General features: G+C 40.3%; 1 protein-coding gene across 1 annotated transcript; it reads left to right on the top strand.

Annotated features, from left to right (window-relative positions):
* The first annotated feature begins 772 nt into the window (after positions 1-772).
* emc10 (ER membrane protein complex subunit 10) lies at positions 773-44,968 on the top strand. Its single transcript, XM_060849492.1, has 7 exons — positions 773-924; positions 8,220-8,286; positions 8,964-9,076; positions 13,779-13,877; positions 27,853-28,034; positions 30,166-30,259; positions 44,454-44,968. The coding sequence occupies exons 1-7, from the start codon at positions 844-846 to the stop codon at positions 44,553-44,555; spliced, it is 738 nt and encodes a 245-aa protein (XP_060705475.1). The 5' UTR covers positions 773-843; the 3' UTR covers positions 44,556-44,968.
* Positions 44,969-60,948: the final 15,980 nt, after the last annotated feature.

The following is a 60,948-nucleotide window of genomic DNA, read 5'->3' as shown; positions in this document are numbered from 1 at the left end:
AGCTGATTAAATTCAGAGGCTGATGGACACTGCAGGGGCTGGGATGAATCATCACCCCAGACAACATCATTTTGATTTAGTAAGTATCTTTTCCCTTACATATGTTCCATGAACCTTTAATTTGTATTTTTGTTATAGTGCCCCATCAAATACTGATTAACTCAAATTTGTTTCCTTTAAAAAGAGGAGACACTTGGGCTTTAATTGGTCAGGGCTTTACAACGAAGAACGCAACATAGAATGGCAGTCACCACAACCCTTTATCCTAAAGATGCCAGGTCTGAATAGATTTTCCTATAAAGAACATTGTATAATCTACAGGTCGCAGATAAAGTCGTTGCCTTTTCCCTCGATTGGGCATTTCAAGACCAGGGGCCACATTTTTGAAGTGAGGAGAGATTTAAAAAAAAGACATGAGGGATTTTTTTTCTACACAGTGGGTGGTTCGTGTGTGGAATGAACTTCATGAGGATCTGAGTACTATTACAACGTTTAAAAGACATTTGTATAAGTACACAAATAAGAAAGGTTTGGAGGGACATGAGCCAGGAGCAGTTTGTGAATATATTCTGCTGTAATACGGAATAGATTCCCTATTTTCTAAATAAAGAATTCTCGACAGTTTTTTTTTGGTGCATAATGAAGGAATATGATCATCAAACATTATTTTCCAACAACCTGATATCAGCTTTCTCCAAAAGTACTCCAATATCCCTGCATGCATCACGGTACAGGGAGCCATGGACCTCCAGTATTCCATGATCCTCTACGGTCCAGGTCCTCCGTGTATCCCATGGTACAGCGGGCCTGTAGTTTCTGGTACTCCGTAGCTTCACTGCGGCAATGAATTCGCCGTGGGTCGCGATCCTGAGGTGCTTCCTGCTCTTTAATCTCATCGGTGGTGGTCTCTGCAACTCTAGGAGGGTAAGGAGCGAACTGGACAGGGTTTGGCGTCGGCAAGAGAGGCCTGAGGCTGGAGGGGGTTAGAGCTGGTGGCGCGAGTTGTGCCGGATCGAGAGGCCGTTAGGAATGGAGCGTTTGGCCGCAGTTTGAATTGTGGCTGCGCGAGGGCCCAGAACAGGTGCACAACAAGGTGCCTGGCAACGGTCACAGCAGGGGTTGGGTGCCTGGCAACGGTCACAGCAGGGGTTGGGTGCCTGGCAACGGGTACAGCAGGGGCCTGGGATGGCATGGGAACAGACAGAGAAGGGGCCTGGATGCCTGACTGCGGGTATAATTGTGGCCTGCGATGGCATTGCAATAGCCACAACAAGGGCCTCAAATGGCATGACAGTGGGCACAATAAGGACCTGGTGCCTGGCTGCAGGCACAGCAATGGCCTGGGATGGCATGGCAGCGGGGACAGCAAGGGCTTGGTGCCTGGCAGCAGGTGCAACAAGGACCCTTGTGCCTGACAATGGGCACTGTAAGGGCCTGGGTGTCTGACAATGGGCACAGCAAGGGCCTGGGTGTCTGACAATGGGCACAGCAAGGGCCTGGGTGTCTGACAATGGGCACAGCAAGGGCCTGGGTGTCTGACAATGGGCGCAGCAAGGGCCTGGGTGTCTGACAATGGGCGCAGCAAGGGCCTGAGTGTCTGACAATGGGCGCAGCAAGGGCCTGAGTGTCTGACAATGGGCGCAGCAAGGGCCTGAGTGTCTGACAATGGGCGCAGCAAGGGCCTGAGTGTCTGACAATGGGCACAGCAAGGGCCTGGGTGTCTGACAATGGGCACAGCAAGGGCCTGGGCGTCTGACAATGGGCACAGCAAGGGCCTGGGCGTCTGACAATGGGCACAGCAAGGGCCTGGGCGTCTGACAATGGGCACAGCAAGGGCCTGGGCGTCTGACAATGGGCACAGCAAGGGCCCAATTGCCTGAGGATGAGGTATAGACTGTTTTTTCAGTAGCAGGAATCTCTGGTGATGTTCTGTCTATATGGTGTGTTTGTCTACTGTATTGGCAATCATTTTACAATACCATAAATGCCCCCAAATACAGTATTGCAGACAATTATAAGTTCACACAGATAATGGCCTAATTTTACTCCTATATTTTATGGTCTTAGTTTAATCATAAAATTCAATGAGATATTCAAAGTTATTCCAAATGTGTACTCAAAAAATTCTGTTGGTTGATGGAATGATTAAGATAATTGTGACTGCCTTTGGATTGTGCAATTATTCTGAAACTCTGCTTATGTATTTGATAATGTCATCAAAGCAAAAGCATGACTATCCAAAAAGTATTCTAAAGTGAAGATTGCCCTTCTTGTGGGGGTTACTTTCTGAAAAACAGAAATGTTGAACTAATTGGAAAATAGTTCCTTTGTTATAATTTCCAAAGTTGTAACCTCAATGCAACAGCCATCCAATTATCTTACGTTTCCTTTGTTGCCATTATCTTGCATTGCCAGAATCCAGGAATCGCTTGCAAGATGACTGTTGCCAGAAGACTTTAGTTGACCAAAGCCCCCTTTTTATTGATGAGTTGCATCTGTAGTGAAATTGGTTACAGTGTCTCTTAAGATGGCATTCTGTGCATGTTAAGCAATGTACAGCACCTGTGTAGTTATATGGATATTGGAAATGAATTTTTTAATTACTTCCTACCAGAAAATATCCATTAAATTCTGGAACAGCACTTTTTCCATACCATTGATCCACTTTAGCTGTTTAGGTACTTGAAACTATTTGTAGATATTTTATCAATCCGTTTAGACATGTTACAGCAGGTTGGGAAGTGTGGCCTAAACCTAGACCTTATGGCCCACAGGTAGGGTTGCTACCACTGTGCCACAGTAGTGGTAGGTAGGAATTGATCAGAGCACTGATAGGGAATACTGCAGATTTACAGCATCTGCAGTATTTTGCTTTTGTGTGGGAGTAGATATGAGACGGAATCGGAGAAGGTTTGTACAGTTTTCCAGATTGGATACTTGACATCTTTGTCAGTTATGAGGAAGGATCATTGGACCCAAAATGATAACTCTGATTTCTATCCACAGATGCTGCCAGACCTGTTGAGGTTTATCAGCAGTTTCTGCTTTTGATTCTGATTTCCACAGTTCTTTCTGTTTTTATTTGGCATCTTTGTTCACACTGGTTTGTGATCTTGGAATGAAAACAATAAATTTAAAGCTTTGCCACATTTACCATCCTATATGAATTTATTTTAAAAACATTTTGTAAAAGCTCTGACTCAAAACTTCTGATTTGTATTTCTAGTTTGATATGACCCTTTCAAGTTATGGCTATTTAAATTTAAAAATTGTAAACATTGTGCCTTTAGTATTTACCTTCCCATATGTGATAAGCCCATATCTGTGCTATTCATACTCGAGATTTCATAAAATGGCTGGTGGGTAGAACAAAACAGTGTCACTTTGTTTCTGTGCAGGGTGTTCTTCCAAGGGGCAAGGGTACGTCATGGAACTTGCAGCCAAAGAAAATAGTATTTAAATTGGAGAAATTGGTTTTTAATTATGAAGAATTTTCCAAATTATGATGACTAATTCAATTATTCTGGGACCCAGTGTTGCTGGTACATTTAAACAAAAATGTAACATTATTCGAATTTGTCAGTATGACCACTGTCCGTTGAGCAGTGGCCCACTTTCGGAATGTCTCATATCTCCACGCTGGGTCTGTACTGAATTAGACCTCTGTTGGAAATGTAAGCACACACATTTTCCCTTTATGGGCCAAAGGCTGGAGTGGAGGTCAGCCACTGTTTATAGCTAAATTATTGGCATAATTTCACAATATGAAAATTCAAGTGCTGCACACTAAGTGTAACACATTACTGTTTTTAGACTTGTACTCCAGAATTTGCTGCAGTCTTAGCCAAGCTGTTGCAGAATAGGTGCAACACTAACATCTACTCAATAATGTGGAAATTTTCCCAAGGTATATCCTGTACTTAAAATGTAGCTCAGATCTAATACAGTTTGGCCAATTACTGCCCCATCAATGGACTCTCAGTCATCAAAGGGATGGATCAACAGAGCTAACAAACTGCACCTGCTCAGCAATAAGCTGCTCATTGATGCTTAGTTTGGATTCCACCAGGACCACTTGGTTCCTGACTTCATTATGGCTTCACTTCAAACATAGACCAAAGAGCTAGATTTCAGAGGTGAGGTAAAAGTTGACAGTCCTTTACATCAAGGTTGAATTTGACTGATTTTGGCATCGAAGGAGCCCTAGCAAAATTGGGGTCAGTGGGAATCATGTGTACAACTCTCTGATGTTTGGAATCATACCTGGCACAAGGAAGGTGGTTGTTGGAAGTTAGTCATTTCTGTCCCAGGACATCTCTAGAATAGTTTCTCCAGGTAGTATCCTAGGCCAAACTGTCCAAGTTGTGTAGTGCTGTTAGGGAAAGACTTAAGAATTTAGCCAAATGGCGATAATGTTTCAAGTTATGCTGGTGAGTGGCTTGGAGGGAAGCTGCTGACAGTGGTGTTGCCATTTATCTGTTGCCCTTATCCTTCTAGATGGTAGGGATAACTGGTTTAGAAGGTGCTGCATATAGACACAAAGCACTTTAGTATCTGAGGATTCACAATTGGTGCTGAACATTGATGATTGCATAATGAGTGTGCTATTTCTGACTTTATGGAGGGATGGTTATTGATGAACCAGCTGCAGCCCCAAAAACATTCAAGAAACTCTATACCATTCAGGACAAAGTAGCCACTTGATTGGTACTCCATCCACCACTTTTGACATTCATTACCTTCACCACCAACACATAGTGGCAACAGTGTATACTGCCTACAATATAAATCACCAATGCTCTTTTGACAGCATTTTCCAAATCCAGGATCTCTACAGCCTAGAAGGACAACTGAAGATGGTTGCTCCTGGTACATGACCTCAATAACCACACTGTCTTCCTTTGTTTCAACTATGACTCCATACAGTGGAGAACCTTCCTCCTGATTCCTATTAACTCCAGTTTTCCTTGGGCTCGATGGTGTAATTAGTCAAATGCTGTCATAATGTCATTAAGGGCATTCACTTTTGTTTTTCACTCCAGACTGACTGAACAGTAAATGTGTGGACATCATGTGAAAACAAAATTTAGCCAGCTGTAATATCCCGTATCACTAAATAGCCTGCAGGCAGTCACTGCCTTGATTTATGTGTGAGGCAAAACCACTAAGTTGCCAGAAGTTGGCTGTCACCTGTGTACCACTTCATCTTTTTCAGGTGAAGAGAAATTTAGGTTAGGGTGATGAGAAGAGAAAACCAAAGTTCAAGTATTAATGTGGTGAGCAACACCTGTTAAGACATATCAGTAAGTGTTCTGTCTGCTTCTCAAATCTAAATCCATTTGTGTTTGATTGAATTGAACTATCCAGTTTCCAGATGGCTATCTTTTCATGTTATGTATCTCTTTGATAGCATGAACAGCAGCATTTCAATCCATGGGAAATGTGAGAAACCAATCAAGGCATGTTTAGCAATTGGCACAATTTCAGGCCCAGAACATAACCTGTGATGAGGATTTACGTTGAGATCTGAAACCCTGAACTTAATTAGTGCAGTGTCTAGGAATGCATCAGTATTGGCATAGGGACGCACTGCTACAGAATAAAACTCATTCTTTGTTATTCTACAAGGGCACATCAAGCAAGGAAAGATATTTGTATTCATCTGGTCTCATTCATTGGCTTAATAGCCAGTGAAGTATTTTGTGTGGCCACTTGTTTTTAATGCAGATGATGTACGGCTGATAGAGAGAAAACTGAGGAGATTGATTTGAGGGCTGAACAGAGTAGAGAGGGAGAAGGTGTTCCTGTTTGTCAAAAGGAACAAGAGTGAGAGGATATAGATTTGAAGTATGTGTAAACGAAACATGGATAATGTGTGAAAAAACTTTTAATTCCGAGTAGTTAGGGTATAGAATGCACTGCCTAGAATTGCGCCTTGAATGCCTCACGTTCAGGTGAGGCATTCAAGAGGGCATTGGATGGTTATTTGGATAGAAATGGTATGGGAAAAAGATAGTAGATTGTCTGTAGATAACAGAGCTGGTGCAGACATGGTGGGCTGAATGGTCTCCTCTGCACTATTACAATTGTGATTGCACAGCAAGATTCCATGCACAGCAATATGATAATGTGATTGAATGGTAAATATTGGCCAGGACACCAGGGAGAATTCCCCTGTTCTTCTTTGAAATTGTGGCCTCGTGATTAGCTGTCTGAGTTGGCTTCAAATTTAGCTTCTAACAGTGAAATGACAACAATGTGCAAATCTCCTGTCAGTTTTCCATTTTTAATCATTACTCTCACCTAGACATGATCTCTGAAGCAGAATATTAATTAAAGCTAACTGGAATGATTTTATCACAGATTATGAATAGTGCTTAAAAATAAGACACAAATAAAATGAAATGTTGCATTGCTCCCAGAAAAGCCGCAGGTTTTTGCCTAAACTGTAGCATAATGTATACCACATGCAGTCACCCTGTGATTTACTACTAATGGTCCAATACATCTGCACTAATGACAGATATAATCTATTGTAGTGAATGTTGCTTGGTATTAATGGGGTTGCGTTATGTTCTGAAATCAGCAGAAATCTTTCAATTTTTCCAAAAATATTGTCTCCAAAGAGAAAAGTACCGTTGGCTCTGAAGTTTGGACCCTGTGGTGCATTTTGTAAAAGTGAATAGTTGCCCAGACGCTCACTTTTAATTTGAGACATTAATATTTACAATAAAGTAAAACTGCACTGTTTAATGCCTTCTTTAGCTCGATGGTAGGAAAATATTTTAGGAATAATTGCTATTGGGTTTTGCTATTGAATATTGGTGTGGTATGCTTGTGTGAAGCATTTAATCTATTAGATTAGCTGCTTTCATTACTGTCATGAGTACTAATGTTACACAGCCCATTATAATTTCTCCATACATAAGCTTGGTTTGGGGAGAAACGTCTATAATTGTATTGCTGAATGACTATGCATGTATTGCAAAAAAAAATCTATCTAACATTATAGAACACTGCAGTCCTGCAAATAGTGTAATGGGATGCTATCTTTAAAGTGGAAGAGCAGTGCTGAAGTATTTCAGGGCTTCAGTTTCATATAGGTGCTTAAGCTGTGATTCAGTGGTATCGTTCTTATCTCTGAGACAGACAATTATTAGTCTGGAGCACAAAATCTAGAATAACACTAGCATCAGAGCGTGCTGCATTGTCAAAGATAATTGTCTCTTTGATGCTAAAATGAGAACCCAGTTGTCCCCTCTCATGGTCTTAAATTTGATTCTGTGGCATCATGTTAAAGAAGAGCAAGGAAGTTCTGGTCGATATCATTTACCAAAACAGGGGAGTTCTCCTTGGTGCAATGTTTAATAATTAATCCTCGACCAACATGACTGAAAGCAGGTTATCTGTATTTTGTTTGTGGGAGCTTGTGCAAAAATTGACCTCCATAGCTTTCCTACAGAAGTTTATTTAATTAGCTGTAAAATTATTTGAGCTGTCAAGAGGTCATGGAAGATGTTCATAAAATCAGTCTTTCTTTCTTTAGCCCTGTGCAATAATTAAAATGAAATGGTTGATCCTTTCCCCAATGGATCATTTGTTTCTTTTTTATTTTGCTGGTGGGGAGATATTTTAACTGAAAACAGCCAGTCTAGTTGCAATAATACAGGACACAAGGGTGCAGTATAATCGTGGTGAGATCACATTTATCAGCGGTTACAGACAGAAATTAGGTTTTGCATTGTGTCTGTCTTTCGAAGTTCTCAGTCAATGTGTAATCCAGACTGAAAGCAAAATGTCATACGGTGGCCTCTTATCCACAGAGTCCATTTGTACCCTGCATCTGAACAGAAACATCAGGTCTCAGCATTTCATGAACTTCACTTTTCCACACTTTAAAGGTCTGAGTCAATTAAAATAGGATAAACCAAATTTGAACAATGTTATTGTGTGCTTTCAGAAGCCCTGCAGTTAGAGTTGAGGAAGGGTCACCGGACCTGAAACATTAACGCTGATTTCTCTTCACTGATGCTGCCAAACCTGCAGAGCTTTTCCAGCAATGTCTGTTTTTGTTTCTGTTGTTGGAGCTACTTGATCTCCCTGACTCATGCCTGGTCTGGTAGTGCTTGATGCTGTTACTGTGCCCACCATGGTGAAATGATCAGACCTGTATCACTGCAGTAATGCACAACCAGTAATTTCTAATCCTTCTCTTTCAGCCTGGAGATGTTCCAGACGCTGAAAGTATTGGATTCTCTGTGCCCCTCGAACACTCATTTGAATTTGGTAAGTCTGAAAAGTTGACAAAGAATTGATTTTCAAATGAGTATTGGATCTTGAATATCACAGTGGTTGTCCAAATGGAAATCTTGTTGATTTCTTTGTCCCAGTTGAAGAATGTACTAGAGGATCCTGCATCAAATTCCTTCCAATATCTGAAGGATTGATGAGTGTAGAATTAAGATAATTGGCAAAATGACCAAAGATAACTAAAAGAATATTGAAGCATGGAGTGGTCAAGATTTTGGATTGCATTGCCTGATCGAATGGTGGATTCAGAAGTACCCTTCAACTGAGAATTGGCTACATATTTAAGAGAACCAAAAATTGCAGGGGTATCTGGAATGAACAGGATAGTTGTAGTGACAGGATTGCTTTTCAATGAACTGGTGTTGACACAATGGGTCGAAAATGTACTTCTGTCCTGTGCCAATCTATAATTCTACTTACGGCTTGCTGTGAGTTAGCTGATCTCTATTGTGAGAGAAGTCAGGTTGTTTTAATTTGCTTCCCAGCTCCTGGTTAATCAAGGAAATGTTGAAAAAGCATTCTTTCCACTTGCTTTTGAGAATTTCTCTTCACTTTTGTCCAGTACAATATCCTGAAATCATGCTTCCAGAAGTTAAGATACCTTTACATTGTGACCCATCAGAGAACAATAAAGAATTGTTTTATCATTGTAGATGACAGTGTTCAGTATAAAAAGAGGGGCTCATTCCAGTGGAGACCAGGCCGTGAAAGCACTCTCACTCTAACTCAGACACAACTGACAGAGGAGGAAAGGACAAAACTCCGGGTGAGTAGCATTTTCTTTTATGTTCCTGGTTCACAGGTATAATTCTGAACACTTCTGAGTTAATAATCTTTTGATTTTTGTTCCCTTTTACCTAAGTTATCATTACTCGCACGCTAAGAACTAGTAGTTAGCCTTTAATAAAAGAAAATTGCTCTTCAAAAAATGTTAATGATTACCTATGGCATGCTATCTATGGATAATATATGATGAGGAGCCTATTCATAAGTTTTAACTGTTGGCCTAACCTGTCGTTTAAGGTTACTGCTCAGATTTAATCAGCCCTGAGCTCAGTTAGAGGCTTGTTATTATGTAATAAGTAATAGATTTATGATTGTTTTCTTGTCTTTGTAACTTTATTAAACTGTCTAAATTATTTTAAATGCAGAAAAATGTACAGTAGGAAATTTTAGGTTTCTTTTCCACAACTGTTCCCTGACTGAGATGATAAATTTCTTCACTTAAAGGGTTGTAGGTTCTTGACATTCTGTACCTAAGAGGCTTTTGGTTAGATAGTTGTTGAGTTTATTCAAGATACTTAAGATATAGATTTGACATGGATGCAAGAGTTCTCAAACTGCAGGCCATAACTCAAATTTTGAGGCAGTAATATTTGTTGTGGAGCTTTAAGTGAATGTTTAAAACTGCATGTCTCCTGTAAATATTCTGATTCTTTTTTTAAAGTGGGCATGGCGTCTGGCTGAACACTGGGGGCTAAATGCTGTGTTGAAAATATCTGCCTGACCTTTTCAGGAACTCTTAAATACCCGCTGCCTCAGCACTGTTCCTCAACTATGCTCACATGGGCATCTCCCTTGCTTCTGTGCTCTGTTGATTTCCCCCTGCTCCTCTCAGCCCTCTCTCCTCCTTCCTCATGGGTCTTTCCCATCCCTGCTCTTATGGTAGCCTCCACTGCCACCGCCACCATGCTCTCACTGGGTTCGTCCCCCACTGTGCTCATGTGTGTCTCCCCACATTCCCTTTGCTTGACCTATTCCTGCTTTGTCTGGGATCCTCCAACTTCATTCCCAGGGAACTGGGGGTCGCAGCTATTGTCAAGGATCAAAATAGGTCACAATGGGGAAATGGTTTAGGACGCAACATGCCAAGATAATTATGTTCAGGAATGTGGGAGTAGTGTGGAAAAGTACAGTTAAGGTAGACAACCAGCAATGATAGTGTTAAATAATGAAACATGTGGGAATGGCTCAAAGCTACCTGCTCCTAACTCATGTGCCCTAATGCTATCCAAAATATTCAGTTGTGATTTATTGGGGTTTAATGAAAATGGTGATTTCTGGATGAATGCATTTCATAACATTTCTTTAGGGAAAGAACTTGCTGTCCTTACCTGATGTGACCTACATGTGATTTCAGCCCCACAGCAACATTGGGTTGAAATTACATAACTGCAATTAGTGATGGGTAATAAATGCTGGCCTGGCCAACAATACCCAAATCCAGTTTCTAAACAAACTTTTTTTTCCCAAATACAGTGATATTTGGTATATCTGTGCTCTAAAATTCGAATCAAGTTCATTTAATGGGAATGATAGATTTGTCCACTTATAATATGGAGAAGCACCCAGCAGTGTGATTATTGATTATGTCTTTCTGACATTGGGCTGCACCTGAAGAGAATGCCTAAGCTTATTGGCAATTGTAAGGAGAATTTGAGATGAAAAATTAAGGATATTGAATATTAACACAACATTAAACATGTTGATATAAGCACAATTATTCCTGTAGTGTAATGATGATAATATCATGCTAAGTATTACTTGAGCAGTACTGCAAAATACTCAGCAAGGTTGCAGAAAGCTGAAGTGAGTATTTAGTGGATCCAGTGCATCATAAAGGTTGCACAAGAAATTGAAGAATTTTAAATAAAACTTTGTTGCAGGCAAGTTTATTATTCAGCCTTGGAGTTTGATGATCCTATCTTGACAGTCATGAGGGGAAAAGTTGGGTAAAGCTGGTTTCAGATCAGTTCCAGATTCTATTTGCTACCTACTGACACCTTTCTGGAAAGGATGCATTTTAGGTTTCAATTGAAGACAAATCAACCACGCTGTAATAATGTAAATATTCCTAGGTTTTAGATTGTAGTTTAAAATTTAGTAAATCTGGTACTCTTAGAAACATTTTATGTTATGATTTGGAAAATATTTTTCAAGTGTTCCAGACAACATTACTTGTATTCTTAGAGGGTTTAAATGCTCGAAGTATTCTATCCTAGAGGGTTCAGCCCTTGGGCGCATGCGGGACGGAGGTCTTGGGTTTTTGGTGTTTGAAGACAGGATGATTGTGAAGGAATGTTAAGTTGAGGTTAAAAATCAAGCATGATCTTTAACTGCTGAAAGGGCATAGGTTTAGGGTGAGAGGGGAAAGATTTAAAAGGGACTTAAAGGGCAACCTTTTCATGCTTGTTTGGAATGATCTGCCAGAGGAAGTGGTGGAGGCTGGTACAATTACAACATTTAAAAGGCATCTAGTGGGGAAAAGAGTAAGAACGGTTTAGAGGGATATGGGCCAAGTGCTAGAAAATGGGACTAGATTAATTTAAGATATCTGGTTGGCATGGATGAGTTGAACCGAAGGGTCTGTTTCCATGCTGTACATCTCTACCACTCTATAAATGCATTTTTAATTAGCAAAATGTGAGTGTGATAAAGGCTTATGTTATATTAGCATTCGGGAATCTGGATTTCAAAGTAAAGGCAAAATAGACTTTGACTTATTTCTTCAAGTAAAAAGTGAGGTCTGCAGATGCTGGAGATCAGAGCTGAAAATGTGTTGCTGGTTAAAGCACAGCAGGTTAGGCAGCATCCAAGGAACAGGAAATTCGACGTTTCGGGCCAGAGCCTAATGAAGGGCTCTGGCCCGAAACGTCGAATTTCCTGTTCCTTGGATGCTGCCTAACCAGCTGTGCTTTAACCAGCAACACATTTTCAGCTTTGACTTAATTCTTTCAACCGAAGTTAGAAAGACATTTTGAACAGTGAGTCAAGCATCATTTTTCAAGAGAATATATGACTTGGCTAAATGATTAGATAAATTACCTGGGAAACAATGTTTTCTCTAACTTTTATTCCTGTGGTGCAGACATCTGAGGCCCGTTGACGACAGCAACCACCAGAAACATAAGCTATACATTGGCATTCCGATCGTATATGGTATTTCCCACGACTTAGTGGGAACATTGCTGGAAGTTAATTGATGAAATGTTTAAAAAGTTGAAAGCTTTCTGACAGACAAATTGACCACACTCTGTTTTCAGTTTAGATGGGTAGTCTCATACCTGTAGAAGGTAGTTTAGTTTATAGCAGTACAAGCTTTCAAACCTGGAAGGAAGTCTTCAAACTGTTTTTAAGTAGCATTTTTTAAATAGACGGACTTTCTCAGGGTTCAATTAAAAATCAATGAACAAGTTCTGTCTAAGCATTTTAAGAGGTGACAGTCATGAGGATAGTTGTATCTGACGATGTAAGGAAAAATGCCAAAAGAAAATACTTACAACCCTGTCACACATCAGTGTTGAAAGGGAGTTACTAGGAAAAGGGTTGAATTTTTCTTTTAGGTATTCATGTTATAGTCTTTCTAAATTATCTTTTTTATACATTGCATTTTTTTCTCTAATGTGCTTGTGTTCTTTTGTTGAATTGATATTGACAACCTCGTGTGAGTACGTTCAGTGACAGTCAACCACAGTAATTACATTTCAGAAATAAAACTTTTGATCTGTCAAGCCAGGTTTCGCTCTGAGATCTGACTTGTCCAGTATTACCATCAGCTGCAATCATAGCACAAGGGAAAGAGGCCATTAATTTCTGTATTAATACGTTATTTTGAAAGAAGCCAACTCGTGCTATCACACACCCACATTAGTAATCTCAAAACATTGATAAACTAAATGTTTAAAAGCTAGTAATCTACAATAATTAGAAGGACCTCCATTATAATGTCGTTGAAGAATTAATGGCTAATAACTGTTCATGAGTAAAGGGTAAATTTCTTAAATTATTTCTATTAATATTCTTGTACTAACTACTTGTGTTTAAAAGTGATGTAACCAACAAGCTGGGAGACAAAAACATATCCAGAATTTTATCAGTTAAAACTACTCTTTAGTCTTAAAGCCACAAACATGTAAATGAATCAAGGCCTGTCTTTGTAAGAGATCAGTCTAAAATGTCTCATTGCCTTATCTTTAAGGCAATTGACTCAAATAGAAAAGTAACAATTAAAGTGGTCAATACTTCAATATTGATTCCGAGGAGAAGGATTCTGAACAACATATTTTTGAGTACTCCAAGTATCCTGAGAAAGACGAAGTATGGTTCTTCCTCAGGTTAGGTCTTCAATCGATTCAAAAGTGGGCACAGTTAATTAGGATTTTCTGTCTGGGTTTTAGCGGTCTTCAGAGACTGTTAGATGAACCCTTTTCTGTTGGTGTGAAGACTTGAAGGAAGCAATTTTCGCCCAAGTGCCGGATTTTTGAGTTTGAAATCTGTCTTGTATTTCTGATAAGTATAACTTTTGTGTCATTTCTTTGTTACTTAAATAATACTTATTCCAATGAAGACACAATACCTGTAGAATTCAGAAAATTGTGTGTACCTTAGACACTTTAGATCAACTTTTCTTGAATCAAGTTTCATTATCTGTCTTTCCATGATCTTTGCTTCTTTACCATTTCTGACAGGATATGGCTAATACTGATGGGCTGTACCGGATCAGGGTCCCAAGAAAACTGGGCAGCGAGAGCACTAATACAGATTACGTGTCATCTTTTGTTCGAGTTGTAAGTACCAGAAAAAAAATGACACCCTGAAGATGTGCTTATAGGATTTTGTTTTAAGATATAGATTTGAATCTTTGGGGATGCTTGTGTTGTGAACTCACTTTCCCTAAAGACCTTTTGTAAATTTACCTCTACTAAATATCATCATACTACATTATAACCACTCAATTATCCAAATCACAAGCTGGTCACTCAAAGCCATACTTTTGCATTTTCCATTTGTACCTTAGTTGCGAAAAGTTAAATAGAAAGGTATAAAAGAACTTTTCTTTCTTACATGCCTTTGTGACCCATGCCATTATTTGACCCATGCTGTTGTGGTGCAAAAAGGGAGGATGAGGGGAAACTTGAACAAGTAACAAGATGGGACTGATAATGCGATATGGAGCTGTGGTGATGAATGACCAGCTTGCATCTGTGATTTGGATAATTGAGTGGTCTGATGTGATAAGAAGATATTTAGTGGAGATAAGCCCTTTACCAGCAGAAAGCAAATATCAAAGGCTGAATTCACCCTCAGAGATTCAGGAAATTAAGGACTTAGAGAATTGGCAGAGTTAGAAACTTCAGTGGCTAGATTTTTATCTTGCAATGATGGTGTCTTCACATCACAAAATGTTGAACTTCCTTTATTTTCCAGAAAGGTAGACCTTTTTCATCTGCTTTCTCAGTCCTACACCATTTGTGTGGCCTTTTTGCAAATTTAAAGCATGCGTCTTCTGAGATTGGGGGTCTCCCCTTTGTGAGAACCACAGGAAAGTTGTATTTCATCCTGAACATAATTCCTGTGTGCTGGTGAAAGTTTTAGAAGTTGTGACCACTGAAGGAAGCCTGTTGAGTACTTGAGAACATTTTAAGTGTGTAAACAACTTTGAATGTCAATAGTAAATGATCTGTTTTAATCTAGATATGCTTTTAATATAGTGATTCATCATAAGGATTTATCTTGCAAAGGCAAGTTGACTCTTATGTTGACCAATATTTGATTAGATTAGATTACCTACAGTGTAGAAACAGACCCTTCAACCCAACAAGTCCACACCAACTCGCCGAAGCATAACCCACCCAGACCCATTCTCCTACATTTATCCCTTCACATAACACTACGGACAATTTAGCATGGCCAGTTCACCTGACCTGCACATTTTTGGATTGTGGGAGGAAACTGGAGCACCCAGATGAAACCCACGCAGACACGGGGAGAATGTGCAAACTCCACACAGAAAGTTACCTGAGGCGGGAACTGAACCCGGGTTTCTGGCGCTGTGAGGCAGCAGTGCTAACCACTGTGCCACCGTGCCGCCCACAAACTTTAAGTGTTGTGGTACGTTATGAAATATTTATGAAAGATGAAATGATATGATGTATAAAGCAATGTCTTGGTAGCATCTACTATCGTATATCATGCTGTGCATAAATCAACTGGCAGCTCTGGCTGTTTTTTAAAAAAAAACTCGTTCGTTAAAAGATAAAAAATCTCTGCATCTGCTCTCCTCCATTGATTGATAAGCACTCTACATTGAAGTGGAAATTAAATACCATTCTATTCTGTAGTTTCAGATAATGTAACTGGAAGTTTTTGTTATGACAGCAGTAGCGACCCTGAATGTTTGGCTGGACTTTACAAGTTAATATTCACTTCAACTTAACAGGTGGTAGAGGAAGCATCACAAAACCATTTTGGGAGCTGGACTGTTGTGTTGGAGAATTGAAGCAGACTTTCTAATTGTCCCATCTCAGAATTCACACTCTCTATGAACTCTATTGCGGCTTGCAGAATGGTCTATGAATGATTTCTTTACCAAACTACTAGAAAACCTCATCTGCATATTTGAGATTTTCTGTAATTTGGTAAAAAGATGATTCACAGACCATTTTGCAAGCTGCATTGGAATTGTATCTCAACAACTGGTGACAATATATTGATTAATGAGTTGGGTAATGTAATAGTGAATCACGTGTTCAAATTTGACAATGACTTAAAGATATTTTAAAAGGACATTTTAAACAGTATACGTAATTGCATAAAATTACAAATAAGATAAAGTGTAACAAATCTAGTTTAGGCAAATATAAAGTAACTTGCTTTTGGATCTAAAACATATGGATTGGAGTAGTACTTAGGTAGTGAAAAACTCCAAAGAGTAGGGGGTCAAAAAATATGTAGGGATTATGTGTATATAAATTATTAAATGTCATGGAGCGGGGGTATGAAAACAGTCAAAATGAGAGTTGGGCTTTATATCTAGAAGTTTGGAAGAAAATTGGGTCATGGTTACGGCACATGAAATCCAGTTTAGACTACAGTTAGTTCTTTTATAACACGATGGTTGTGTTCTTCTGCAACCCTGCATTATGAAAAATCACCCTTTAGAAACAGCGCTTAAAGTGTTGGTGATGTAATTGCATTAGAGCCAACGCTCATTTTAAAGGTTTGAGTTTTAGAAACCGTGTCCCAAATTTGTCAGTCGCATTACAGCTCATTTGCATTAACGAAATGTGCAATATAGCAGAACGACCTGTACTTAGTTAACTGGGTATTGTGTTCAGTTATAGGCGCCATCCCCTAGAAAGGATATTTTGGGCTTGGTGGGAGCGTAGTGTAGATTTATCAGAGTGATACCTGAACGCCATTGCAGGGAGAGATCACATCAACTACTGTGTACTCTCAGGAATTTGGAAGGTAAACAGATAATTTGAGGTTTGCAAGGAATTAAAGCGAAGCAGTGAGCTGGAGAGAAACTGTTTCTCGTGTTTGAGAATCTAGGACTAGGGAACATAACCTAAAACTGAGCTTTCAAGAGTGGCGTTGTATTTGCAAAGAGTGGTGGATGTTTGGGATTCTTTTATGCAGTTGATGTTCAGCATATTATTGATTTGAAATTTGAAATTAGTAGATTTTTGTTAATGAAAAGGTATTAAGAGATATGGTGCAAAGGAGGGTCCCAGAATCAAACCTTGCTTGATAGATCATATATTTACAATCTCTAAATAGTTGAGGGGGGATGTGAGTTCAGTTGCATGAAAAATTATGGAAAACATTAAAGGAAGGAAGACTCAACAGAGGTTATTAAGGTTTCCAGAACAAGTAACTGAACAGTAAGTATGGAAATGGTCATCACCTCTCTTCAGGCACAGCAGTTGAGGTGACAACTGAGAAAGGGACTGTCAATGCAGGACTGAGGCTGTTGTACTTAACGGCACGCTGTATATGAAACAGGGTAAATGAGCTAATAATGCAAATTGAAATTAGCAACTATGATATTGTGGGGATAACATATGGCAGGAAGGGATCAGGGCTGAGAACTAAATATCCAGGGATACATTTCCTATTGAAAGGACAGGCAGAGGGACTGAGCTTGCCTTGTTAGTAAGAACTGAAAATAAATTGATAGCAAGAAGTGCTATAGAGTTGGAAGGCGTGAAACTGTTTGGGTGGCGTTATATAGGCCTGTTTTCATGCTGCAGACCTCTAGACATTCGGCCCAACTTGCCTTTGCCACCCAGTTTTCACAATTAAACAAGTTTCATTTGCCTGTATTTGGTCCATACTCCTCCACACCTATCTTTCCATGTACCTGTCTAAATGTTTCTTAAATGACAAAATTGTATTTGTTCCCACCGCTATCTCTGCCAACCCATTCCAGACTCTCACCACCTTCTGTGTGAAAAAGCTGCCCCTCTGGACACTTTTGTAACTCTCCTCTCTCACCTTAAACCTGTGCCCTCTAGTTTTAAACTCCCCTACCATGGGGAAAAGCTGTTGGCCACCTACCTGAAGACCCTGATGGGAGTTATGTAGAGTCCTTAGGATGTGGGAAGAAAATAAATCAGGAGATAGAAAAGGCATTTAAGAATGCACTATTAAAATTATCATCTAAGACTTCAATATGTAGGTGGACTGATAACAATCAAATTGGTAACCGATCTCAAGACGGAATTTGTGGAATGTCTACGAGATTTCTTTTATTTGGAGCAGCTTGTAGTAGAGCCCAGTAAGGAATTGGTATTTTTAGATTTGGTGATGTATCATGAGGTTGATTGTGGAGCTTCAGGTGAAGAAACCCCTAGGGGACAGTGACCATAATATGGTAGAATTCACCCTGCAGTTTGAGGGACAAGCTGGAATTAGATGTAACGGTGTTACAATTAAGAGAAGTTAACTACAGAAACATGAGGAACGAGCTAGCCAGAGTTGACTGGAAGGGGAAGCTAGCAGGGAAGACAGTGGAGAGGCAATGGTAGGAGTTTCTAATAGTAATTTGGGAGGCACAGCAGAAATTCATCTCAAGAAAGAAGAAACATACTAAGGAGAGGGCAAGGCCAGCTTGGCCAGCAGCAAAAGAAAAAAAACTTCCAATGTTGTGAAAATTAGTGGGAAGCCTTTAAAACCCAGCAGAGGATAACTTTTTAGAAAAAGCAATAAATGGGTCGAAGATGAAATTTGAGAGTAAGCTTGCGAGTAATATAAAAGAAGCTGGCAAGAGTTTTTTTTAGATCTCTAAGAGGTAAGTGAGATGCAAGAGGGGACATTGGACCACTGGAAAATTAGGCTAGAGAAGTAATAAAAGGGAGCAAAGAAACGGCGGAAGAAATAAAAAGATAATTTGCATCAGTTTTTCACAGAGGAAGACACCAGGAGTATCAAGAGAGTCGGGGCAGAGGTGAATGTAGTTACCGTCTTTAAGAGGAAGGTATTGGGGAAGCTGAAAGATCTGAAGGTAGGTAAATCACCCAAATCAGATGGAATACACCTTAGATTTCTGAAGGAGATAGCTGAGGAGATTGTAGAGGCATTGGTGGTGATCTTTTAGGAAACAGTGGAGTCAGAGTTGAGTCCCAGAGTACTGGAAAGTAGCTAATGGAACGGCCATGTTTAAGAAGGAAGAGAGGCAGAAGAACAGGAACCTATAGTCCAGTGAGCTTGATATCTGTCATTGGTAAGATTTTAGAGTCCCTTATTATGGAGGAGCTTGCAGAATACTTGAACGTGCTTGGTAAAATTAGATCCGGTCACCATGGCTTCGTCAAGGGGAGATTATGCCTGACAAAACTGTTAAAATTCTTTGAGGAGATAATGAGCAAGTCAGGCAAAGGAGACCCAGCGAATGTTATGTAGTTGGATTTCCAGAAGGCCTTTGACAAGATGCCACAGTGATGGCTACTAAACAAGATAAGGCCCCATGGTGTTAGGAGTAAGATAATGGCATGGATAGAGGATTAGCTGACCTGCAGAAGACAAAGTAGGAGTAAAGGGGTCTTTTTCAGGATGACAACCCGTGATGAGTAGAGTTCTACAGGAGTCAATGTTGAGACTACAACTATTCATGTTAACAATATGGAAGAAGGAGCTGAGGGCACTAAATTTGCATATGAAATAAAGTTAGGTGGAGAGCAGCAACAAGGTGTCAAACCTCCATACTCCTTGTCTACCTGACCTTTCAAGTACAACCTACCCTGCATTGTTGTAGAGTGTGCAGGTCATGCATTGCACTTATTAATCATCTCAGAACCCATTTAATTGGTATGGAAGCAGGCCATTCTTGATCCTATGGAACTGCTGAAGAAGAAGAGGTGAAGAGTTATTGTGAGTGGCTCATTTTGCTGTATTTCTTCCCTCTGTGCTTTCTGTTTCACTGGGCAACTTTAACATTTTTACAGCTGTCCAGCTTAGTAGCAAGGAGTAGCAAATCTTGGTTTTAACAGGTCTTTGTGGCTCACCACTCAAACCAGGGGCTGAAATCCATCGTGGATTAAGTGAAAACTGCAGAGTGGGACCAAAGCTAATAAAACATCAAGCTAATAAAAGAACTAAACATCATGAAAGGGTAGTGTACACAAAAATTAAAACCATCTTTGTCCTGACAGCTTTCTCTTTTTATTTCTGTTTTTTTTTCTCATTAAAAGAAGTGCTTGCTGAAAATATAAATCATACATTACGCCAAATGCAAGTGGTTTTGAAAAACAATCCGCTTGTATGTTAACTTCAGCTTCATGCACTCCCTGGTGACAGTTTTGAAAGTGCAAGTTCTTATTTTACTCACTGTGATCCCTGGCACATAAGAGCTTCTATTTTAACTGCTCACGTGGGGCTTTGATTGAATCAACATTCATACACTTGTCTCAACACTTGATCTATCTTAATATAATCATATCTGCTTCTGCTCATTAAATGCCACACAGTCAACATTTACAGTCAAGAGACAAGATTCCATTAAGTCACTTTTTCTGGTGCATTTGCCAAGCATAGAAATATGCTCGAGAGATGAGGGGGAAAATAGAACATTCAGACCATTTAGGACTTATTCCAAGACCCAATCGAACTATTTTAATCTTTTCTTCATACTTGAAACTTATGACTTCCTTATGTACCACAAATTTATCTAGTGCTTTCTCAAAAAAATGCTTTTGAATGACTCTCTGCGATACAAAGTTATATAAATGGGCAAGTATTAATTTGGCCTTTATTTTTAAAAGGGGAGTTATATTCTACTTTACTACAAGAAACTGGTCACACCTGGACACCTGTTCAGTCATGATGTTTGGAATTATTGCTCAATTTCTTGGGCGATCGACTGTGTAGAATTTGCACATTCTCCCCGTGTCTGCGTGGGTTTCCTCTGGGTGTTCCGGTTTCCGCCCACAATCCAAATATGTGCAGGCTAGGTGAGTTTGGCAGTGCTAAATTGCACATAGTATTCAGGGATGTGTAGGTTAGGTACCTTGGTCAGCAATAAGTATAGGATAAAAGGGTTGGGGAATGGGTCTGAGTAGGTTACTCTTCGGAGGGTCAGTGTGGACTTATTGGGCTGAAGGGCCTGTTTCCACACTGTCGGAGGATTCTATGATTCCTCCATGGCCTTGGTGGGTAAAGGTCTAATGCAGTGCTCAGTCACATAAATGATAAATCTCGGGTTTGGTTTCTATTCTTTGCCAAGTCAACTGATCTTGGGCTTATCTATTCAGCTGCTAGGGTTGTTCTTTTCACTTATGGATTGAGTACAAATATTTGTTCTGTATATAGTGATTTTTAACAACATAAAATGTTTCTGATGTGTTACAGGCATATTGTAATGCAAAATTTGACATTAAGCCCATTCAGCAATATTAGAGCAGATGATCAAAAGCTTGGTTAAAGTACTTGGTTTTAACAAGTATCTTAAAAATGCAGAGAGGGGCAGAAAAGCTGAGGGAGGGAATTGTAGAACTTGGAACCTTAGCAACTGAAGCAATGGCTACCAATAGTGGAGTGACTAAAATAAAACAATGCTCAAAAGACGTCAAAATAGATTGGAAAAAGCAGCTATTTCTAATGGTCGTTTGGCACCCCCCCCCCCCCGCCCCGCCTCCCAAGAACAATTTCCGGATATAGATATTGGGTCAGTCAGGATGGCACTCATCCATGAAACCTTCGTTGATTAAATCACCTGTCATCACCTGCTGCCTAAACTTGTGTGAAGAATAGCTACTCACTACTGTCTGCCAGGAGAAAATCTACTTTCGGTTAATTCATATGCCAAGGAAGGATGTACATCAGGGAATGCACACATTATGCATAAAATTTCTAATTAAGAAAGCTAGGTGAAGAGTCAACAGTTTTGTACAAATGTGAGGGAATGGGGAAAACATTTAAGCTGGACCCTAAAAGACAAAGTGTTGAGTTCTCCGATGGGTTAGTGAATAAAGGCGCATTTATTTATTATAGAACTTACCTTTGAGTGTCACAACTGATTTCATTGACTCCGAGTTTGGGATCAACGTAACTGCTTCTAATTATTTTCCAAGTGACTCTTGCTTGAAAAGTTTTGTGAACAGGATTGCTCAGGACAGGATCCCTGATCTGCTGTGCCCTGCCAACACTTGTGGACTGGTCTTTTGTTATAAATGGCATTTGGACAATCTGCTGAAGTGAACAGTAGCCTGATTCAGTGCATTTGGGAGCAAAAGGGAAACAGTTGATACATTTAAAGTTCTGTAGTCTTAAATTACGGGTAATTCAGGAAAGTTTTACCTCCTGTTTAAATTTTAAGCTAGTTTTCCAAAACGTTGTCAGTATTTTTCTTAAGATTCTGTTTATTAGAGCTTTATATGTCTTTGCTCTTCATCCTTCTGCTGCCATGGAGGTGTTAGAAGACTAGAGAGTGGCTAATGTACCATCGTTTTAAGAAAGTCTGCTAGGAAAAGCCAGGGAACTGTTGACTGGTCAGCCTGACGTCAGTGGTGGGTAAGTTGAGGGAGGGGATTCTGAGAGACAGAATTTACATGCATTTGGAAAGGCAAGGACTGATTAGAGAAAGTCAGCATGGCTTTGTGCGTCTCTCAAATTTGATTGAGTTTTTGGAAGAGGTGATCAGAAAGATAGATGAAGGCAGAGCAGTAGACGTCTGCATGGACTTCAGCAACATTCTGCATGGTAATATGGTTAGTAAAATTAGATTACATGGGGTCCATGGAGAGCGAGCCAATTGGATGCAAAATTATTAGGAAACAGAGGTTGGTAATACAGGGTTGTTGTTTGGACTAGAAGCCTGTAACCAGTGGTGTGCCACAAGGATCAGTGCTGGTCCACTGTAGTTTTTTTTAATATAAACGATTTGGAATGAGAATGCAGGAGGCATGGTTAGTAAGATTGCCAATGATCCAAAATTGGTAGTAGAGTGGACAGTGAAGAAGGTTATCTAAGGGTACAATGAGGTCTTGATCAGCTGGGCCAAGGAGTGGCAAATGGAGATTAATTTAGATAAATCCAAAGTGTTGCATTTTGGTAAGACAACTCAGGGCAGGACTTAGATAAGTGGCCGAACAATACTCGGGAAGTATTGTCAAACAATAGTAGGGGTGTAGAGACCTAGGGGTGGAGACGCACCTTGAAAGTGGCTTACCAGTACACAGGATGTGAAAAAGGGAGAACATGGAATATGGGAGTTGGCACATCATGTTGTAATTGTACAAAATATTGATGAGGCCACTTTTGGAATACTGCAAACAATTCTAGTTGCCCTGCTACAGGAAGAATGTTATTACACTGGAAAAGGTGCAGAAAAGAGACTGGAGGATTAAAGTTATAAGGAGAGGCTGGATAGCCTGGAACATTTTCTCTGAAGCGTAGGAGGCTGTGGGGTGACCTTTTCAATGTTTATAAAATCAGGAAGGTACAGATAAAGTGAATAGCCAAGATCTTTTCCCTCAGACAGGGAAATCCAAAAGTCAAGGGCATAGGTTTAAGGTGAGGCGGGAAAGAGGTGCAATATTTTTACACAAAGGGTGGTGCATATATGGAATGAACTGCCAGAGGAAAGGTGAAGACGAATACAATTGCAACATTTAAAAGACATTTCGATGGGTATGTGAATAGGAAAGGTTTAGAGGGCTGTGGGCCAAATGCAGGCAAATGGGACTAGTTCAGTTTGGGAAAGGTGGTCAACATGGACAAGTTGGACAAAAGGGTCTATTTTTGCGTTCTATAATCTATGTCAATAGAGTGATGCAGGTAGCACCAGTAACTACAGAGTTTCTTTCCATCAACCAGTGCAGATGAACAGCAGGGTCAGATGAAAATCAGTTTCTTAAATTATTTGTTCCTCTTTACCATCAGTTACAAGTCCTGAGTTTGACCTTCACCTGTCTTGAGTTTGATCTGGTTTCAGGCAGCAGTTGAAATGTCAGAGTTGACCTTGATGCCTGCTTGCCTACTGCCTCATGGCTCCTATTCCATGCTCCTAGCTTGTCTTTGTGGTCTTGTGCAATAGGATCATGCACTGATGGGAACACACCTGCAGTCAAATAGATTAGTCAGGCTCTCCGGCTTGAATGCCTTGCAGGACAGTTCTTGAATATATGGAACTGTATCCTACTAAGAGTTGGAAGGTTGTGGAACAAGACAAAAGTTTAATATTTGGAGCAAACATGAACTCAGTATCACATGTAACAGGTGATGAATTTTGAGTGAAATGTGATATATGGGTACATTTCTGTACAAGTTGTTAATGACTGGGTCAGCATGTTTCCCCTTCCCTAGTAGGGTGATGTCATTGTATGTCAGCTTGCCAACTTGATATATATATATCTAGCTAACCACATGTTTAACAGGATATATCCTGTATTTTATTACAATGTATCATTTCCACATTACCATATTAGTAGTAAAGAAGCTGCATGAAATATTGGCGATGGTCTAAATTAAAATGAGATACTACCACTCCTTTGCAATCTTTCCAGGGTACTATCATCTCTTCCTGGGTACTGTCATCTTGGCACCTTCTTGTTAGTGGTCCGATTGCTAGGCTTTTAAGGGGATAGAGGGTTCCCCTCGGCTAACCTACTTTTTGGAAGTGATCATGTACATGGCCTCTCATCATCGCTCTTTTTGTAAAAGTTTGAAAGGTTTCTTGATGATATATTAGGTTATGCTTGAACCGCATATCATATGGGTCACTGCATAAAACTAAGGTGGATTAGGTCAGATGTTCAACTGATGATCTCTGTTGAGCAAATTGTTTTCAACTGGTATGGCATTTAGGGCACAACAGCTCAGGGTGAAGGAGGGGATAGATTAACCACGTTAACTGCACTTGCTGTCAAATGACTCTGGGCGAAATACTTGGTTATGGGCTCTGATAGGAGGTCAGCTGTAGTTGTGGAACTAATGACTCTGATAACTGACAACATGGTTTGGGCTCAAGAATGACTAATTGGCCCAAAATGCTGTAGGGTGACTGGTATCTAACCAACTGTACCATATTGTGAATCCTTCAGGAGTGATAGAAAATAAATTAGTATCATCAGAAAACTTTCATACTGGTATCAAGATTGAATTTTCTTTTGCAAGAAAAGGCTGAACTGGTCTGTCGCACATTGTTTCATCAAAGTGTATTCTTTTTATTGTGCATCTCAAAGACCTGAGATGTGAAGCCAGCAAGTCTCTCAGCTGTCTTTTTTTTTGTTATTATAATGTTAGATTAGTTTCAGTATGTATTAATTGAAGGACAAAGCTCTGCTACTTTACTCCAGCGGCATGCATTAAACATTTGTGTGCAGTGACTGGACTACTGAGATCTTCATTAGGGGTGCCCTTCCAGTTAACTTGATATTAATTCCTGCAATTTTCATGATATGCTTTAGATTTGCTATTTTTTAATGACTCAGTTCTGTCGATGAACCTCCAAACTAACTGTAATCTTTAATACCTACTTTTTATTAGCTCGAGTATGTCATGACTGAGAGGTGGTGTGCACTGTCGATCTGTAATTCCACTATTACAGAGGTCACAACATCCTTTGAATGTTTCACCCAGTTCTCAATATAGCTGATTGTATGCTTTTTGCAAATTAAACTTTAAAAACAGATTTTTTCAAAACTGATTAAATTACTTGGTTTTTAAATATAAATATTTACCCAAAAGTGCACGCACACACAAGAAATAATATTTATTTCAGCAGAGATTCACGGTGGAAAAAGGCACTTTTGGACAATAATTTGTGAAGGCGAAAAGGATCAAGCCTGAGATACTCAAATAGCTGTTGATGAAAGTTCTAGCATATATAGATGGGTGTCACCAAACACAAGAAATTGTCTCTGGGGTCTTTGCAGATGCAGTTTAGTCAGAAAACACAATATCAAGTGATTCAGTCACCCTTCAATGATCTAGAACCACATGGCTTTTGAGAAATGCCTTGGATAAAAAAAAGTTCCATTGTGTCTTTTCAGTTACCTCTTTTTAAAAAAAAAACTCAGGTAATCACTATGTTACTTCAAACTCAATTTCATTAAAAAAAGTTTTCAACGTGAAGCCAACATAACAAATGCATTACGGAACATAGTCTTCCAGTTCTATCAGGTGCTTTGTAATTGCTTGTCTGCCTCTCCCTGTTTCCGGTGTCTATTGATGCTGTTGCTGAACAGCACTACATGGTACAAACTGGGCTTGCATCCCTACGGTTGCACACTAGGCAGCATAAACCTGGTTCTCTTTCACTGCTCTCCCTCGCCTCCACTCCAACCTCTTCAAATGTGCAAACACCAAATTATGTTTTTTAAAAAAACTTGAAATTTATCTATGTATAAAATGATCCATGTAAATATATATTGAATACTTTCAAGGTAATTTCCAAACATTAATGTATGGCACTAATTTTTACAACAGTTATTTCAAAGGTACTTTGTAGTTAAGAAAAGGTATGAGGTATCAAAGACAAAACCTGAACAATTTTAATTGAAACACACGGGGAAGGCAGCCATTATTGTGCCTTATTTATATTTGAATTAGGCAGTATTTTTACGAATGGGGCACAGCTAAACTTTGTTGTCTAATATCGTATTTTCTATCTGCTTTTTTCTGTGAGCAATGCCACAGTACATCTAGTTGATGTAATTTGCTTTGTTTCTGTCAATGTGAACACATTTTTTATCTTTTTATTTTAATTTCCATTTCCTATATTTAAAACCTTTCAGTTATGTAATAAGCTTGTAGCATAATATTTCATCTTGTAGATCAGTGAAATTAATTTAATGTTTAATTTGAGATATTTTTATCCATTATTTTATAGTTGTTTTAAATAATTACTTCCTTCATTTTTAAGAAGTGTAAAATATTCAAGCACAGTAGTGCATCTTCTTTGCACTACATAATCTTTCTTATCAAGCACCTTATTATTTGCATAAACTGAAAATGGTAGATGCACTGAGCCAGTCTGAGAGTGTGTGTGGAAAGATTCAATCACTTGGTGTTTTGAGTATGGAGGCTAATTCAAAGCTTTCATACTTTCACAAAGAACGTACTTGAGTCATTGATTGCTCAGGTGTTATCCTAAGTTTTTATTCCTGATTTCCAGTATCTGCAGTTTTTTTTTTGTTTTCATGATACTCATAATTGTAAATGTGAATTTGAAAATTTAATTAATTGTGCTTCAAAACAACATGAAATGTAGCTTTTTCAGTCAGTCAGTCAGCCTTTATAATAGTCTTTTGGGTGAAACAGCATCTGCTTGGTCTGTGCCTCAAGAACTCTTCTATCTTTTCCATTTTATGTTTGCATAAAACCAGTCACCCGTGTGACTACCTAGAAGTGTGGATAATTTTTTAAAAAATGCTATAACATCTGTTGTATTTATTATAAGCAACAAACTGTCCATTAATCTTGTGATGGGGCTGCTCAGTAGCTTTAGCCAAAGGTTTGTAAGTCTGATTGACTTCTTCTCTGATGTTAGGGTGAGGGTTTCTTTACTGGACCATTACATGGAGCATAAGCCTAAGGTGTCCTTGTGTAGTCGTCATGTCACTATCTATGGACCAAGAGGTTTGAGTTCAAATTCTACATGCACCAGAGGTATATAAGTAACATCTCTGAACAGATGATTAGAAAATATCTAAGCCTGTAATGTCCTAACTAGTAGAGGTACATTTTATGTCTGATGATATGTTTGCTCTGAAGAATCCTGCAATGACCCAACTGCTAAGATTACACCACCTTGTGTCTGATTATATATTCGCTGTTGAAGTCTGCAAAACAGTCTTGAGACTGGAAGTGAGGTTGAATTTGATGATAGCTTAGTGGTTCAAAGTGCTAATAGATGCAGCCAATTAATATACACCAAATTTAAACTACAATATTTACTATCACTGGTGCAGCCTCTTGAACCCTTAGGCTAGGGAGAGAAAACAACAAGCCAAAGTTCCCACTGTGGATTTTACGCTATGTTCCTGCTGAATTGTGCAGCTGTGTGGATGCCTGACAAGTCTGGATAGGTAAGAAAATGACCACTTGTTAGAACTAGCAGTACCTGTGGAACTGCATGTATCAGTGTCTTCAGGAGTGGAGACAGATTGTTACCACCTCATAATACAAATAAATGAGAGAAAATATATTGAAAGTGTCAAAACCGCCCTGGAACGATTTAAGAAAAATTGAGAATTCTAAGCTAAAAGTATTATTTTGGCTGCTGATGCTATTATCTTTGTTTTAATTTTCTTTCTGTAGTGCTCTCTGGTTGAGTCTCACCTCTCTGATGTAATCACTGTTAACACAGATGTGTCTGGAACTATAATTGGTGTCTCTATTGTAACTGTGCCTGGATCCTGCAATGGAGCAGAGGTGGAAGATGTGGACCTGGAAGTATTTAACACAACTGTGCACCTAATGCAGCCTGTCTTGGCATCAGCGTAAGTATTTTTTGTATGTGTTTTCTTTGTAACATCTGTTTCATTGTGTGTATTTTTCTTATCTGATATAAATAAATTGTTTTCCTATATTGATTGATCAAATATCAGATGATATGATAGGAGTTACTAAAAGACAAAAGAGGTAAGCATATAAGGGGAGAATGAACAGGTGTAGTTTTTTCACCCAAAAGTTGGTAAATGTCCAAGAATGTTACCAGGTGAAGGCAGTTGAAATAGATGACACAATTTAAAAGGGGCCTATGGGGCAACTTATTTGATGTCCTCTTTTAAAGCTATAATGCTTTGAGGGAAAATAATGAGCATGAGAGATAAGTGGAGTTGACTCTGACTACAGAAGACAAACAAATGAGCTTGATGTCCATAAGTGTACTTAAGCAGCAATCGTCAAATAACAGGAAATGTGATTGTTTTCTTTTAATCTTTCCAGTAACCCAAGAATTACAAAGACTAAATGTAAGGCCATTACCAATGTTTCAGCTGAGTTTGGGCCGCTTGGAATGGTTCAGTTTCTCACCCAGGACCTTCCTGCTCAGTCCAGTGCAGTTGTCCACTAAACCAGAGGAGCTCTTTGGAAGACAAGTTTAAAATTTAAAGAGTACTCTAGGAGACAGCTTATTAGTCAACATTTTGAAGCCTCAAAATCTCCCAAAGACATTGTATGATAATGTATTAGAGTCATAGAGATATATAGTACAGAAACAGACTCTTCGGTCCAACTTTTCCATGCCAACTAGATGTCCTAAATAAATCTGGTCCCGTTTGCCAGTATTTGGCCCATATCCCTCGTATACCCATCCAGATGACTTTTAACTGTTGTAATTGTACTGGCCTCCTTAATTCCTTCTGGCAGCTCACTCCATGCTCGCACCACCCTCTGCATGAACATGTTGCCCCATAGGTCCCTTTTAAATCTTTCGCATCTCCTCTTAAACCTGTGCCTACAAGTTTTGGACTTCTCCACCCTGGGAAAAGACCTTGTCTATTTAGCCTATTCATGTCCCTCATAATTTTATAAACTTCTATAAGATCACCCCTCAGCCTCCAACGCTCAGGGGAAAACATTCCTAGTCTATTCAGCCTCTCCCTATAGCTCAAACCCTCCAACCTTGGCAACATTCTTGTAAATCTTTTCTGGACCCTTTCAAGTTTCAAAACATCCTTCTTATAGCAGGGAGACCAGAATTACATAATTCCAATAGTGGCCTAACCAATGTCTTGGAAATCAAACGACAAAGGCAGCAGCTGCGCAGGTTACTGCTGGATCAGACAGCTCTGTAGGTTTCTTTCTCTGTTTGAATCACTTCCCATGTGGTCACTGCCTTTGTCATGGCCTTCCTCCTTATCAAAGTACCATTGTTTTGATTTTTTTTTCCCTAAAGTTCCAAAACAATGTAACACTTATAATACAGTAATTACTAATCCCACAATTTGAGAAATCAGTTCCTATGCTGAAAATACTTCAAAAAAGGAGCCGCTCTTCTTGCCACAATTTGTTCCTGTCTTCCATCTTGGATTACCCAGAATCCCTTGTTTAAAGATTAATGATATGTGTAGAGATGTGGAAAACATGCAATTGTTCTACAACTAAAGATGCCATAAGAACTAGCAAAGACATCAACATCAAGAATAAAAGTGAAACACTGGGATGAATGGTTGCCATGTCATCTGCTTCAGACCCAAAGAGTGATTATGGTTTAAACTCCTTCATATCTTTGTATCTCAGTCTGTATCACCTGATCAATTGCTTATGCCAGGTTGTAAGGTACTCCCAAGTAAAATGTGCATTTGTGAGGAGAAAAATTATGGCTGACTACTAGTGCATGGGTAGCCTGTTGTGGATATAAAGGGGCTTGATTTATACTCAAATATATGGAAATACATAATTATTAGGACCAAGAAAATGGGCTCATCTTGCATATTCGGTTATCTTTTAGGCTGCAATTTATGGAAGTTTGTGAAATAACAGAATAGTGGACGGCTGTAGCAACACTGCCTTTTCATATATTAACAATACTTTTAATTGATCATCTCTCGTGGACCCTAAGCTGTTAGGATGCATCAGCCTACTTTACTGATGCAACTCTAAAATGTCTTACGGTTTCCATTGTAGGCCAGAGACTGCAGCATTTATTGAGCGGTTAGAGCATGAACAGGCCCAGAAAGCAAAAAATCCACAGGAGCAGAAGTCATTCATTGCAAAATATGTAAGTTGACCCGTTTGTGAGGGAAAAATATAGCTTTCTTGGGATAAATGTTATTAGTGAAATAAATGTTTGAATAATAATGTGGAATTAATGCATTATTCATCTTGAAGAAAATTCCAGGAAGATATTTCTAAAAGCACAGCAAGTATTGTACATTACAGGAGCTGTGTGTGATATTATGCTATTTAAAGGGGTTAAAGTCTGATATTATAAAATGCACTGAACACTCAGCTAGCTACTCTAGGATTGACAGTGAAATAAAAACCAGCAGTTGTTTATTTCAAATCATAGCCTCCAGTGTATTTTCCCTGCTGCAATTCATCTACGATCATGTATTTTTAAAAATAAGTGGTTAAAGTTTTCTCAGACTGTAGGATGGCTTAGTGCATAAATGTTTCACTGACATAGCTCCAAGCCATACATGCCACAGAGGTTCCTGGTTCAGTCCAGTGCTAAGTTTTCTCAACAGTGAGAAGTGGGTGACAGGATGGAGAGAGAGACAGAGACAGAGGCACAAACGCAAGTACAAGAAGGAGCAATCCTTTTCCTATGGCCCTCAAACAAGCTGATCCACATTTATTATAAATAGAGAAGACATATCTGATGACGCTGACACATCTCTTAATGTGTTACTGTCATTTATGTGCAATATATTTAAGTGCATTTGATGCTATTAAGCAGTCAAATAAAATTCAACACCTTATTTAAGGGTCACGTAGCTAGATAAGAGCTATATAACGCTGCGCATAAAAAAAGGGGACTTAGTAATTTAGTTTCTTTGCAGGTTCAAAGTTACATATGAAGGAACTAGAGTCCAAAATTGTCAAATACACAACATAACTGGGAGACCACTGTTTTTCCTCTTTCCGCTGAATGTTAAAGCACTAGTTCTTGTTAATTTTGCCTTTCAGTATTTCATGCTGATTGCAGTGGAAAGCATTGTGATCTAGTCTGTGTTAAATAATCAGGTGCAGTAGGCCCACATTCTATCATACCATTAAAATCTTGATCTGACTTTCTGGATATTGACAACTGCCCAGAAAGTTAATGTTGAGTGTTTTTCAGAAATCTGTCCTCATCCGGAGACTTCTACTTTGTCTTATTTTAGCAGTTGGTCTGCTGTTGAATCTGAACTCTTGAAGCTGATGTGAGACACCTTCACATTTGGTCTTTGCAGTTGCAGATTGATGAAGGAATCAGTAATGATGCTAGAATTCATTGGATTTAATTCTAGTTTGTTACTTCTAATTTTTTATCTGTCTTGCTCCCTCATGTGGCATTTACTGCTACAGGACTACAATTTAACATCAGCGACCTCAATCAGAAACAGTGCCTTAATTGCAGCCCTGAGCAACTAAGTGTGGTTTTAGATCAAATATGGACCTTCTGGTTTATAGTTCTCATCTACTCACTGAGAAGAGAATATCCTTGATGTTTTAATAAGGAATTCCAAGGAGACCCTATGGATGAAATCCTTTAGTGCAGAACTAAACAAATTCACTTCAGAAATGCCTTTATAAGATCCATCAGTGGTGAAGAATTCTGTTAAGATTTCATTATACTTAGAGTTCTGAGTTGAGTTTCAAACTGCTGACTGCTGCAGTGAAAGTGACCTGACCTGCTCACCAGAAACTAATGTATTCATTTGGCGACAGGATTAAATGAAGCACAAACAGTGGCTGAGAATATGTGCCAAGCAATAGTACACTTGAGGCGTATGGATAATGCATTAAACCGCAAGAGTGAAACTCATTACGTTTCAGACACTCTGTTCTCTTGAGAGTGTTGCAACTCTAATCATATTGCCATACATCATTTAATTTTATAACGCATACAGTTTTGTTTTAGATTTTATCCTTTTTTTTAGAGATTTCCTTTTGGAGTTTTTCCACTTAGTGATCACTGAAGATAAGAAATCAAAATGTTATGTATTGGAAGATTTTTTTCTTTGCTTCTCTGAGCCCTACTCCTAAAGGCCTTGGTTCATCTTGGGATGCAGTTCTGTTGCTTTTGGGTTCTTTGATCTCCAGACCTAGAATGTTAATTGGTTATTTGATCAAGCTCACACTAGATCTGGAACCAAACACACAGTTTCTTCATATTTTCACAAATTCATAGTTTGCACTGGGGCCATAATTCTTGTTTCCCCACTTCCTAAACAAATGAAATGGAGTTTATTGGGCACTCTCCTCCCAGTGCTCCAATTGCAAAATTCGCCAAGTCTACACAGATTGAAAGTTTGTGAGAAGATTTGTAGCTCGGGTGCTCGTTGTTGTGGTTTTGTTCGTTGAGCTGGGAATTTGTGTTGCAGGCGTTTTGTCCCCTGTCTAGGTGACATCCTCAGTGCTTGGGAGTGCTCAGTACCTCCTGTGAAGCGCTTCTGTGATGTTTCCTCCGGCATTTGTAGTGGCTTGAATCTGCCACTTCTGGTTGTCAGTTCCAGCTATCTGTTACAGTGGTCAGTATATTGGGTCCAGGTCGATGGGCTTATTGATTGAATCTGTGGATGAGTGCCATGTCTCTAGGAATTCCATAGCTGTTCTCTGTTTGGCTTGCCCTATAATAGTAGTGTTGTCCCAGTCGAATTCATGTTTTTTGTCATCTGTGTGTGTGGCTACTAAGGATAACTGGTTGTGTCGTTTCGTGGCTAGTTGGTGTTCATGGATGTGGGTTGTTAGCTGTCTTCCTGTTTGTCCTATGTAGTGTTTTGTGCAGTCCTTGCATGGGATTTTGTACACTACATTGGTTTTGCTCATGCTGGGTATTGGGTCCTTCGTTCTGGTGAGTTGTTGTCTGAGAGTGGCTGTTGGTTTGTGTGCTGTTATGAGTCGTAGTGGTCACAGTAGTCTGGCTGTCAGTTCAGAAATGCTCCTGATGTATGGCAGTGAACCAAGTCCTGAACTACGAAAGCAACCACCCCAACACGCACACAAAAGAAGTTGCATCAAGACACTATTCAAAAGGGCCACAAAACACTGCTGTACACCAGAACTGCAAAAAGAGGAAGAATAACACCTATACAATGTATTCGCCAAAAACGGATACCCCCGCAATTTCATCAACAGATGCCTAAGGGAAAGACAACGGAACGAGGACATGCCGCAACCCAAAGGACTAGCCTCGCTACCATACATCAAGAGCATTTCCGAACTGACAGCCAGACTACTGCGACCACTAGGACTCATAACAGCACACAAACCAACAGCCACTCTCAGACAACAACTTGGGCGGCACGATGGCACAGTGGTTAGCACTGCTGCCTCACAGCGCCTGTAGACCCGGGTTCAATTCCCGACTCAGGCGACTGACTGTGTGGAGTTTGCACGTTCTTCCCGTGTCTGCGTGGGTTTCCTCCGGGTGCTCCGGTTTCCTCCCACAGTCCAAAGATGTGCGGGTCAGGTGAGTTGGCCATGCTAAATTGCCCATAGTGTTAGGTAAAGGGGTAAATGTAGGGGTATGGGTGGGTTGCGCTTCGGCGGGTCGGTGTGGACTTGTTGGGCCGAAGGGCCTGTTTCCACACTGTAAGTCTAATCTAAAACTCACCAGAACGAAGGACCCAATACCCAGCATGAGCAAAACCAATGTAATGTACAAAATCCCATGCAAGGACTGCACAAAACACTCCATAGGACAAACAGGAAGACAGCTAACGATCCGCATCCATGAACATCAACTAGTCACGAAATGACACGACCAGCTATCCTTAGTAGCCACACACACAGATGACAAGCAACATGAATTCGACTGGGACAACACTACTATTATAGGACAAGCCAAACAGAGAACAGCCAGGGAATTCCTAGAGGCATGGCACTCGTCCACAGATTCAATCAACAAACACATCGACCTGGACCCAATATACCAACCACTGCAGCGGACAGCTGGAACTGACAACCGGAAGCGGCAGATTCAAACCACTACAAATGCCGGAGGAAAGATCACAGAAGCGCTTCACAGGAGGCTCCCAAGCACTGAGGATGTCACCTAGACAGGGGACGAAACGTCTGCAACACAAATTCCCAGCTTGGCAAACAGAACCACAACTACACAGGTTGAATTTACGCTGCAAAGCTGAGTCACTGTGAGTGCCCCATAATGCTGTGATAAAATGTTGATAGGAGCAGTATTTGTTGTGCGCACAGGCATAAGTGCTGAAAAACTTAAAATTGTTTGCCTGGAGGAATGAATCAATCAAAGGATTGTTCTAATCTCTCTCATCAACAAAAGCTGCATTTTAACAACAGTTTAGTTACCTTTCCTGAAACCATGAAGCTGTTGTTCGCCTATGCAACTGAAAGCGATTGATTTATTTTTCTCCACTTCAAATCTGGAACCATTTTCTGTCCTCTTTACCCTGGAAAGTGAGTTCTGTTCACTGTGGAAAAAACTCATTTATGACTATTAAACCCTATATTGTGTTTTATTGAAATATAAAAATCTTTTACTGTATTACATCATAGTTTGTGAAATTACACACACATTTGAATATGATCTTCCCAATAACCATCAACATGAGTTATTCTGCTAAACATGATTCACCCTTTGATTCCAAGACATTGCTTATTTTATATTTCCCATTTGTTAAAAAAAATCACAAATTATTTGGTTCAGTTATACAAATTCACAGAACTGTTGAAGTTTAAATATATAGTTTAAAATTTATGTGCAGGATACTGAGTAGTGATGAAACATGTGCCTTTTTCAACATTGCCAATAGTGTGTTGTCATGTTTAGAGTTCTTTAATGAGTTGTTTTGTCCAGGCTGAAAGCTGCATCCTTGAGTTTTACTGTCCATGCACAGACCTCTGCATTCTTATGGAGTCAATAGCATGGAAGCAGACCTTTCAGTCCAACCAGTCCACCGCCAACCACATTCCCAAACTAAACTAGTCCTGCATGCTTGCGCTTGACCCACATCCCTTCAAAACTTTTCCTATTCATGAACTTATCCAAATGTATTTTAAATCTTGTACTATACCTGCATCCTCCACTTTCTCTTTCAGTTCATTCCACACACGAACCACTCTTTAAAATGTTGCCCCTTATCTCCTTTTTAAATCTTTCTTCTCTCACTTAAAAATATGGCCGCTAGTTTTTAACTCCTCCACCATAGAGAAAAGACCCGTGTGATTAACCTTATCTATGCCCCTTATGATTTTATAAACCTCTATAAGGTTTACATACCTCAACCTCCTACGCTCCAGTGAAAAATGTCCCAGTCTTCCTGGTCTATTTTTATATCTCAAACCTTCCATTCCCTAGCAATATCCTTCCTATAACAAGGTGACCAGAACTGCATACTTGGTACGTCTTACTTTACAGGAGGTATTGCCACACAACACAATGGACGGTGTCCTCAATATGAGCATGAGATTTTACTTCTGCCAGGACTATGTGCTGGGTGCTCCTTCAGATACTGTTAGGGATAAATACATCTATGACAAGTAGTTTGGTGAGACTGTTTCCCTCTTGTCAGTTCACTCATCACTTTCCACAGTCTTGCTGCTACGTATTTTAGGCCTTGTACAGCTCTCAAAATCCTAGAACATTAATTTCTGCTCGATTTTGGCTCTCTCCAAACTATTTCAGAAGACAGCAGTACCTCAGGTTCCAGATTAGTTGCAAAAACTACTTGTGCAAAACGTATTTGGAATAATTCAAGCTCCTGCACAATGATATCATCAAAAGACCTTATAATCTGAAGCGGTATTCTGTTTCTGACTGCAGTGACTTTTTTCAGCAAAGTGTGACAGACTGCTGATGAAAATATACTCTAGCACTTTCTTTTTTTTTAACCTTGTTGGCTCAATTTGTTGATTTAGCCCCTTTCTTTATCTGCATGTTGTAACAATGTCATATAATTTGTCTCCAAAACGAAGAAAGGCAACTTTAAAAATCAAAGTTATGTATTTTGAAGCATCACAATAAATCAGCTAAAAATTCAGTGAGTGAAGAAGCAAACTAATTGCAAACCAAATATTACAAAAGAAATGTGGAAAAAAAATCAGTTTCTTTTATTATTCAGTGTCAATTTTGAAATGATTAGAGATCACAACCAATCAACTGGCATTACCTAATACAGATGCTGTTAAACTCTATAGTAAAAAAGAATTGTCATTAGTGATATTATTGTGTGACTTGAGCATGCTCATTCTGGATTTCTGTCTCTGCTTGCTATTTTTAGCAAAAGAATTAATCTCTTTAAAATAATGTTAAATGAGTTGGTGTCTCTGTTAAACTCCGAGAAGAGGAATTTTAGATATTGTCAGATCACTGGCGTATAGTGTCCTTGCATATATTTCACTTAACCTTATCAATCATCCTTTTCATTTCTGGTAGCTTTGTGGCATGTAGCAGCAGTTGACCTTGTACTATCATTGAATCTCATGATTTGAAAGATGACCATAGGATTTATTTTACCCCTGTTAAGGCATACTTTTGCAACTTGTGCATATGGCATATTCTTTATTTTACAGAGATTTACTCCTATTGAAACGTTTTCTTCAAACAGCGGTAAAGAATTTTTGAAAAGTAGTCCTCAACTGTCGGTTTCAGTGACTCTTAGATGGAGAATGTAAAACTTCCATCAAATTCTTTGGTGACTTGATCTGCAAAATGCACATGCAGCAATCGGTGACCACACAATTGGGTTTGACTGGGACATCTTTCTCAGTTAGCCTGCCAAACTCTCTGCCAAGCTTTAGACAGGTACCTGATGGTCGCCATGGAAGCAAACATACTCAGTCTAATTTAGCATCTTCAAGAGAAATTTGGAAAGTGGAAGAAAGGATGGGATTTTGTGCAGTGATTTGGAGAATATTTGAGAGGTGATGGGTTTTGCATCTAACAGCTGTATTTCTAGAAGTACTGCAATTTGTAAAGTTTGCAATAGAATGGGTTGAGATGTTCTGGAATTTATATTGTTGAAAAGTGAGGAAGAGATTCAGTAAAAGCTGCATGCTGTAAACTCAGTGATACATGGTGACCTTCAGAAATGCTGCCTCACGAATGCATAATATATTGTGCTATTGTACTTTTAAATTTGATGAGCTGGTATTTTTCTTTTATTTATGCAGTGGCATTTAATTCTGGGCGGGGCCATCTTTCTCATGGTTATAAATACTGTCAGTGCCTCCGGAACTAGGAGCACAAGCCTGACGTCTGCAAAGTAATGGTGGTTCCCAAGTGTTTCAGAATGTATACAGTGACCAGCAAGGCACTATCCATTTTCTCAAAGGTCAAGTGGTTGTATTTCCCTTTTATATCTGAAGTCTCAGTCCCATCTTTAGATTCGTTTAGCATCAGAACAGCAAGCTCAAATTTTTCAGAAGCTTGTCCATTGAGAGACTTCTGCCTTTAGACAAACATTAATGATGATTGTTACCAATAGAACAGATGCAATCCTACCACCCAAGGGAGTGTTTTACTTCCTGGCAATGTGAAAGCATTCATTGCATGTTAATAGCACCTATCTCCAGATTATTTTTGAACTGTGCAACAACATACCCTAGAAACTGTTCATGTAAATTAAATTTCTATCGGTTCAGAGGCTGCCTGAAGTGGGGAAAGCCAACTGATCTCTTTGATGTGCTTTCCATAAAGGAGCTGAGCCGCTCTCCAAAAGAAAATACCAATTATCCTTGTGGCTTTAGTTGCATGACATAAGTACTGATTCATTTTGATATTGTTTTGCAGTTGTTTATTGTGCTTCATTTATTAGAGCTTCCCAAATCTCAAATATCATTCGACCTTGAATAGTTTGTTTATCACTTGCAGTCTCATATTTCTCCTTTAAATTTATTTCTGTTTGAATCAAAAACACTGCGTTCAGATTGATCCAAACGAATCCAGTTAATGCAAAATTTGTGTGCACTCATTTGACCGCTTCACTCCTTTGGCCACAGTACCACTGAGTTGTAGCAATACGCAGCAATGCTGAGGCAACCTGCATGACTGAGAGTCACCCAGTCTGTTGGGAGAGAGAATTGATGGGCACAGCAATGTAGGATTGATGAGTGAATGCTAGCATAGGGCTGATGACTCTGCAAGTGACTGCACGTCTTGGCAAAATCTTCTCTGGTTAAATTATCAAACACAGTCACATGTCTGTTCAGACACTGACTTATTCACGATAACTCTACTCTGGACAATGATCTAGACCTCACAGATTGGACAAAATATTGAAGTTTGATTAACGCTGGAATGTTTTGGGATCTTGTAAGCAACTAATGATTGAGGGTGTTCCACTGAAGAACTGGTGTCTACAATTACAAGAAACTGTTATAAGGGACAATAACTTTTTAAAAACTTTCTTTCTCCCTGCGTACCAATGGACATATGTCCACCTGTTGTCAGCATTACCACTTCTTTTGTTTAAGAAAACAGTTAATGACATTTTCGGTCAAATGGGCTAATCTCATGGACTTGAAAATCCCAGATTCATATTTTTGGAGCATGCCAAGTAACTTGGTTTCGACCAGAATATTGTTAGGTGTCCTTGATTCCCCTGGTTCTCCTGGGAAGAAATCCATTCTGCTTCCTGATTCTGGTTGTCAGTCCATGACAGCTGCATGAAATTAATGTGTTAAGTGGTGTGACTGTGAGAGGATAGTGTCATGTATGGTTGATGTGTGCATTGTGGTTGTTAATTGACCAAAACATGAAGAATGGCCGAAACAAGTCTGATGCATGTGGGGATTTCGATTTATAAGGCCATTTTTCAACCTGAATCACTTTAGGTCATTTCCACTGTAATATCTTAAAGATTTAGGTTGGGTGAACAGTGGGAATAGTCACAGGTGAGATAATGTATTCCCAAAGAATGAAAATCAGCAAGGATGTCCATCGAATGTAAAATGCAGAGCAGTACATTTATAGAGACACCAAAGATAGTGATTCTCAAGAAGAGGAGGTGGTAATATTTATTTTAAATGAAAGGATTAATGACTTCCTTGGCCTTTTATTGGTTATTATCTTACTTTATGTGGAATTGTGGACTTGGGTCAAAGAGTGGAGATATGTAATATTTTATTGTGGGTTGATGTGAAAGGTGGTGTTTAACGCTGGGGAAGCAGGATCTTTGTAGTACTTAAAGGGAAATCTGGACAGGTTGGTTTTAACTGTTTTAAGGTGAATTGGGTGTTTTTTTGATCAAAGTGTTATATTTTGTATTGAAGAAAAACATGTTCATGGTCATGCTCAGATATCAAATTCGATCTGGAAAGTATGTTGTCAAATTAATGTTTACTCCCTGCTTGGTCCCACCAGATTCTCTCCTCCTCTTGGAATGAATTGAGTCTAGGTGAATAGTGTGGAATGACTTCATAGGAAAATTTCATTGCACATCACAAGACTAAGTTCCAGCTGTTCCCTTTCCACAAGTTATAGTTGGAGTTTTATTATAGATAATGGAAGGTTTTATTGGAGGAATTCACTTTAGCTGGCTAGATTCCTATAGTTAAAATTTTAAAATGGAATTGGATGTAATTTATCTTTCTTTTAAAACATTGGCCTTTGTTTGTGGTCATCCTTGGCACAACTATAAGTTATTGCTTATCCTGATTGTTACCTTAGCCAAAACATTTGGCAAATCTGGTACAGTTGAGTGGCTTGATCGACCTTTTCAGTGGGCAGTTTAAGAATCAATCATCTTGTCATAGAACTGGAATTACATTTAAACTGGACGAAGTAAGGAGTGAGTCTTTAAAGGATTAGTACACCAGTTAGGTTTTTATAACAATCTGACACCTTTGTGGTAACATTATTTCATAAGTAACAGCTTTATGTTTTTAGATTTCCTTTTGGTAAACTGTTCTTCTTTCCTTGCCATTTATAATTTAATTACTTGCAAGAGCTTGATGCGCTTGTCTTTTGGTCAGTGGTAACTATCTCTCATTTATCTATTATTACAACATGAAGATTAGCACGTGGTTTTTTTGGTTGATCTGCTGATCAGGAGATTGGGGTGGTCTGTTGCATTTATGTTTAATTCACACAGCTTTGTGTGAATGTTGTGGTTTTGCTTGCCCTGCTGGTGCTCAAGAAGATTAAGAACCCTTATCCTAATCTCCCAGGGAGATTTTGACAGCACAGTCTGAAGATATACACGAAGAGCTGCAGAAAATCTATAATTTTCCTTTTCTTTCTTGGGAAAAAGCTTTGTCAAATATTAGTTGAGTTAAAACATTGATCTCCTGTTGTGTTGAGGTACTAAGGTGCAGGAATGTAAATAGCAATAGCAGAATCAAAACCAGCGGAGACTGAATAAAAGCAAAACAGCCTGATGGTCTAGTGTAGCACTGAACTAAAGGGTAGAAGGTAACTGGTTGGATTCCTAGTCAGTCTTGAATGAGTAGATTTCATCCTTAGCAGCGGTTGGGCATGTTGCAAATGGTTTCAGTGCCCTCTGGTTAGGTGGGAGGATTGAGCAACCCTGCTTCTGCTCCACATTCTAAAGACAGAAAGCTTGCAAGCCTTCCACAGCCAAAACCTGCCTGCCGGCACTTAGTAACCAGGCTTCAGTGTGACAAATAGTTGCCTGACTGAGCTAGTAGAGGGCAGCTGGCCCCTATGGAATCATGCACCTCCAGCAAGGAGTTGATACCATCAAGAGTGAAGAAAGGAGGAAAGTCAGCAATCAAACATAAATGGCCTGTCTGAAAGCTAATAAAATGCTGCAGTGGCATGATAAAGGATGATCTTGGCTGACATTGCCAGAAGTATATCTCCTTTACTATTCTCCTGATGAAATGGATTTAGAAGACTTGATTCAGGAGCCTTTAAATATAATTATTTCTCAATGTACTTTATAGAAAAAAAAAGGATGAATGCCAGAGTAGGTTCATTGCAATTAGAATATTCCTAACATTAACATCATTTTCATTGCTGGGAAGAGTTGTTTGGTGTGCGCTTTGTTTTGAAAGAAAGAGCTTAAATTTACGCAGAATCTTTTGGGACCTCAGGGCATTCCAGAGCATTTTACAGCCTGTGAAGTTCATTTATTTTGAAGTGCAATCAGTGTTGTAATGTAAGGGATCACAGTAGTCAATATATGCATAGAAAAATCTCATAAACAGTAATGAGATACATGGGCAGATAATCTGTTTCTGATCGTTTTTCTTGATGGTCAGATGTTGCCCAGCATGCCAGTAGAACTCTTGTGCTGTCCTTCAAATATTGTCATGGGATCTTGGGATAATGTCACAGCCAAAAAAACGACACCTTGTATAATTCAGCACTCGCTGCCATGTTCAGTGATGTGCCAAAGCTGCCGGAGTGGTATTTCAACCTGTTTTGTCACTAAAGGCAAAAGCACTACTTCTTAGCCAAGGCCAATACCTTAGAGATTTTTCATAACTTATTCACAGTCCTAAGTCATGACTTCCTTCATGATCGCTCTCACTTATTTAATGCACCATTGTGTCCATGTCTTCCTTTTTTTTGGTTCCCATTTATAGTCTATCTTTGGCCCTGTGTCCCAGAGTTATTTCCATTGTCCACCAGTTGGGAATAGCAGAAGTTTGTGTACTAAACTGGATTTCAGTCAAAACCCCTTCCACCATAAGATCATTTCAATTCAAACTGGGAAATTAGATCTCCCAGGCAAGATTGAATGTTAAGAGACACCGGAGTGTCCCGGTTTTGATTTCTGCTTGTGCTCAGTCAGCTGGAACAGCTATTAGCTGGTTTAGTTAACCTCTAGGTTTCTGGGCTAAGAAAAATAAAACTGCCACATTTGGTAAGTAGAGCCTGGCTGTAATACCCTCAGTGGTCACGCTGCCAACACTGTGCCAAAAGAGTGGAAATTGATGTTCTTGATGGAAGACATCTAATGCTCAAGAACCATTTGATTATCCAAGAGAGGAGGGTTAGAAAGAAATAAAACTTTGAATAAGGTTTTAAAACTTTAACTTGATTCAGAGACTTTTGTGAAATTATGAAACATTGTCTCTTTGTGCTCCTTTATTTCTTCGAAGTTCCTGAATGCACAGTTACAGACCATTAGAGGTTACCCAAGATCCAAGGTGATGGATACCCAGGCTGCCGCCTCAGTGGCAACATAAGGAACTTAAGAATTGACTATGCACTAGTAACTTGGTTATAGGCTGTCTGCCTGTCCATTAATGCTTGGAGCCGTGAGTGGGGTGCAGCAACCTATCTGGCCATCATTGTTCTTGGGACAGATTTAATTGGAACAGGGAAAGAAAGAAACCCGGTTCATCTTGACCTGGAATGCTGTGGAAGATCATTCAGAAATCTCTTGAATGTTTGCTAAAACAATCCGATGGAAGAAGGTGGATAAGATATGGAAGCTGTGAAAGGTCTTTCAGTCGTCACAGCATTCAGTATGAATACTGTTACTTGTCAGCAGCATTTTAAATCCTGTGTTAGCCATTTACCTTGGGGATTATGTGCAAATGCAATTTGAAGTAACCTCTGAAATATATTGAATGAAAGCCACGAGAGTCATGTGGTGGTGTAATTTGAATTGGGACACTGATTTAAATCGTGTTTGTACTGACAATACCATAGTTAGATCTGCAGCTTTTGTAATTTATTGCCGCATAATACTTTGTTCTTGAATTCAAATTGAGTTTAAATTCATTACAAATCTATCCTTTTCCTGATAATTAGTACAAGAATTTGACTTTTACTTTGTTAACAGTCTCGAATTTGCCACTGCTGTAGGTTACTATGAGCAGTGGACAGTTCAACCATAATACTATGCAACAAAGCAACATCTTCTAAACCGTTCTATCATCCAGACTTTAACAAATTTAAAAGAAAATGGTTGCCATCAGGACCATCTTATTTTTAAAATAAAGTACATCAAACAACAAATTGGCAATTACTGTTTCTTTGGGAGGAGAAACACTGGCTTGGAAGGCCAATGATTCTGTATCTGATGTAAAATGAGGATTAAAAACTCATCTAAGGCACTGTTCAGATACACTCAGGGCAGGTGGGTCTTGAACTTGAACCTTGTAACCCACAGATAGAGATGCCACTACTGCACCATAAGATCCTTTTGCCTAGAGCTGTGTTTACCACCCCCCCCAAAATGTGGATCTATGTTGTTAATTGATGTGAAATGCCAGTTGCCAATCTGTTACAAGCTGTTAGCTTAACAATGTTGCTATTGTGATGTTTCGAATTGTGAGACTGCCCATAAATTTTCCACATACAATTACCCACTATGGGGTGGGGGAATGTTAACATTCAAAGTGGAATTAAGCCAGTTAGAGCAGAAGGACCCAAGTTTATGCTCTGGTCTTTGGTGGCATAATCATTTGAGTTGCAGTTTGTCAATGAGTCAGTGGGGAAGAAAATTACCCAAGCTTCCTCCTTCAGATCATTGTCAAGTTACTCTTGTTGTCGAAGTGGCTGTTTTTGACTAGTGCCTCCAGATTAAGTTAGACTTGACTGTGGAAAATTTCCAAAGTGAGATAGGCTGACAATATTTAGGGCACTGGATTTCCTGCTTCTGCACCTAGCTGTATTGAAATGTATGGAAGCAGTACTCTGAGGAAAACTGGGTGAAAGGTTTAGGTACAAGGAAAGGACCTTACCTGATTTCAGTCTATTAATGATTTAACTTAGACAGTGGGAAATCCAGTAGGCTTCCTGATATTGCTTCCCTTGTTTTATTGTTTAAGTGATTGAAATCATGCAGGAATGGAAAATCTTCCCTGTAGTGGCTGGTTTATACCTATAGAATAGCTGAGTATTTCCAAGGGGCTGCAACTATTGCTGCCAGTTGACAGCTGGCACATTCAGGGTTGAGATGAGGGTGTTTTTAAATCCTTCATGAGTGAAAGCAACAGTAACTTTCTTATTATTGACCTTAGAACACAATGCGCGCAGCATTCATCTTTGCAGCATTTTGTGAGCAGTGGAAGGGTAATTTCATTTGAGAATTGCTTATTTTTTGTGGTAATCCAGCTCATTAACCTGTGCCTGGACCATGCTGCCTTGCCTCACTAAGGCTGTAGCTTTTGCCATACTTTTAAACTAAATTGCTAAATAAAGTTTGTAAAGTGAATGTCACATTGTTTACAAATGGGCCCTGTGCACAGTCTTTTTGTATTGTTGAACAGTTGGGATCTCCTTCATTGCAGGGACAAGTGAATTTTTTTTATCATTTGGGAATTCAGAGTTGACTTCTTTCTTTCTTTCTCTCTCTCCTTTTTAACAGTGGATGTATATCGTCCCCATTGTGATTTTTCTGATGATGTCGGGTGCTCAGGATCCCAATGGAGGAGGCAGTGGTGGCGGTTCAGGTGGAGGTGGAAGATGATGTATACAGCAAAAACACCTTATCAACATTTTCCTATTGACAGTGCTTCATGTTGTAAATACAACTAATATTGTCATATTTGCTGGACAAAGATTGAATTAATGTTCTCAGAACTTGGGACTTTCCAAACTAATAATCTCCAAACCACAAATGGACAAATATGAACAATTCAGATAAACATTGGTGATTTTTCCAAAAATTGAATTTGTCAGTGTTAGAGTTCCATGCCTTGTTGCTGCAGAACCCCATTCCTGCCACTAGTTGCCAGCACCACACTGTAATTGAAATAAGGTTAGTGAAAAACAAAGTTAAAAATCTCACAACACCAGGTTATAGTCCCAACAGATTTAATTGGAAGCACACTAGCTTTCGGAGTGACGCTCCTTCATCAGGTGATAGTGGAGGGCTCAATCGTAACACAGAATTTATAGCAAAAATTTGCAGTGTGATGTAACTGAAATTATACATTGAAAAATTGATTGTCTGTTCAGCCTCTTGTCTGTTAGAATACAGTGATAGTTTCACTTCTTTCATGTGTAAATCACAAAACCTTTTTTTTAAAGTTGCATTCTCGGGTTAGCTTTAATAATGGTGATAGCCCCCTGTGTTCTCCATCTATGACCTGATGTTTAGATTAATTCTAATCTAAAAAGTGAGATAACAGAGTTTTACATGAATTCATGCAGTTTTTGAGCAAAATGCAATATAACCCTGCAAGTACAAATTCATCCCACAAAATATATGTGTGCATGTGGGTCTTTGCCTGTGTGTGTGTCTGTCTTTCTGGGGTGGGGGTTATGAGTATGAGAAAGTGTGTGTTTAGTGAGTGCAGAGTGTCTTAAGTCTGTGAGGGGGTGCATGTGGGAGTGTGTGTCTATAAGGGTGTGTGTGTGTGTGTGTATATAGAGTGCAGTGGTGATCACCTGTAATGTGACATGAACCCAAGGTCCCGGTTAAGGCCTTCCCAATGGGTACCGAACTTAGCTATCAGCCTCTGCTTGGCCACTTTCCTCTGCTGCCTGTCCCAAAGTCCACCTTGGAGGATGGTCACCCGAAGGTCCGAGGCTGAATGTCCTGGACCACTGAAGTGTTCCCCAACTGGGAGGGAACCCTCCTGTCTGTTGATTGTAGCCAAAGGCTACGACAACAGATGAATGGGCACCACACAACAATCAACAGACAGGAGGGTACTCTCCCAATTGGGGAACACTTCAGTGGTCCAGGACATTCAGCCTCGGACCTTCGGGTGACTATCCTCCATGGTGGACTTCGACATAGGCAGCAGAGGAAAGTGCCCGAGCAGAGGCTGATAGCCAAGTTCGGTACCCATGAGGAGAGCCTCAACTGGGATCTTGGGTTCATGTCACATTACAGGTGATCACCATTGCACTAAACACACACACTCTCTCATACACACGGACACAGGTACACACAGACCCCTCATAAACACACACACACTCCCACACCCTCACATGCACCCCCTCTCAGACTTAAGACACTCTGCACTCACTAAACACACACACATGCTTTCTCACACTCACAACCCCCACCCCAGACAGGTACACAGACAAAGACCCACATGCGCACACATATTTTGTGGGGTGAATTTGTACTTGCAGAGTTATATTGCACTTTGCTCAAAAACTGCATACATTCATGTAGAACTCTGAGCTCAAAAACTGCATGAATTTATGTAAAACTCTGTTATCTCACTTTTTAGATTAGAATTGACCTAATCATCAGGTCATAGATGGAGAACGCAGGGGGCTAACACCTTCAACATATTGTCTAGCTATCACCATTGTTAACAGCTAACCCGAGAATGCAACTTTAAAAAAAGGTTTTGTGATTTACACATGAAAGAAGTGAAACTATCACTGTATTCTAACAGATGAAAGGCTGAACAGACAATTTTTCAATGTACAATTTCAGTTACATCACACTGCAAACTTCTGCTATAAATTCTGTTACGATCGAGCCCTCCGCTATCACCTGATGAAGGAGCGTCGCTCCGAAAGCTAGTGCTTCCAATTAAACCTGTTGGACTATAACCTGGCGTTGTGATTTTTAACTTCGTACACCCCAGTCCAACACTGGCATCTCCAAATAGTGAAAAACCAGTGTGAGTTGAAGCTGTGCAGCCTCCACTGCAGATTAACAGACATAGGGAGACAGATTTTAAATTGTTAGAAATATTTAAGCACTACCAGTTGAAACAGGCATGATGTCCACTGTGCATATGTACAAATAAACTCAAGTCTTTGATTTCATTTTAGAGTCTTGAGATAATAAATGGAAATTTCTGATGGATTGGTCATGACTGCAAATTTGTTCTGCTGTCATCAACAAATAACTTTTTTTTTTACGTTAGTTAAGTTAAAACTACTTCGTACCCGTTCAGATTCCTCATCTCAATTTTTTGGCTGGCGTTGACTTCAAGTACTATAAACACAAGTGCTGCAGGTCTTAAATGAACAAGCTGGTTATCACCCATCCAACATGTCGTTAAAATTGTCACTATTATGCTTCAATTGTCCAGTCAGTGGATATCCAACCGCAAATGCATTTTGAACTGCAGTTTTATTTTTTATGCAAAATTTGTGGCACCTGGTTGAATTGTCTGAAGTCATTTCTGCCCAGTCCTTTTTGAATTGAGTTCGCAAGAGGAGCACTCCAGTTAAATTCAGAATTCCAAGGTTAGGAGGATAATTGGCTAATGTTTCCACTGCTGTGGTGACTCCTGATAAAAGTGCATATATATATGTATCTGAGATGTTTGCCCTTAGGAGTTGATAATCAGCAGACTGATTCTAAGTCCCGTCTTTTAAAGAACAAATCCTTTGGACAACCTGACCAAAGTTTAAAGTGCAATTAAGCATTTTCTAATACTATAATAATCTGCAAAACACAATTGAACAAAGAGGAGTTTGACAAACTGAATAATGGTTTGAAGGACTGTGGATATGAGGCAGGAAAGTGGACTTGAAGCCCAGATGAGATCAGCCATGATTGTATCAAATTGCAGAGCAGATTTGAGGGGCTGAATTGCTTACTCCTGCTCTTAGTTCTTATGTTTTCAAAATTTGAAGTGAACTGCCATGTGTTTTGATGCTGTCATCTGAGACCCCATGTTGCTGTCTTATCACTTTATGCTGATATAAGGTTGCAAGTGTTTCTTTTCTGACCCACTTAAAAATGTTGGGGAAAACAGCGTGCAACCTTCCACAAGGCCACCCAAGCAGTTGTCACTTATGTAAACCGGAAATGGCAGGTGTTGACACGAGTATCTAAGTGCATTACAACCAAATCTGAGCATTCTTCATCTGCCATCCATGTGCACCCTTGAATGTGACAATATCTTGCTTAGCTGTTTCTCTTTGATATATAGCTGTGAAGCATTGTCTTTTTTTATTCAGTAGTGAATTCAAGTGAAATACAATTGGTGCAGTTCAGTAGAGATTTGACTCTTTTAAGACTTCTTCATAGATGCAATAATTAGTTTCAATGATTATACCAATGGAGTGATTATATTCTCATATATTATGTTCTCTTATTCTCATTGGGAAAATGCCAACGCCCATAGCGAATGAAGGAATATCAGGCTGTTTAGAAAAATAATACCATCAAACTGGGCCAACATGGTTTTGTGAAAGAACAATCCTGTTTGACAAATTTGCTAAGTGTTCTTTGACGATTTAACAAGTAAAATTGATAAAAGGCAACCTGTAAATGTAGTGTATTGGGATTTTAGATGCAGTTAATAACACACTACATGAAACATTACTGTACAAGATAGGAACATGTATTCAGTGTAATGTATTAACTTGAACTGAGGATTGGTCAACGTGCAGAAGTCATTACTGATGAAGGGCTTATGGCCGAAATGTTGATTATCTTGCTCTTCGAATGCTGCCTGACCTGCTGTGCTTTTCCAGCACCACACTTTTCGATGCAGAAGTCAGAGTTGGGATTAATGGGTCTTTTCTTTACGTTGGAAATATAGTTCTCGTGGAATATCACAAGAATCAGTCTTCGGGCCTCTTATCTACGAGTTATATTAATGGCTTGCAGGAGAGGCCAGAATGTAATTTATCCAAATTTGTTGTTGTCACACAAATAGGTGGGAGAGCATGTTTAGATGAGGACGGAAGGGATCTGCAAGGGGAGATAGATGGGTTGAGTGAATGGGCAAAAATGTGGGAGGTTTGGATTAGTGTAACAAAGTGTGAGAGGTCATGCATTTTAGTAGGTAGACTATTATTTAAATAGCGAGAGATTCCACAAAAGCTCAGGACAGAGTGATCTGGGTGTTCTTGTGCATGAAACACAAAAGGTTAACATGCAAATGCTTCGATTACTGCAAATAGAATTTTCACCTTTATTCTTAAGGGGTTGGTGTTTAAAAACTGGGAAGGTTTGTAACAACTGTATTAGGTATTGATGAGGCTGCACCTGCACTAATGTGTATAGTATTGGCTCTTGTATTTAAGAAAGGATGTGTTAGCACTAGAGACAGTTCAAAAGTGATTCATGAGGTTGATGTCTGGATGAAGGGGTTGACATATCAATAATAATTAAGCAGGTTATGATTTTATTTGGTGGAGCTTAGAAGAATGAGGGATGATTCTGTTGGAGTTCAGAAGGTTTTGATACGGTTTGACAGGGTATCTATTGAGAAAATGTTTCCACTAGTAGTGGAGTCTTGATCCAGAGGGCATAGTTCCAGAATAAGGGAACAGTCATTTAAAACTGGAATTCCTTTTCTGAAGATAGTGAATAGCTGGAATTCTCAACCAGAGAGAGTTTGAATTAGAATTCCTACATTGTGGAAACAGGCCCTTCGGCCCAACAAGTCCACACCGCCCCTCGAAGAGTAGTCCACCCAGACCCATTACACTACAATTCCCCTGATTAATGCACCTAACCAATACATCCCTGAACGCTATGGGCAATTTAGCATGGCCAAGTCACCTCACCTGCACATCTCTGGACGGTGGTAGGAAATCTGAGCACCTGCAGGAAACCCACGCAGACACAGGGAGAATGTGCAATCTCCACACAGACAATTGCCTGAGGCTGGAATTGAATCTGGATACCTGCTGTTGTGAGGCAACAGTGCTAACCACTACGCCACCATAACCACCCCCAGTTTTGGAAACTAGATCACCTAAAGTATTTAAAGAGGGCATAGTTAGATTTTTGAAATGCTGAGGGCTATAAAGAGCTGGCACTAAAGAGGAGTTGAGGCCTAAGGCAAATCAGCCATGATCTTATAGAATGGCAGGGTGAGCTTGAAAGTTTGAATCCCAAACTGTCAACATTCTGGGGGTAACCATTGACCAGAAGATGAAGTGAACTTCCCATATGAACATGAGAGCAGGTCAGACGCTAGGAATACTGCGGTGAGTAACTCCTCTCCTGACTCCCAAGGCCTGTCAACCAGTACAAGACACAAGAATATGATGAAAGACTCCCAACCTGTCTGGATAGAAGTCGTTTCAACAACACTCGAGAAGCTTGACGCCATTCGGCAAAAAGCATCCTGCTTGATTGGCATCACATCTGCAAACATCCACTCCCTCCATCACCGACGGTAATTGGCAGCAGTGTGTACCATCTACAAGATACACTGCAGAAACAATCCTTAAACAGCACCTTCAATATCCAGGACCACTTCAATCTGGAAGGACAAGGGTAGCAAATACATGGTAACGCCATCCACTTGCAAGTTACCCTTTGAGCCACTCATCCTCCTGACTTGGAAATTTATTGCTTTTCCTCCACTGTTGTTGGGTCAAAATCCTGGAATTCTTTAGATTAGATTTTTTTTAGATTAGACTTACAGTGTGGAAACAGGCCCTTCGGCCCAACAAGTCCACACCGACCCGCCGAAGCGAAACCCACCCATACCCCTACATTTACCCCTTACCTAACACTACGGGCAATTTAGCATGGCCAATTCACCTGACCCGCACATCTTTGGACTGTGGGAGGAAACCGGAGCACCCGGAGGAAACCCACGCAGACACGGGGAGAACGTGCAAACTCCACTCAGTCAGTCACCTGAGTCGGGAATTGAACCCGGGTCTCAGGTGCTGTGAGGCAGCAGTGCTAACCACTGTGCCACCGTGCCGCCCTAACCACTGTGCCACCGTGCCGCCCTAACCACTGTGCCACCGTGCCGCCCTAACCACTGTGCCACCGTGCCGCCCTGCATTATACCTCTATGGTATAATGGGTTAACCTGCAGCATCTGGACTGCAGCAGTTCAAGAAGCCAATTCACCACCATCTTCTCGAGGGTAACTAGAGACAGTCAGTGATACCCATGTTCCATGAGTGAATATGTATTTTTTAAAAAAATGTGCCTTTGCTGACTTAGGAGAAGTGACATTAAATAGCCTCTAACTGTGCCCTCCCTTCAGATTGAATTGCAGGCGGGTAATGTTTGGCTTATTCCTATTGGCATCAGCATGTCTGGACCTGTGGAGGCAACAAAAAAAAATTGATAAGGCTTTCCATTCTTGGATTTTACTTCAACTCTAACTGAATGCAAAGTTTGAGGTGCTTAAAATTATTTTTAGACTGAGTAGGAAGAAGCTATTTCCACTGGCAAGAGGGTCAATAACCAGAGGACAACAATTTCACATAATTGGCAAATGAACCGATGGGAGATGAGTTTTTTAAACACTGCAAGTTGTGATCTGTAATACAATGTCTAATTGCTGGTCGTAGCAGATTCCAATGTTGGTTTTTAAAAAGAAGTTGAGTAAAAACATTAAAGGAAAAGTGTTTCAGGGATATGATTAAAGGTTTTGTCTAATGGTGAGCATTGAGTGTCAATAACATCCTTTTAAGGAAGGAAATTCTGGCCGACAAGTGATTCCAGACCAACCGCAATGTGGCTGACTCTTATCTGCCATCTGCAGGGGTCTAACAAACCACTCACTTACAAGACAGTTTAAACATGGGCAGTAAATGCTGGCTCAGCCAATGACTCCGACATTTTTATGTAAAAAATAATCATTAAAAATAATTTTTTTAAAAAATGGATATTGGCTGAGAAGGGGATTGGAGTCAACTGCAATGTTTTTTGTGCAGAGCCTGCATTGTCACAAGTGTCTCTGATTATGTGCAGAATAGCCAAATGAGCAGAATCTTAGAGAACAGCTGGTGTATGTGGCGTTTACCCTCACTGCATCTAGTCAGGAGTCCGAGTGATGCTCCACATTGTGCTCAGGATGATTGAATCTTGCCGAAACAGGAAACGTGCCCAATCACTAGGCGTAGCAATTAGGATTTTGACTGGCTAATTCTACCACCATTGGGACCAAAGTGTTTGTGGTGGCACTCTCACCCCTAAATCAGAAACTTGTAGTAACAAATCCTGTTGTTGAGAACTTGATCGTGCAATCCAGCTGGCACCCTGATACTGTACTGAGAGAGTGCAGCCCTGTTTGAGGTACCGTCCTTCAGATGAGATGTTAAACCAGAAACCCATCTGCCTTTTTAGTTGGATGTAAAAGCTGTCAGTATTCCCTGGTCACAATTTCCCCCTCAACCTATATCACAAAAAAAGAACAAATTTTCATGTCATTATTGCATGGTTGTTTGTGGAAGCTTACTGTGTATAAAGGAAAACAATGACTTGCAGGTATTACTGCTGGACTTTCAAAACAGCAATTCAGGTGTGTTCTGGAGACCAGAGTTCAAATCCTGCCACAGGCAGGATGAAATTTTAATTCAATAAAAATCCAGAATTAAGAGTCAAATGATGACCATGAAACCAACGCCGATTGTTGGGGGGGAAAACCTGCCTGGTTTACTATTATATTCCCTCGAACTCAGCACCGCCCTCCTAACCTGCAATCTTCTTCCTGACCTCTCCGCCCCCACCCCACTCCGGCCTATCACCCTCACCTTGACCACCTTCCACCTATCACATCTCCATTGCCCCTCCCCCAAGTCCCTCCTCCCTACCTTTTATCTTAGCCTGCCTGGCACACTCTCCTCATTCCTGATGCTCTGGCCCGAAACGTCGAATCTCCTGCTCCTTGGATGCTGCCTGACCTGCTGTGCTTTAACCTGAAACACATTTTCAGCTCTGATCTCCAGCATCTGCAGACCTCACTTTCTCCTCGAAGATATTATCCTTTAAGAAAGGAAGCTGCAGTCCTTACCCAGTCTGGCCAATAGGTGACTCTAGACCCATGACAATGTGGTTTAATCCTCGGTGGGCAATAAATGCTGGCCTAGCTGGTAATGCCCTCAACCTGTGAATGAATTAAATATATAATTTGGCAGCCCTGCTTCCCACACTGTGACCCATTAAGATGAAGTACTTATTGAATGTAAAACTTTCAGATGTTTTGGGGACCATGTTAAAGGTGCTAGATTCCTTCTCTATTTTTTTTATTTTCATCCAATCCTTCCCAAAGTCAGGCTTATTAAATACTTGAAGAAAGTGAGGACTGCAGATGCTGGAGATCAGAGCTTAAAAAAATGTGTTGCTGGAAAAGCACAGCAGGTCAGGCAGCATCAAAGGATCAGGACAATCGATGTTTCGGGCATAAGCCTGAAGAAGGGCTTATGCCCGAAACGTCGATTCTCCTGTTCCTTTGATGCTGCCTGACCTGCTGTGCTTTTCCAGCAACACATTTATAAGCTTATTAAATACTTGAGGCAAGAGCAGCAATTTGTATGGGTTGTTAGAGGTTGAAAATGTGCACCTTTTGACTCATCCACTGTTTGAATGACATCTCTAGCAATCAAACTGTACAGGTGCACCGTTCCTTTCCATACGAGGATTCCCCTGTGGGCCTTGCTTTCTCAGTTAGATTAAGAGGATTTTTTTCAAATGAGCTGCATAAAATGGAGACTGGTAATACTTGGTCAGTGTTGAAAGCTTTTGGGATGTGTCTGGTCAGTCGAATTGCTTTAGTTTAATTAAATGAAGAAACCAACATATCTCGATGAAATTGCTGTATTTTATTCCCAAACTCCTTTGTTCAGGGAATTCCTTTGTCAATGATCTCAGTTGCTAACCTCTTGATCTCCTTTTTCTTTAATTTGTAAAAAGTAGTGGAGTGACAAGGTGATGAATGTACTTAAGACCTCCCACATTTCACCTAATATATTAAAGATTCCTGAACTTAGAAGGTATATTTGTATTGCCGGTAGGTAAAGTTAAGTACATTATGTTAATTGTGTAATTTGCCTCTCAATGTTTGCAAACGGTTTCTCTGTAGCTCAGAACAATGTTCTATGCCTATAAAACAACACGTAATGTCTCAAAAGGGTGAATTGGAAATAACAATGGTGCAGTACATCTTTTGTTAACTGGATTTTTTTCTGGATTCACTGAGCAAGCTGTTATACTTGTTTATTTTCTGTCCTGAATCGAGAATATACCCCTGTGTGTCTTCTTGAAACAGATTCTACTGTGGGTTAGCTGCTGCATACAATTCCCTCTCTGAGCTAATACAGTGCCTTAAACTGTCGCCAGTGTTCATATCTCTAGGTCCACCCTTGCATTTTTGGTGTCATAGAGATCTACAGCCTAGAACTTGACCCTTTGGTCCATTAAGTCTGTGCTGGTCAAAAGGAAATACCAAACTATTCTCATTCCATCTTACAGTAGGTTGGTCCATTGCCTTGTGTCCCTTGGCATTGCAAGCGCACATCTAAATACTTCAATGTTGAAAGATACCCTCAAGGCCTCACTGGCGAAGTGCGACATTCCCACAGGCACCTGGAAATCTCTGGCCCATGACTGTCCAAAGTGGAGGAGGAGCATCCAGGAAGGCGCGAGCACCTCTGGATTTGGTGGAAACAGCGAAGGTGCACACGGCCACACCAATGCCCCACACCCCGACCCATGACCACCTTCCACCCCAAGTGTAACAGAGCCTGTGGTAACCACATCGGACTGCATAGCCATCTATGGACTCACCCTGAGAGTGGAAGAGAGACATCCTCATCTGTGGTGGACTGCCAATGAGTGGCTTACTGCCATGTTATGGCGATTTCTGTTGCTACCATGTTTACAGACAGTGGGTTTCAGGTTCCCATCACCCACTGAGTGAAATTTTTTTTCCCTCACATCTCGTCGAAACCTACTGCCCCTTATCTTGACTTTATGCCTCGAGTAATTGATTTTTTTTGTGCAGTGATCTTTTGCTCCATTTTAATTGTCTGATTTCCAGTCCTATACAACTTGACAGGAGACAGTTTTAGTTTCTTAAAGCTCCTTTGTCAGATTTTCCTGCCTGTCTCCCTGATGTTATTGATTTAGTTTATGTTCTTTGTGAAAGTAGGTGTCCTTCCTACAAGAACATAACGAGATGGAGGTTAAATTCCAGTTTGGCAGGAATCTGATTGATCACTGTCTCCATGTATACTGCTTGATTTCCCTTTCTCATTGGTGAAAGTGAAGTTGTTGGAATGTGTGTATATCACAGTTGGATTCTACGCTTGGGTTCATCTCAGAGAATTGGCTGTCCACTTTATATTCTTTATGTTTTCCAACAAGGGTACTGCTTAGTGATCAGGAGTTGGAACCATAGCTTAAGATCCAATGCAGAGGCCCCTCCTAGGCAGGATGCACTGAGCAAATATATTTTGGGGAATCAAATCCAATTTATGATGCACAGCCAGGCAGTTCTGCCATCTTATCAATAAACCATTGGAAGAAGCTTTATTCTGGTTTAATTTAAAGACCGTAGAGTTCACTTGGTATTTGAGAGAGTTAATAGCATTGTCCTGACCAGAGAACTATTAGTCTTAAGTTTAAGGAGCTGTAGCCTGATAAAGTGCAAAGTAATTTGGATACTTAACAACTAGGTGCAGAGAGAGTGTCTTGATTTGACAGGTTGTGTGGATAATTGGGAATAAAGTTACTCTTTGGCCTTAAGGCTGGAATTATTTTGAGCCTTCAGTACATTCTGCACGTATCTGAAATTATCTTCAATGCTATATTTGTACTGAAATTTGCTGTAACATCATTAAGTGCAGTGTGTTAATAGTAACCCACTACGTAATTGTTGACCTCTGGCCCTTACTGATCCTCAAGTTTCAGCAGAAGACTTTCTATGTTTAGATTTGCTCCATCAGGGAGATAGTGAGAGCAGTGTGTTTGAATGCAAACTTGCCTGCCCTGTCAGGTAGTTGGGGGATTAGACCAGAAGATGCAGGAGCATAAATAGGTCATTTGCCCTATTAAGTCTGCTCGACCATTCACTGAGATCAAGGCTGATCTGATAATCCCCCAACTCCACTTTCTTTCCCGATTGCCATGATCCATGATTCCTTCACTGATTAAGCATTTCTGTCTCAATCTTGAATATATCTAAGGACCCAGCCTTGGCAGCCCTCTGTGGTAGAGAATTCCACAGATACACTACCCTCTGAGGCAAGAAATTCCTCCTTAAATGGATAACCCCTTACTCTGAGATTATGTCCTCTGGTCCTAGACTCGAGGGTGGGGTGCAGGAATGTATGTTGTGATGGGGTGGGGGTGGGGGATCTCTCTGGTTTGAAACATGTCCACTTAAACGCTTGTTGTTCAGAATATAGAGGCTTGTTGCCTGGAGGAGGAGGTGGTGCAGCTGAAGGTGGTTTGGAATCCTCTGGGTTAATCTGGGGTTGATTTTGGAGCAGGTTTGGTCAGCTTCTGTGGTGATGCTACAGGCTGCTGGCAATTGACGTTAATGATTTCCAATAAACAGCATTACTGGAAATCAACACAACATTGATGGTTAGAGCATTAGAAGGCAAGAACTGTATTTTCAGAGCACCTTTCATGATCTCAGTGTATCCAAAATATCTGACAGTCAATAAAATACTCCTGAAGCACTGTGATAGCGTCATAAAGCGTGGACCCTCTGCTCCAACCAGTCCATGCTGACCAAGTTTCCCAAACTGAACTAGTCCCACTTGCCTACGTTTGGCCCATACCCCTCTAAACCTTTCCTATTCAGGGACCTGTCTAAATATTCTTTTCGATGTTACTACTGTAACTGTATCCACTAAATATAAGGAAAGTAGCTCATGGCAAGCTCTCATCGGCAGCAGTGTGAAAATGACTTTTGATTTGATTTGTTTTATTGTTGTCACATACCTAACTACCGTGAAAAGCTTTTGTCTTGTGAGCAGTGCAGGCAAATCATAGCAAACAAGATCAAACAGATCATAGCGTGCTTAGGCAGAGCAAGGCATACAAGGTTACACTGCACGGGAGGTGCACAAAGCAAAATCAACATTAGATTTGAAATTAGAGAGGTCCATTCAGCATCTAGTAACAGCACGGAAGGAGCTATTCTTGAACCTGTTGGTGTATGTGCTCGAGCTGTCTGTATCTTCTGCCTGACAGAAGAGGTTGGAAGAGAGGATTACTGGGGTGAGAAATGTTTGATGATGTTAGCAGCCTTTCTGTGGAAATGAGAAGTGCAAATGGAGTCCGTGGATGGGAGGTTGGCTTCCATGATGATCTGGACTGTGTGCACGCCATTCTGTAGTTTCTTACGGTCCTGGGCAGAGCAGGTGCTGTGTTACCAGGCTGTTATGCAGCTGGATAGAATGTGGTGCATCTGTATGGCTAATTAGCTCCAGTGTTGAGGGATAAAAATGGCCAGCGCACTGGGAATCCTTACTTCCACCTGAGAGGTCAAACAGGCTTAACATTTAATCTAAAAGAGAATGCCTCTGACAGTGCGGTACTGGACTGTCAGCCCAGAGTAAGTGCTCATGCCTCTGGAGTGTGACGTGAGCCCACAATCCTCTGATTCAGAGAGGGAACCTCTGACACTTTGTCACAGTTTGCACAAATTGGGATTATTAATTTTAATAAAACCCGTGATGTTCTTAGTTGTGTGTTGTAGATAAAACATTTCTGTTTCAGTCATACCCAACAGCTGGGAGATTATGGGGCTAAGGTTGGTTTTCAGAAATGGAAGTCATGACTTGGATCTCAGTAACAGCTGGTCACAAATGGCTGTTAGTGGCCACTACTACAATGAAGAGTCAAAGAGGGTGGCGCTGCAAAGGCACTGCTGGTCAGACAGCATCCGAGGAGCAGGTGAATCAACATTTCGAGCATAAGCCATTCATCAGGAATGGGACAGGGAGGGGGGGTGCCCAAGGGGGCTGAAAGATATATAGGAGTGAGGTGGGGCTGGGAGGAAGGTAGCTGGGAATGCGATAGGTAGATGAAGGTGGGGGTGAGATTGATAGGGTGGAGTGGATGGGTGGGAAGGAAGATGGACAGGTAGGATAGTTAAAGAGAGCAGTGCCAAGTTGCAGGGCTGGATCTGGAATAAGGTGGTGGGAGGGGACCTATCACCACACCACATTTTTTGACTTTTATCTCCAACATTTGCAGTCCTCACTTTGTACCAATACAATGAAATCTGCCCCTGCAATATTTCATGGGATAGTTAGCTAGAGTGGCTAGATAGTTGGTATATACCAGCTGGGCTCACCATGTACATTCTGCCCTCTGAACCTTGCCTGAAGCACGGCATCCCTCAGGTTAATCTCATCACCAGTTGTCTCTCTTTAATGAGAGAGTGTTTTTTTTAGGACGATGGTGATTTTGCCCTATTGGGGTAAGATTAATTGTGCTGAACCAAAAGCTGAAATGCATTCTTGCAGCCCTCTTACTTGAGGCAGGCCAGTAGAGGTGAAAATGAGAAAGCAGCCTGTCGTTCAGTTGACATTGTGAATCCACTCTGTAAACATCCAAGGGCATGTGTGAAGGTCTGCTCTCCTCCAGTACACATCAATGAAGAATAAAACCATTCTCCAATCTCATCTGCACATCTGGTAGGTAATGCAAATTGTAGTGTGGATGCTATAAACTGGATCGGTTCTGTGCTCACCACAGCAGAGGGTTTATCATTAAAGAGCAGAACAACCCTGCAATGGTGATAGTATGGCTGGTGTTTGTTTGTAATTTGCTTACTTTAAGCAGATCAAAACATGGTAGCACACCCAAAATGTTACTCCATCTTTTCTTGTTCTCAATGTTTCTGGTTTTGTTCTGGATACTCAGCATTGCATTGATTCTGTTTCTCAGTTAGTTAAATTGACAGCCCTATTTTCCTTTAAATTGGAAAATGGTGGACATAAATCTCATTTTAAGACACAAACACACAAGTCAAGCATTACCCAATGCATTGCTGCAAGATTCTGCTGAGAATTTGTACTGGGGGCTTTGTTTGGAAGACGTAAAATATTCTATGACTTCATTCAAAGAAAAGCAAAAGGCCATTTTTAATCTCCTCATCCATATTTCTACCTCAACCAATACAGGAAAATAGGAAATGATCCAATTGTGCCATACAGTAAGTCTCTCCGTCTCGCTCTACATAACTACGGTGATTGAACTTTGCAACTGTTGGTTGCAAAGCATTTAAAGAAGCACAATGCAACATTAGATAAATCCAAATGCTTTACTCCTCTTGGTGTAAGATGTATGGGATTTCTGCTTCCTATGTGCTCAGCTTTTACACTGTGCCTTGCAGACCTTGAAGGGGCTGAAGCTGTAACTTTGCTGAATTCAGGTCAAAGAGCTGTATTAACCTCCCATAAAAGGTTCATGACAGAATGAGTCTGACTGAGAAGAAGCTGATCTGAGGCTGAGGTGCATCAGCAGGCTAATGAAGAAAGAATGATGAAAACAGCTGCTCTGTCTATTTAGCAAAGCCAAGAGACGCATTTGTATTGTGTCTGTCAACTTTACTAACCATTTGAGTGAGCCTAAAGGACAGTGAGTGTTGTCACCAGTTTATTTCTTATGGAGTACCAATTTACCATGAGACAAATTGCACTTAGGCCAGTGTACATCTTGTGAGATGTTCTTAATTTGCCATTTCAAATAGCTTTTGTTAATAGCATCGGTACCAGACCTGAACAACCTCAGCAGAGCTGCGCATTCCTGATTTCTTGCATCACCCCAGTCCATCATTCCAAGCTGTGCCTTCAGCTAAATAAGCCTCATGCTCTGAAATTGCCTCCCTCAACCCCTACATGTCTCCAGTTCCCTCTCTTCCCCCTTCAAGATCTTCCTACTGCACTCCTTTCTTCTATTTTAAAAATCAATATCTCTCGTAGAGTCTTGGAGACCCACAGCACAGAAAAAGGCCCTTCAGCCCATGAAGTCAGTCAAAAACGAGCACCTAACTGTTCTAATCCCATTTTGCAGCATTTGGATCCACCTGTGCTTATTTTTCAGCAACAGTAGTGACCTGCCCTTAGGGCCTTGCCCTCTACATTGTATTCACACTGATTTATGGGCGGCACGGTGGCGCAGTGGTTAGCACTGCTGCCTCACAGCGCCTGAGACCCGGGTTCAGTTCCCGACTCAGGCGACTGACTGTGTGGAGTTTGCACGTTCTCCCCGTGTCTGCGTGGGTTTCCTCCAGGTGCTCCGGTTTCCTCCCACAGTCCAAAGATGTGCAGGTCAGGTGAATTGGCCATGCTAAATTGCCCGTAGTGTTAGGTAAGGGGTAAATGTAGGGGTATGGGTGGGTTGCGCTTCGGCGGGTCGGTGTGGACTTGTTGGGCCGAAGGGCCTGTTTCCACACTGTAAGTAATCTACCTGGCTTTCTCAATGAAAGAAAAAACTACCTACATCTTTGCAGTTGACACAGTGGCAGAGATATCATAATTACAATTCTCTACTCCTGTACAACTGGAATCCTTGGGGCAAGTCAGCACAGTCCATGCACTGTTGAAAGTTCAGAAACTATTATTTTCTTGAACATGTAATGCTTCCGGCTCAAGATTCTAATTGGCTCATCCTCTGTTGTCTGCTAAGTTCATTTCTTTGCTCCATATGGCCTCCCAGAAGGTAAGATGCTTTAAAATACACAGAACAACAATCAGTAGAGTCTGACATTTACAATAACCCTCTGAGCAGGAGGGTTTAGCACCATGCTTACGAGGATTTGAGATTATTTTGCAAGTATTTTTAAGTAAAACATAGAGGCTGCCAGTTTAAGATGCCTCTGAGGGTAGATTCTATGGTCCATGTCACTGTTTCTCTGTAGAAAAGGCCCAGTGCCACTCTGACAGGCTGTAGATGAAATTGGATGCACATTCCTGAGCTAATTCAGCACTCCTTACTGCTGTGACCTTCACCTCCTCTGTGTAGGTTTTTAATTAGCGTGGATTAATTTCATGACTAATTCAGAGTTATTTAAATGATTGATGGGGAAAGGAATCATCTAAGTGTTCTGATATTTAACTCTCTGGCAACTAAGCATCTTAATCGCCCTGGCTATGCTTCCCACTGTGATGACAAAGCAATCAGTTTGTACCCTGTTATTCTAGACCCAATGCCAGTGCGTGCATTTTAAAAAAATCCATGCAGGCGCCCACAGAGTGTTTTTTTC

Source organism: Hemiscyllium ocellatum, chromosome 33, assembly GCF_020745735.1.
Source record: "Hemiscyllium ocellatum isolate sHemOce1 chromosome 33, sHemOce1.pat.X.cur, whole genome shotgun sequence".
NCBI lineage: Eukaryota > Metazoa > Chordata > Chondrichthyes > Orectolobiformes > Hemiscylliidae > Hemiscyllium > Hemiscyllium ocellatum.
The sequence above is the reverse complement of the archived record's forward strand: the minus strand, read 5'-3'. Positions and strand labels throughout refer to the sequence as shown.

What these genes read in the sequence shown, in the direction of transcription:
- emc10 (XM_060849492.1), top strand. Translation starts at nt 844, where the DNA reads ATGAATTCGCCGTGGGTCGCGATCCTGAGGTGCTTCCTGCTCTTTAAT. An exon ending in GTCTCTGCAACTCTAGGAGG is followed by an intron (nt 925 to 8,219) that starts GTAAGGAGCGAA and finishes CTTCTCTTTCAG; the next exon opens with CCTGGAGATGTTCCAGACGC. An exon ending in TGTCATCTTTTGTTCGAGTT is followed by an intron (nt 13,878 to 27,852) that starts GTAAGTACCAGA and finishes TTCTTTCTGTAG; the next exon opens with TGCTCTCTGGTTGAGTCTCA.